General features: G+C 54.2%; 4 protein-coding genes across 13 annotated transcripts in view; 1 reads left to right on the top strand and 3 right to left on the bottom strand.

The window, feature by feature from the left end:
• The first annotated feature begins 12,015 nt into the window (after positions 1-12,015).
• On the top strand, positions 12,016-17,081 carry MANEAL (mannosidase endo-alpha like). 2 transcript variants are annotated; one of them, XM_053268638.1, is made up of 4 exons: positions 12,016-12,971; positions 14,337-14,554; positions 15,036-15,112; positions 15,830-17,081. In XM_053268638.1, exons 1-4 carry the CDS (start codon positions 12,458-12,460, stop codon positions 16,464-16,466), a joined length of 1,446 nt encoding a protein of 481 aa, XP_053124613.1. In that variant the 5' UTR covers positions 12,016-12,457; the 3' UTR covers positions 16,467-17,081. The 2 variants fall into 2 exon arrangements, with proteins under 2 accessions (XP_053124613.1, XP_053124614.1); XM_053268639.1 differs by having other exon boundaries at positions 12,021-12,971; positions 14,337-14,446.
• Positions 17,082-17,544: 463 nt separating this feature from the next.
• Positions 17,545-24,576, bottom strand: YRDC (yrdC N6-threonylcarbamoyltransferase domain containing). Its single transcript, XM_053268643.1, has 6 exons — positions 24,420-24,576; positions 23,719-23,914; positions 21,861-21,975; positions 20,958-21,077; positions 19,316-19,458; positions 17,545-18,182 (listed from the first exon to the last, which is right to left on the bottom strand). The coding sequence occupies exons 1-6, from the start codon at positions 24,538-24,540 to the stop codon at positions 18,113-18,115; spliced, it is 765 nt and encodes a 254-aa protein (XP_053124618.1). The 5' UTR covers positions 24,541-24,576; the 3' UTR covers positions 17,545-18,112.
• Positions 24,577-27,847: 3,271 nt separating this feature from the next.
• On the bottom strand, positions 27,848-47,541 carry MTF1 (metal regulatory transcription factor 1). Of its 2 annotated transcripts, XM_053268635.1 has the most exons (11): positions 47,217-47,541; positions 45,722-46,183; positions 39,872-40,110; positions 39,282-39,413; positions 37,748-37,821; positions 36,597-36,730; positions 35,019-35,096; positions 34,428-34,530; positions 32,839-33,371; positions 32,532-32,595; positions 27,848-31,248 (listed from the first exon to the last, which is right to left on the bottom strand). In XM_053268635.1, exons 2-11 carry the CDS (start codon positions 46,130-46,132, stop codon positions 30,794-30,796), a joined length of 2,223 nt encoding a protein of 740 aa, XP_053124610.1. In that variant the 5' UTR covers positions 46,133-46,183; positions 47,217-47,541; the 3' UTR covers positions 27,848-30,793. The 2 variants fall into 2 exon arrangements, with proteins under 2 accessions (XP_053124610.1, XP_053124611.1); XM_053268636.1 differs by lacking the exons at positions 39,872-40,110; positions 47,217-47,541 and having other exon boundaries at positions 45,722-45,729.
• A 3,109-nt stretch (positions 47,542-50,650) lies between these two features.
• The window catches only part of INPP5B (inositol polyphosphate-5-phosphatase B), a 23,020-nt gene continuing 5,680 nt past the window's right edge, over positions 50,651-67,990 (bottom strand). For 3 of the 8 annotated variants that reach the window (XM_053268632.1, XM_053268629.1, XM_053268634.1), the window contains 17 exons: positions 63,473-63,572; positions 62,558-62,728; positions 62,185-62,286; positions 61,814-61,928; positions 60,931-61,047; positions 60,095-60,282; positions 58,765-58,876; positions 57,034-57,143; positions 56,128-56,263; positions 55,552-55,662; positions 55,026-55,188; positions 53,672-53,907; positions 53,430-53,546; positions 52,640-52,724; positions 51,979-52,106; positions 51,566-51,677; positions 50,651-51,224 (listed from right to left, as the gene is read on the bottom strand). In XM_053268632.1, the coding sequence (XP_053124607.1) occupies positions 51,100-51,224; positions 51,566-51,677; positions 51,979-52,106; positions 52,640-52,724; positions 53,430-53,546; positions 53,672-53,907; positions 55,026-55,188; positions 55,552-55,662; positions 56,128-56,263; positions 57,034-57,143; positions 58,765-58,876; positions 60,095-60,282; positions 60,931-61,047; positions 61,814-61,928; positions 62,185-62,286; positions 62,558-62,728; positions 63,473-63,572 (2,228 nt within the window). In that variant the 3' untranslated portion in view covers positions 50,651-51,099. Of the gene's footprint in view, positions 51,225-51,565; positions 51,678-51,978; positions 52,111-52,639; positions 52,725-53,429; positions 53,547-53,671; positions 53,908-55,025; positions 55,189-55,551; positions 55,663-56,127; positions 56,264-57,033; positions 57,144-58,764; positions 58,877-60,094; positions 60,283-60,930; positions 61,048-61,813; positions 61,929-62,184; positions 62,287-62,557; positions 62,729-63,472; positions 63,573-65,942; positions 66,249-66,274; positions 66,425-67,990 lie in introns of those variants that run through there. The other 5 variants (XM_053268631.1, XM_053268633.1, XR_008310905.1 and 2 more) reach the window with 5 other exon arrangements.

Below are 67,990 nucleotides of genomic sequence, written 5' to 3' on the forward strand. Positions count from 1 at the left end.
TCTTGGGGCTGGGGAAGCTGATCACTATACCCTCCCCAGAAGGGGCCAAGCGTGTGACTAAGGCAGACTCAAAATGAAGAGTAGCACACCACCAAGAAGGCTTTATTATCAGATTAGAAGAAAAAGAAGAGTATGCAGTAAGAACAATTGTCTCTTCACAAAGCAGATTATAAGCGAAAGAGAAGTTTCTCATTAACCAGGCAACTCAGATTCAAGCAATACAATAAAGCAAAACAACTTCCCCCACGCATCTAACTGAACTGGTCCCTCTCTTATTATTCACAGGCAAGGATCTTCCTGCGGTCTCCAGCCTCCAGGCTGTGGCCTCCCAATTCCCCAGCAGCTTCTCAGCCAACTGCTTCCTCAGAGCACTCTTGGAACAGGACAAACAAACAACCAGAACCAAGCTTGCTCTTCTGCTGCTGCTGGTGGCTGGGATTGTGGTCCCCACCCCTAGACGGGTCCCTTTGGTTTTGATTCTCCCAGACTCGCTCGCTCATCTTAGGAAAGGCCTGCCCTCCCAGCAGTTGCTCTAAGTGAGTCCTAGTCCTCCCTCAAAGCCTTCCCATCACTACAAGGTGGATTGGCAGAGCCTGAAGAGAGGGCTCCGTCTACCTAACGTGCTGTTTTTGAAAGCACATCTTTCTCAGGATACTTTTGGAAGCATCCAAGGCCATCATTCGCGGAGATATCTGCCGGCTTTGAACTGGCGGCTCAGTCTGTGGATGTGTCTCTATAGCTAGGAACTGAGCTAAGCCAGGGTCCTCCTCCACCTTGGGTCCCTAGACGTTGCTGGACTGCCACTCCCATCAATCATCATCATCATCATCATCATCATCATCATCATCATCCCAAGCCCCAGTGGCCAATTGGTTCAGCCAAACAGGGCCCAGAGAAGCTGGAGCCTCTCAGCTGAAACACACAGCCCAGCCAGCCAGCCCACCCACATCACTCTCTGATCTCTTCAGGACCCCCAAACAAGCAACAGATTCATAGTTAATCAAGCTGCCTTTGCTCTCCTCGCTGCGCTAAGGGGCCTGCTTTCAGCTCTGGTCAAAGCGTCTCCTGGAACCACTGACAGGGACATCCAGAGAGCCAGACACTGCCTTTGCCACCAAGAGACCCACCACACTGGCTTTCTTTCCTTTCTTCCGAGTTTAAAACACCTTCAGTTTCTTCACCATTCCTAAGGTTGTGGAGGAGATGATCTTGATGCTTCATACCTGAAAAATCCCCCAGAAACTGGAGCTGCCCCTGATTGCATGGCGTGCGTGGGGTGGGGGAGACTCTGTCAGGGCCAAGGGGCTCAACATGCGGCGGCAGGGCAGGGCAGCGGCAGGCAACCCCCTTTCCGGAGTGTCAGGGCCAAGAGTCTCTCTCTTTCCTCCAGCCAAGCCCTTGCCCTCCGCCACACACCTTGGGAGGAGAGGCAGCTGCTGCTGCTGCTGCTGGGCTCTCTCTGGAAAGCAATTTGCAAGTCCAGGGAGCTGGCAGTCAGAACGTTTCCCATTAACATGTAAATGCGGGGAGGTTTTGCTGGCCTCTTCCCCCTCCATAAAACGTCTCCTTTCCCCCTATCAATGTGATCCTCTTTTTCATTTTGTGCTAAGAAAAAAATACCACCCAACAGGCCTCTTCTGCAAATTAAATTCAAATGGATGTTGACAGCCCCAGAGAGGGAGGGAGGGAGGGAGGTGGGGGAGAGGGTGGGCAGGAACCTGCCCAACAGATGCCTTGCAGCAGCAGCAGCAGCAGCCCTGGGAGGGAGGGAGGGAGGACCATCCCCTGGCCTGGCCTCTTTATCGTGCACCAAAGCGCAGCCCCCCAGAGCCCCTCCCTACATCCTCCCATGATGTGGCTCAAGGAGAAGGGATCCTGGCACTTCCTTGCCCTTGGCTCTGCTGCAGCCTCAGAACCCCATCACAGAAGAACAGCCCTGCTGGATCAGGCCCCTCAAGGAGGCCCATCCAGTCCAGCTTCCTGTTTCCCACAGTGGCCCACCAGATGCTTCTGAGAAGCCCACAGGCAAGAGGTCTCTGCATGCCCTCTCTCCGGCTGTTACTCTCCTGCAACTTGTATTTAGGGGCATCTTGCCTCCGAGCCTGGAGATGGCTTATAGCCACCAGACTTGTAGCCATTGATAGGCCTGTCCTGTCCTCTGTGAATTTGTCTAAGCCGCATTTAAAGCCATCCAAGCTGGTGGCCATCACCACATTCTGTGGCAGAGAATTACATGGATTAATTATGCGCCATGTGAAATTATCCTTTTGTTGGTCCTAAATTTCCTGGCCTTCAGTACCCTGGGATGACCCCTGGTTCTAGGGTTGTGAGAGAGGGAGCAAAATTTATCTCCCTCCCCTCTCTCTATTCCATGCATAACTTTATACACCTCAATCATGTCTCCCCATAGTCACCTCTTTTCCAAACTAAAAAGCCCCAGATGCCATAGCTTTGCCTCATAAGGAAGGTGCTCCAGGCCCCTGATCATCTGCACCTTTTCCAGTTCTAAAATATTATTAAGATATGGTGGTCAGAATTGTATGCAGTACTCCAAATGCAGCTGAACCATAGGTTTGTATAAGGGCATTATAATATCAGCATGTTTATTTCCAGTCCCCTTTCTAATGATCCCTTGCATGGAACTGGCCTTTTTCACAGCTACCACACACTGTTGACACTTTCAATCCACCATGACCCCAAGATATCTCTCCTGTCAGTCACTGACAGCTCAGATCCCATAAGTGTATACATGAAGTTGGGGTGTTTTTTTGCCCAGTATGCATCACTTTACACTTGCTTACACTGAACAGCATTCCCCTAGCTTGAAGACATCCTTTTGGAGCTCTTCACAATCTGTTCCGATTTTCACTACCCTGAATAGTTTAGTGTCATCTGAAAATTGGGCCACTTTGCTGCTTACCCCAACTTCTAGATCATTTATGAACAATGCCTGCTAACTTGGCAAAGAGGCAGCTTTTAATGTGGCGATTCTCTTTATTGAGCAGGGGGAGAGTAACTGGCCCTCTCCACCCCCAGCACAGCATCCCTCCAGCGGCTGTTGCTGGTGTCTGCCTTATGTTTCTTTTTAGACTGTGAGCCTTTTGGGGACAGGGATCCATCTTATTTATTTGTTATTTCTCTGTGTAAACCACCTTGAGACATTTTTGGAAGGGCAGTATAGAAATTGAATAGAATAAAATAAATAAATAAATAAAACAAATAAATAAATGAGTTAAAGAGCACTGGTCCCTGGACAGATCCATGGGGGACCGCACTTCTTACTTCCCTCCATTGTGAAAACTGACCATTTATTCCTACCCTCTGTTTCCTGTCCTTCAACTTGTCCATCCCCTTATGCCATGATGACTGCTAAGTTTACTCAAGAGCCTTTGGTGGAGAACTCTGTCAAAAGCTTTTTGGAAGTCCAAGTGTACTATGTCAACTGGATCACCTTTATCCACATGGCTGTTGGCACTCTCAAAGAACTCCAAAAGATGAGTGAGGCAAGACTTGCCCTTGCAGAAGCCAGGCTGGTTCGCCTTCAGCAAGGCCTGTTCTTCTCTATGTTTTGGTTCTTGAGCATGCTTTCCATCACCAAAGGTGTTGGCTAACTGGCCTGTAATTTCCCAGACCGCCCCCCCCCCCCGGATCCCTCCTTGAAAATCAGAGCTATGTTAGCTACTTTCCAGTTCTCTGGGACAGAGCCTGATTATAGGGACAAACATATTTTTGCTAGGAAATCAGCAATCTAATATTTGAGTTCCATCAGAATTCTTGGGTGGAAACCATCTAGTCCTGGCAATTTGTTATTTTTCAAGACAATTTAGAACATCCTCTCTCATCACCTCAAATTGGCCCAGTTCTTCAGCCTCCAAAACTGAGAAGCTCAGTTCTGGAGAGGGTATATGGTCAGTATCCTCCACCGTGAAGACAGATGCAAAGAACTCATTCAGCTTCTCTGCAATCTCCTTATCCTCCTTAATAATCCCTTCTACACCCTCATTGTCTAAAGGTCCAACCCCCTCCCTGGCAGGTTTTCTGCCTCTGATATATTTGAAGAAGTTTTTGTTAACTCTCTTTTTGTATCCCTTGTTCCTCTTGTTTGCATCCCATCCATTTCTTTTGCCAGAGTTTATGTTATTCGCAGAAGCCCCATCATGAATGGGGCTTCTGTGAGAAGGTGCAAGTACCAGCAAGTGCTCCACGTGGTCCAGCCTCCTTGAGTGGAGAAGGAGCAAGTTCTGGGAGCAGAGCAAGCCACCAGTGTCAGCTGAGCGAAGGCCAGGCCCAGGTGGGCAGTCAGCAGCTCCCTCCCTGCTTCAACAGCCAGCTGCTGAGACTGAAGGAGTGCAGCAGCAGCAGCAGCAGCAGCAGCTCCCGGTGGGGTGGGGTGATTTCCAGGGCCAGGAGGATGTGGGTCTGGGCGCCCTGGCTGGAATGCCCGTTCCTCTTCTCAGCAGCCACAGCAAGTGCACTGGGGCAGGAAATAACCCCTCAGGCATTAGGGGCACTGTTGGGCCCCCCTCCCATCCCAAAACACAATGCAGCCAAGAGCCACAAAGCCCTGGGGAGGCGGGATCAGTGCAGCACCACCTCCCTTATCCACCGGCCCCCAAGGCATCAGTGAGGTCTGAGATGGGGTTCTTTGGCACAAGGCACTGATTTCACTAATTCGTCTTTGGGAGATTTTCCCCTAAATTTTCATTTTAAAGCCAAGACGAACTTCATGCCTTTCCCAGAAGAATCCCTTCCCCACTTTAATTTTTAACACTCAGCCTGATGACAGGTTCTCCAACTCAGAACGCCACATTGTGAACATTTGCCAGTCCCAATACAGCTGCGATTCCTCTGCCCCTGGAACTGGGAACAGATCCACTGTCTAAGTGGTGCCAAAAGACCTACTACGGCGTCAACAGGCAAGGCCAGACTCCAGCTCTAGAGGTTGGCCAGACCAAAACCCAGGAGCAAAACCCTTGTCCTGTGGAGTGTGGGCCAAGGAGGCAGCTTGGGTGGCTCTCCTCTGCCCCGCCTCTCTCTGCCTTGCCTGAGAGTTTCACTGCCTGCAGGAGGCCAGCCATTCAGTCAGGCAGAGTTGTGCAGTGTGGTGCTGAAGGGACACAGCCCCGGCACTTTTTTCCTCCAGGGTCTCAGGAGAGACGCACAGCCCTTGGCTTTCTACATGGAAACCAGATGGTGCTCCTGAGTCCTGCGTGGTGCTGGACTTACCCCGGAGGTGGTGGGCCTTCTTCCTGCCTCCAAGGAGCATCCCCCCCCGCCCACCGCCATGGTTGGCAAGTAGGCGGCTCTTCTGGGCGAAGGGCCACAGGAGGCTCAAGCTCTGTAGGGTTAGGAAACCATCTTGGCTTCTTGTAATGGAGCCCACCCCCCATCCCCAATCACTGCCTCTGTCTAAATGGGGTGTGTGGCTGTTGGGGTGGAGGGGGCTATGGAGGCTGTCACAGAGCATGCCTGCTGCTCTTCTGCATGTGCCCCCCCCCACCACTGCTCCCAACCCCTCCCTTCCTGCCCCAGACAGAGTCCTTGATCTGAGTCCTGGCCAGGCCAACAAGCGTCACTGTACAACTAGCTGGGGAGGGGGGCAGTCCCAACTGGGCCCACACAATGCCCAGCTCATTGCATAGACAGCCCCACCTCTTGGTCACCCTGGAGGAGCTCCTGAAAGTCAAGCTGACCTGGAGTGGGGGGGGGGAGGAATAATCAAGTTCCGTTGTTCACCTCCAATTAGACAGCGGGGAAGAGGTGACTTTCCTCCAGGAGGAGGGCACTCAGATGGCTGTGCGTGGAAGGATTCCCACCAGACAGGCAGGCAGAGTATTAATTAATGCTCTCCAGCTCCCAAATTAATTCCGTGGCAGCCCCTTTCTCTGCCGAAGCTTGGATGAGCTGCGTCAGGGAGGGCCGTGGGCTCCTTCCATTAGGAAGGCAAAGCATGAACTCCTCTATCGCTGACCATCAAAAGATGTTAATTTGGGATTCTGCATAACCATGCCCACCCCCACCCCCCAACACACACACCATTGTGTTCTCCTCTAAATATTCCTCACAGCAGCCTGACAGCTACTTAATGCACGAGAGGAGGGGAGGGGAGGGGGGTGGCTCACATTCTCCCCCTCCTCGGCTTCCAAAGGGCAGCAGGAAGCCGGCTTGTAGGTGCCTTGAGACACCTCTAAAGAGCACCTTTTAAAACTGCAGTGTGGGCAGGGAGGCTTCTTTAATTATTCAGTGCATGTACAGGCAGAGAGTTTCTCACTGGCCACAGTGCCTGCTGGAAGCCAGAGGACAGGCCTTGGAGGTCCAGGAGGATTGTTGTGCAGCAGCAGCCACACATCCTGCAGAGAGAGAGAGAGAGAGAGAGAGAGAGAGAGAGAGAGAGAGAGAGAGAGCGCCCAGGCACTGAGCAAGCAAAGGCGGCTGTGGCCCAGATTCGTGGCCTCCAGAGCCTCCGCCTTCCTCTCCGTTTGCAGGAGGCTGCCTGCCCCGGCAGGATCTGCCTGCATTGTGGCACCTTGCACTCTGGACTGTGAGTCTAGAACACAATGTATTCCAACTCCTCCGATCCCCTGGAGTTCACCTTGAACTAACCAGTAGCTGCCCTCACTACTACAACTACAGATATTTATATACTGCTCTTCAACCAAGTTCTCTAAGTGGTTTACATAGAAAAAATAATACATAAATAAGATGGCTCTCTGTCCCCAATCTAAAAAGAAGCATAAGGGTGACTCCCGCAACAGCCGCTGGAGACATATTCATACTTCATACTACCACTACAAACATGCAGATACCACGTTCCCAAAGTGGCTCTACATAGAGAAATAAAAAGCAAGATGGGTCTTCCTAATGACCCTGGTGTGTGTGTGTGTGTGTGTGTGTGTGTGTGTGTGTGTGTGTGTGTCAAAAAAAGGGCACACCTGCCTCTGCTTCCCAGTTGCCGCTCAGGTTGCTTGTCCTCTCTCCCCCGCCCTGCTCAAGAGCCACACTGGCTTCAGGTTAACCACCCAGCTCTACCTGATGAATGGCCAGCCTGCAGGCAGTGCGGGAGAGAAAGGAGCAACCTGAGCGGCTGCCGGGAAGCCGTGGCAGTGGCTGCTGCGCCCCCTTTGGCAGCACCCCCAGCTCATTAGGACAAGCCACTCCTGGAACTAACACAGGAAGGCCGCTGAGAAACCGGTTGAGAGGACGGCAGAAGATGGCGAGGAGCCGTTAGCAGCCAGCAGCTGGGTGGGTCTCTTTAGCCAGCAGGCGGGAAGACCAAAGCGAAGGATCTGCTCCCGTCTCCCAAAATCCAAAGGGCTGTCGCAGAGAAGATGGACTGACCTCACCGACTGTGTCTGAGGCAGGCCACGGCTCCATCTGCACTGGCTTGCAGCGGCCCTCCATGGTTCCTTCCCAGCCCTACCTGGGAGTGGACCTGAGGCCTTCTGCAGGCAAAGCAGCTCCTCTCCCACGGAGCTTTGGTCCTGCCCCAAGGCGTGTGCTTTGCAAGCCATGGGGGTCTGCAAGGAGGCCTTTTGGGTCCAGGGCTGCTGCCAGGGCCAAGCATGAGCGCTCAGAGTTTGGGGTGCAGCTGGCCACCAGGGTGACAGCATTGCAGAGCAGACCCGTTCTCCACTGCCCCTGAGGGCAGGACTAGAACCCATGGGATGGCAAGAGAAGGAAGCAGGTGTAGACCAGGCAGGGGGCAGAGCAGTGGTGGGCTCCCTTTTGCTTTCAAGCAGAGACGGGGCAACCATCTGCCAGGGATGCTGTGGCAGTTTCTTGGGGTGAGACTAGGTGTCCTCCAAGATCCCTTCTTCTCCATGCTAAAAGGCCATGCTTTCCTTATTGCTCTGGGGTGGCATGCCAATGGCCAGGCACGGAAGAAGCCAGCCTACCCGAAACAAAGGGGATGCACCCATGGCCTCATCACCCCACACAATCCCCACAGCAGCCCCCACTCCCTGTGGGGCAGGCAGCAAGAAACCAGCACAGAGAACCATCGGGAGCTCCAACACATGGGGATCAGCTGGATCCCCTTCTGCCAGCGGGCCCCAGATGCTGTTGGACTGCGAGGGCCTCCAAGCTACTACTGTGGCTGCCGATGATGGGAGCTGAAGTCTCAACAACATCTGGGGACTGGAGTTTGGGGACCTCAGCCTTATCCCACTTGCACACAGACAACTGACCACCACCTTAAGAACAGAACAGCAGCCCTAACAGCAGCAGGCCCAAGGCGGCCTCTCTAGGCCAGCGCCCTGTTTCCCACAGTGGCCCACCAGATGCCTCTGGGAAGCCCACAGGCTAGAGGGGAAGGCCTGCCCTCACTCCTGCTAGGGATGGGCACAGAACCGGTTTGATGGGCGGGCGGTTCCGTCGGTTCTACGGTGGGGGTGGGGTGCATCAGAGGGCGGGGGAGGGTGCACTTACTCCTCCCGCCGCATTTCCCCCGCCGGTGCTCCGTTTTGTTAAAGACCCTCAGAGCGGCAACATACCTCCCTGCCGCCCCGTCGCCGCGTTTCCTGGAAGTAACCAGAAGTATCAGATGAGCCTGCGCACTCATGTTGCAGATGTGCGCATGGGAAGGCAACTTAGGAACATAGGAAGCTGCCTTATACTGAGTCAGACCCTTGGTCCATCTGGCTCAGTATTGTCTACGCAGACTGGCAGCGGCTTCTCTTGAGGTCACAGGCAGGAGTCTCTCTCAGCCCTCTCTTGGAGGTGCGGCCAGGGAGGAGACTGTCTTGGAACCTTCTGCATGCAAACAGGCAGGTTCTCTTCCCAGAGCAGCCCCGTCCCCTAAGGGGAAGATCTCTCAGTGCTCACACATGTAGCCTCCCATTCAAATGCAAACCAGAGAAGGCTCTGCTTAGCAAAGGGGACAATTCATGCTTTCTCCCACAAGAGCAGCTCTCCTCCCATGCTCACATGTAGTCACCCATCCAAATGCAATCCCAATTGAACCTTGATTAGCAAGGGGATAAGCCCTGCTCACTACCGCAAGATTGGCTCTCCACTCTCTTATTCATTCCTTACCATCCTCCTTATTTTTGGTGGGGAAACATGTTAATATTGCGTGCACACCTCTGTCATGAACCAGACTGTTTTTTAAACCTCTTAAAGGGACTTGCAGCCTACTTCCTGTGTTAAGCCCAGTACTTAGGCTTAACAGAGCACCCTCGTCGGAGGCGTTGTGGCATAGCAGCAGGAAGGGTGCCCCAGGACCCCTGCAAGGCTAAAGGTGCTCTCTCTCTCAGCTCTCCCTACAGTGGCAGAGCGCCATCTAGTGCCCGTCCAGCTACAGTCGGCCACAAGGCACAACCAGGCTGTGGAAGCCGCTCTGCTGCAGCTTGCGCAGGTGATGCCCCCCCCCCCCCCGCCACCTCCCTGCGTTTTTCCTTTCCGCAATCAAGTTAGAAAAAATGGTGTCCTGAAAGAACTCTGGTATCGTATGGTCTGGAGTTATGTGATGTTCCAAACATCACACAACCGCATCAGTGGTTGGGGAAGAATAACTCACCATCCGGATTGACCCCGACAGTAGTTCTGTTTACCAGGAGTGGCTCGTCCTAATGAGCTGGGCGAGGGGGTGCCAGAGGGGCACCTCTCCTTCCTGGAACTCCATTTGCTCTCTCATTCTGCCCCCCACCCGAGCCCGCTGCCTGCAGGCTGGCCATCCATCAGGTAGAACTGTGCTGTTCTCCCACAGTAGGTAGTAGGTTCACATCAGGTGGAACTGTGCTGTTAACCACAGCTCTACCTGACAACTGGCCAGCCTGCAGGCAGCGCAGCTCCCATTAAGGCCGGGGTGGGGCAGCAGAGAGAGGAGAAGACGGAGCTCAGGAAGGAGAGGTGGCTGAGCCTCCTTGGGCGCGTCTCTCCCCCCCCCCCCCCCCCCGCAGCTCATTAGGATGAGTGGCCCTTGAGACAGTCTATGCATTTTCTTCTAGTAAATGCCCCACCGGTGTACTGTGGAGTGGGCTGGGGTCTAGGACTAGAGGAGCTGGAGGGAGACGGAACAGTGGAGGAAGCAGAGAATCCAGTCATCTGATGCACATCAGAACCAGAAGATGCCAGAAACCACTACTTGGATGGTCCAGAAGAAGTATTGGGTTCTATCAGTCATGACTCAAGTCTCTCTGGGCCCAAAACAAGCTTGTAAAACACACACACACACACAAACACACACACACACACTCACTCCCGTGGTGGCACACTTTGGCCCTCTTGCAGATGTCGGCCCACACAACTCCCATCATCCCTGACTACTGGCCACTGTGGCTGGGGATGGAGGGAGTTTTATTTAGTACTCTTTCTATCAAATTCGTAGTCGCCCCAAACTTCTGTCGCTGGGTAGTCCAAAAATAGCCGATGCGGTGCCCAAGCTGTGAAGCCTTACCCCATCCTCTCCCGCAAATTCCACTTCTCGACCTGAAAGAGAAGTGTTGGGTTTTGTCCTGAAGTGACACACCAATCTCTCACTGCACTTTCCAGCCCTTTGGAAAGATTCCTCCAAGCCAGGAACCGCTTGTGCCGGGCTGCTGAAAGGTCAGTGGGCAACGCGCATTTGGAAAACCGGAGCCGCCGCCCCCGCCCGCCCCCCCCCCCCAAGTTCTTGCCCTTACTTCCAATTCCCTCCACTGGCGGCGGCGGTCTGGCTGGTACCCATAGCCAGGCATGGCTCGCTGTAAGGCGCCTCCAGGAGTCATGGTCCAGGAGTGGCGGGCGGGGGGGGGGGGGGGCTCTTCTGCTGCGAGTATTCTTTCTCTGCGCTGGGCTCTCGGGTCAGGCCTCCGGAGAGCACGAGGGGCCTGCCTGCCTCTGAGGCACGTGGAATCCTCCCTCGGCAGCGGCGTATTTGTGCTGCTCCCGCCAGGGTGGATCTCGGTCCCTGCTGCTGATGGGGGTGCTGCTGGGCGCGCCCGCCTTCCAGGGCCAGGCCAAGTCGGCTTCCCCGGCACCAGGGGCGTTTGCAGGGACTAAGGAACTCTGGGACTTGTAGTTCTTGAGAGCCCATCTATCTGATTGCATAGGGCCCACGACGCTGCTCGAACGCCGGCAGCTCCCAGAGATCCCTGTACGACCAGGAGCAGCGGCCGCAGCGCTCCCTTTCTCTGCGGCTGGCTGGCAGAACAGCTTGGTTTGCTCTCAAGTGCCCCCGACGGCAGCTGCTTGGAAGGAAGCCGCCGCCGATGCCTCCCGGGGCAGCTTCCCTGGGGCACAGGGGCTGGACCTTCCCTGCCTCCTCTACCCGGTGGAGAGAGACCTTTCCCTTATCTTGCCTGGGGGTGGCGGCGGGTTGGGGCTTCCCCGCCCCCGCCCTTTCCAAAGCCAGAGCCTGTGAAGGAGAAGGATCACACAACGCGTGATCCACTTGTGGAACTCTCTGCCACAGGATGTGGTGACAGCCAACAACCTGGATGGCTTTAAGAGGGGTTTGGATGACTTCATGGAGGAGAGGTCTATCAATGGCTACTAGTCGGAGGGCTGTGGGCCACCTCCAGCATCAAGGCCAGGATGCCTCTGAGTACCAGTTGCAGGGGAGTAACGGCAGGAGAGAGGGCACGCCCTCAACGCCTGCCTGTGGCTTCCAGCGGCATCTGGTGGGCCACTGTGCGAAACAGGATGCTGGACTAGATGGGCCTCCTTGGGCCTGATCCAGCAGGGCTGTTCTTATGTTCTTAAGAGCACTCGCGGCCCTGGACAGGGAACCCCCCACCACTCCTTCTTTCGCTCTCCTCCCGGCCCCAACAGCACCGCAAGGCCACACACGCTGGTGGGAAGGGAGGTGGTCAGTGGGCAATGCGCTGCTCCGCCTCGGCCCCCTTGCCGTGCCTGACTGATCTCCCAGCAAGGTTCCCAGGACGCCCCAGACCCCGGCTACGGTCGATGATGCGTGCAGGTTGCCCGAAGAGCCGCCCCCGGCGGGTTTCCTTTCCGGCAAAGGGCTTTTGCGACCCGGCCTCGCGCCTCCCCGCCCCACAGCAGAGCGCATCACAGCGCCAAGTCCACGCCTCATCTTCACGGCCGGCCGCCAGCCGGCAGGAGCAGTCTCGGCCCGCCGCGGACCTCCCGTGGTCATCAGCGGGCTGCTCACCTGGGGGCTGGGACCGCCGCGCGCCGGGCCACGAAGGGGTTAAGGTTCTCCCGCAGCCGCCGCAGCCTCCTCCCCCGCGGACCGTACCATCCGGCCAAGCGGAGGGGGCGAGAAGAAGAGCGCGTCTCCTCCCCGCCAGCGCCGATGGGCTCTCCTCGCCGGGCTGGCGGCGTCTCCGCTGTTCGCCGGGCCCGGCCGGAGGCTGCCCTGCGCTCGCCGCCTGCTCGGGGAGGGAGCCGGCAGATGTGGCGGCTGCTGGCCCGGGGCCCGCCGAGCGACTGAGAGCGGGAGCGAGCGGGCCCAGCTAACTCCCTGCGGCCCAGGCTGGCCCGTCGCCCCGTCGGAACTCTCGGGGCGCGCAGCATGGTGCGCTTGCGCCGCCGCGCCTGCCTTGCGCTCTTCCTCTGCGCGCTCTTCGTCTTCGGCACCCTCATGGCCCTGCGGACCCTCAAGCCCTCCGACGGCTTCTCCGCCCTGGCGCCGGGCCTCCAGCTGCAGCCTCTGGCCGCCCGGCGCCACGGCGTGGCGGCAGGGGACGGGGAGGAGCCCCCGCGGGCCGAGGTGCAGGCCGCCTCTCACCAGCCGGCGGCCCCGCGGAGCCCCCAGCCGGCCCCAGGGCCCGAGGGCGTCTCTTCGGCGCTGCACGCCTTCTACTACACGTGGTACGGGACGCCGCGCTTCGACAGCCGCTACTTGCACTGGGACCACGTGATGGTGCCCCACTGGGACCCCAAGATCTCGGCCAGCTACCCCAAGGGCCGCCACAGCCCCCCCGACGACCTCGGCGCCAGCTTCTACCCCGCGCTGGGGCCCTACAGCTCTCGGGACCCGGCGGTACTCGAGGAGCACATGACCCAACTGCGCGCCGCCGCCATCGGTAAGGCAGGCAGAAGCCGGGCGGGAGTCCGTCCGACCCCTGCCAGGCAGGAGCTCCTGGCTGCTGGGAGGCGCTTCTTCCCTTCTTGCAGGGCAAGGCAGGGGCCCAGGGGGCGGGCGGGGTCCCCGGGCAGGCTCCGGGGGTGTAGCAGACCGACGTGACAGGCGCCCGTCATGGCCCAGGGTCACGGTCACTCGCTGCCCCTCGCATCCCGCGCTGGAGCGCCTTGAAGAGGAGCGCGGCGGGAGGAGAAGAGGCTGTCGGGGGTGGTGTTGTTGCTGCTGCTTTTATGCGTGCGTGCGTGTGTTATTGTGAGCTGCCTCGAAGTCGTGAGGCTAAATGCAGAGATCAGTGGGGGAAAGGGGCGAGCCATAAGGCCGGGGGCCTGAGGCTTGATGCTGCAGAGGCGAACGAAGCATCTTAGTCAACCGGCCAAGAATGATGAAGCCCAAGGGCCACTTGAGCCCGCTGCTGCTGCTGCTACAACACCTGGAAGGGGAAGGCTCGTGAGGTCCAAGGCCAGGAAAACACATCTGAATTCTCCCGACAGCAGCATGGCAGAGCAGCTGCTGCCCACAAGAGAATCGGTCCTCCAGGGAGCTGAGGTGGTGGCACCTGAGATCCCCACTGCCCTCCACACCAGTGTGTGGAACAGGAGGAAGGCTGTGCCGTTGTTACAAACACTGGACTCTGTTCTAGTGGCAGCAGCCAAGCCAGGCACTCCTGCTTTATCTTGTATTCCTAGGTCTCACCTGGGAGGCTTGTGGCTGATGTTTCAGCATCTTACTGCGCCTGCTGAAATTTCAGCACTGCCCTGTCCTGGACAGCTCCTCTCCAAGATTGCTTCCTTGCAGAAAGCCAGATGTTGCGGTGCAGGGGGCAGGCTAGGCCCTTCTGGTAGGGGTTGCCTAAGAGCCTGGCATGGGATGGATCTGGAGTGGCTTGGAGGAGAGATGCTACAGGAGCCTCCTTGACCCACTTCCACAAAGTCAACATGACTGCAGAATTATCTGTTTACATTCTTCCTCCAAGGAGCCCAGAGCGGTGTATAAGTTTCTCCTCACAACCACCCTGTGGAGTAGGTTAGGCTGAGAGAGAAGTGACTGACCCAGAGTCACCCAGCTAGTTTCATGGCTGGATGGGGATTTGAACTCTCCGGTCCTAGTCCAGCATTCTCCCTACTAGTCCAGGCTCAGTGGATTGGCTTTTCATTTTAGACACTTTGGGGGGGGGGGGCAATGGTTTCTGAACAGCTGGATTTGAGGAGGGATTAGAATTGTTCGGGATGCTTTCAGATTCTGGAACAGCAAGACATCCAGGACAGTCTCCACTCCCTTGGCTGGACACGATTCTCTCTTCATGCAGGAGTGGTCGTTCTGTCCTGGTACCCACCCGGCCTAGCAGACGACAATGGGGAGCCCTCAGAGAGCCTGGTGCCCTTCATCTTGGATGCCGCGCACAGATACGCCATCAAGGTGCGACTCGCTCTGGTGCCACGGCTTGGCCTAACTGGTTATGGTGCTCCATGCAGCCAGGCATGTTGGGGCTCCAGTGATGTGCATGAAGGCATCACCTGTGAAGGGGTGAGGCCCACCCCCTGCCCCTAAAGGCAGCAACTTCCAAGCACTCTGTTCAGTAGGCTGAGGACAGGGGATGCTTGAGCGTTGCTTTCTCCCTGCTGGAAGCCCCCTGAGATGGGTGGAGGGGTGGGACGCGACTCCCCCTGCTTGGGCATTGATGAGATAAGGGCACTTGTTGAGAGCCTTTCCAGCCCTGAAGAGGGAGGGGAGGGGAAGCAGATGAAAGGTTTCCCTTCATCATGTGAAGATAAGCGTTTGGTGCCGTTTCAGAAGTGGGCGGTGTGGGCAGAATAGAGATTATTTGGTACTGCTGATGAAGATACATCCTTTTCTGCCTATAACCCATGGCAGCTTCATCAGTTGGCATGGAAGAGGGGAAGGAATGTGGTCAAAGTCACTCCCTGCTGAACTGTTAAATGTGGTTGGGTGCCCGCCCCCCACCTGGCCAAATGTAATCCCACATGTGGCCTGTATTCCTCTCCAGGTCACATTCCATATCCAGCCGTACAAAGGACGCGATGACAACACCGTGCACAAGAATGTGAAATACATCCTAGACAGGCAAGTGCTGGGGGGGGGGGGTGCCCAGAGCCAGAAGCCCAGGTCAGGCTACTCACCCACACCCACTTGGAAAAGTGGCACCCACCTGCCTGCTTGAGGGCTAACTGGAGGAACCTGATAAGACAGCCCAACGTGTGCAGGTGGCTCTCTCCTTTGTGAGGCTTGCATAGAACCAAGAGGCAGCTGCAGGCTGGGTGAAATCCTAGAGCCTGATACTGGAGAGGTGCTATTTATTTATTAAAATGATAGAAGTAGCTTACTGAGTTTGTAGCAGCAGCTTAAGTTGGAGTCTGGAAAGAGATCTTCTCTTGAAAGCCGATAGCCCTCTGTTCTGGTTGTGACAATCCTATAGAGGATTGCCTTGACTCTCTTCCGTGAGGCGACAGAGGCAGCCAGTCTCCCTGGGGAAGGACACAGACCCCACTATGAGCCTCCTGTTTGTAGGCAGTGAATGGACGACAGGAATACCCAGTCAAGCTACTGGCCCATTTAGCTCAGTACCATGACTGTCGGCGGCTCTTCAGAGCTTCAGACAGGGCTTTTCCCCAGCCCTACCTGGAGATGCCACCAGGGCCTGAACCCGAGACCAGCTGCATGCAAATCCAGGGTTCTCCCACTGAGCTGTGGCCCCACCTCCCATGGTTTTGGGTCACGCTTTCAGATGAACCCAGCACTTCTGGGCTTTAGTCCCTAAACGGACTCTTGTTCTCTTGCCAGGTACGGCACACATGAAGCATTCTACAGGTACAAGACCAGCATGGGGCGAAGCCTGCCTTTATTCTACATTTATGACTCGTATCTGACGCCACCTGAAGCGTGGGCCAACCTTCTCACCCCGTCTGGCTCCCACTCGCTGCGCAACACCCCTTATGACGCCATTTTCATCGCGCTGCTGGTGGATGAAGGGCACAAGCATGACATCCTCTCTGCCGGTTATGACGGCATCTACACATACTTTGCCTCCAATGGCTTCTCTTATGGCTCCTCCCACCAGAACTGGAAAGCCATCAAAGCCTTCTGCGACGCCAACAACCTCCTCTTCATCCCCAGTGTGGGGCCCGGCTACATTGACACCAGCATCCGCCCCTGGAACAACCACAACACCCGCAACCGGGTGAACGGCAAGTACTATGAGACAGCCCTGCAGGCGGCACTCACGGTGCGGCCGGAGATCGTCTCCATCACTTCCTTCAATGAGTGGCACGAGGGTACCCAGATTGAGAAGGCCGTGCCCAAGAAGACCTTGACACGGCTCTATCTTGACTACTTGCCCCATCAGCCAGATATGTATCTAGAACTGACCCGCCGGTGGGCAGAGCACTATAGTAAAGAGAAGGAACAGTGGCTGATGTGAGCCTTGGGGGAGAGGGTGTCCGCTGGGCATGAAGGTGTCCGAGGAGAAGTTGGCCACAGCACGGGTGGGGGAACCTGTTCGCTGGGCCGTAACTCCTAACACCTGCCTGATCAGGGGCGGCCTTCATTGCTGGTTAGTGCAGGTACTTCTTAAAAGGGCCGTTATGCTCCTGAAAGTAGGTTTGCTGTTGCACCAGGGTACAAGGCATCAGGCATGTTACTTGAGCTCTTGCTTTAGTGTGTTCTCTCTCAGAGCCCTCTGCTGATCCTGAAGAATAATCTCTTCTCTCTTTCTTTCATCTCCTTCTGCACTGCTGGATGCAAGAGGCCCATTGCTGGCTTCTCCAGGGGATCTTAGCTGAACAGGCCACTCCTTTGTTCTTTAACCAGACACTGTTTCACTCCAGGGATATTTATTCCTAGTCTACCACGGCTAGTTAGAGCCCCAAATGCTGCAGGCAAATGTTAACCTACTCCATGTTTTAGCCCCACCTTTCAAGAGGCAGAACGAGTTACTTATGCTATACAGCCTTTAGAACATAGCTGATGTATCATGTTTTTGAAACTTCATGATCCAAGTGCACCAAATCTGGCAATAAAATGAGAACCCCCCTAGTATCCGCCTCTGCTCCTTAAATTCAGGGAGCTGCAGCCCAGCAGGGGCTGTGACAAAATATGGGGTGGGGAGTATGGAGGGAGGCAGCTTGTTACACCCGTCGCAGCTTGGGACTTCTTGAGACCCGATCCATGATTTCTTGCAGAGTTTGCATTTGTCTCCATACATAATGAACTCCTCTTGGTCTGGCTCAAGGCATGGGAAGATCAGCCCGTGTATTGCACAGGCCCCCAGCTTGCAATCAAGACGACACGATTGCCAGGACTCCAGGGACAGCTTGGAGCAGGGGAGACTGGGGAAGGGCAATCTCCTTTTGCCATTTAGACCAGCAGTAGTTCTCCCACCACCCCAGGCACTCTGGGATCAGCCAGCCCCATCCCACTCCGGCAGCCATTCAGCTGGGAGAAAGACTGATCCCATTCGATCTCTCTGCAAGGGGAGGAATGAAAGCAGAGGCAGAACAGGCAAGACTAAGTCTCCGGTTTAATGCCGTTGCCCCCAAAGCAGCTTGCTGCATGCCAGGACCAGGCGGGACTCTGTGCACTTCCAGCAGAGCTGTAGGTCAAGACAGATTGGTCCCTGGACAGGGCAAGCCCCACCTACCAGACCGCCGCCATATGCAGTTCCCTGTTTTCTTCCACCTCCCAGAGATACAACTGAACGGTCCCATCCAGAGCCAGATGTTCCAATCCCTCCTGCAGGATCCGCTCACACAAACTAGCTGTTCCAGGGACGCAGAGCGGGAAGATCAATCTCCAATAGAAGCCACAGGGGGAGGAGCAATCAAGACATACTTGGAATGGTCTGCGCCCTCCTTTAAATGTACAGGGGACGCTTCGCCAATGGGGCCACCCCCTTCTGAGTCACCAGCGAGACAGATCTTCAAGCTGCAAGGAGCCGTGGAAGTTAGCCGGGCGGGTGGGCGGGCGGGGGACAGGTCTCCCTCTGCACCTTCACTCCTCTTGAACAAGGTTGCGGGAGATACTTCTTTAGGAGACACCACACCCTGCTGCCCACACCCTGCACACGTTTCATAGCCCAAGCAGTTCAGATGTCAGGCCATGTTTGGTTACCAGGATTTCCATCGTCTGGGCAAGTGCACTGTGGAAAGGGCAAAAAACAGGAGATGAATGGGAGGTGGGGAGAAGGGAGGCAGTGTGGGTTTTGCCTCCATTCTTCTTGAATGTTGACTTAGCATCAGCAGTGTGCTAAATACTCTGGACAGAGCAAGGTGTGAGGCTTGGTCCAATTAACAGGACAGGCTAGCTTGCAGGAATGAGCCAGTTGTGTATGGGGAGAGTCATTCATTCCATGTGTATACCGCCCTACACAAAAAAATCCCTGGGCAGTTCACAATACAAAAACCATTGAAACATTAACATGATTTAAAAAATTAAATTAAAAATTAAAAACTCTAAAAACTGAAACTGTAAAAGTGCAGTCATCCCTCACCAGCAGTTCTGAGTATCCATGATGGGGAAATTGTGGCGGGTCTTGCCAGCTGCAACCTGAGTATCTGCGGTTTGGCGAGATTTTTTTCAATTGGGGGGTAGGGTTGGGGAGATTTTTTTTTGGTGATTTTTGGGAGTCAGAGGGTCATTTGGGGGGGCCCCCTTCACTACACTAACTGACTCCTGTAATTTGGGGAGAGTTTTCTTCTTTAACTGTATTTTGCGGCCATGATTTCCCTAACCCCGTTTGCCATTGATTTCAATGGCTCTTCCAACCACGAGGTTTTCCCAGAACGGAACTCTCACGGTTGGCGAGGGATAACTGTATAGACTAGAAGCCTGGCAAAACAGGTATGTTTTCAGGTCCTTCTTAAAAACATTCAGAGAAAGGGGAAATTCTAATTTCATTAGGAAGTGCATTCTAGAGTCCCGGAGCAACTCTAGAAAAGGCCCAGTTTTGAATCACCACCAACTGAGCCGGTGGCAACCATTGCTGGGTGGCGTGGCTCCATACTCTTCAATGGAGGAGAATGAATTTGAAAAGGAGTTTGATTTGCTTATGACAGTAGAAGGGTCTGGGAGGCAGTATTCTCTCCAGTTTATTTCATTCGTATGCAGAATGAGTTTTGTTCTGGGCGGCAGTATCAAGGCAATGTGTGTGCATATGAATTCGGAGTGGGGCCTTCCTGATTCAACCTGAGTGGGATCTAAAATTGACTAAAATTCACATCAAAAACACATGTGAGCGCACACACACGTGCAAACCTCAGAGTGAGGCCTTACCAGCCTGGCCGGATGATCTTGAACCTTCCAGGGACAGAGAGATCCACCACAGTGGAGCCCAAGCGGCACTCTGGGCTATGAATGTCCCCAACTGGACCCCCATCAATGACCAGCGACAGGCGAGGCCAGAATTCCTGGAATTCCTAGAGAAGGAAGGAAAAAAGGAAGAAGAGGGTTACTCCAAACTCAGTGGCTCCATCTAGCCAAGCATAATCAAGGGCCAAGTGGGAATCGTGAGACACAAACAGCACCCATTCTTGACTACAGCCATTTCTTTGGCAGAGCAGCAGCACCCTGCTTAGAAATGTAGTGGCTCTGCCCTTCTGATGGGAGCATTTTTATGGCGGCAAAGCAATGTTGCTGCAGGTAGTATCACCCCCCTCACCAGGCGCGTAACAATGATAGGGCAAGGGGAGACAGTTGTCTGGGGCCCCACTGCCTGGAGGGGCCCCCCAGAGGCACCTCACGTGACTCCCCATTGCCCCCTGCCCAGCCCCAAGGCCCCTCAGCCCCTTGCCCTGTTCGCCGTCTCTCCAGCTTGTTCTCCTGGCCGGCAATCGAAGCAGCAGCCCAGCTGCCAAGAGCTCCTTTTCTCCCGCCTCTCAGCTGATCGGCGGGTGGGCGGGGCTTCCACGGAGGCCTCGTGTAGGCCTCTGTGAAGCCTGAACTCCAGTAGGGCCCAAGCCAGCCAGCCAGCCAGCCAGGAAGGAGGAGGCAGCCAGAGAGGCCTCCACTGGTCTCTGCAGCAGAAGACCCCCTGCTGCCAGGTAGAGTGTGAACTCCTTTTTGTGGTTACCTTCCCCACCCCCACCCCCACCCAGAAATATAGGGATCTGCTTGCCATAGGGCTTTGATATGGGGGGGGGGACTGAGAAGTCTCTGAATATTTATTTTTAAACAGCTTGGAAAATTTGCTGGCTTAAAAAAAACTATCTAAAAAGTCCTATAAGTGGCTTGTTTCATGGCAGAAAATTACAAAAACTTCTGGAAGAAACAGTATTATATTTATTTTATTCATTCATTTATAAATGCACTTATGTTCAAGTTGTTTTGCAACCCAGAAGGTCTGAGTGAGAACTGTGAAGCATGCCTTCTGCTTTTATTTTATTTTATTTTTCTTGTGTGTGAACTGCTCCCCAATAACTTGCAGGGACTTCAGGGTAAATCTGGCCAACATGTGAATGCAGCACCTCCCTTCCAGAGGAGATGTGTGTTAAAGGGCTTTAAAAGCCTCCTGTGAAAAACCTCCTGCAATCAAACTTGACTGAATTTGTTCAGAATTCTGGGAAAACAAACATAGGCTCACCCTGCATGGTTGAAAGTCTCCTTGGCTAATCTGCAGCAAGGGGCCCATTTTAATCATTCATCTTTCTAGTGTGTTCTAGGCATTAAAAGTAAAACAAATGTATAGTACTCAATGTATATCACTATATATTGTGACGTGTGTGTGTGTGTATTCAGTGAAATGTATTTCCAGGCAGCATACTTATTTTGGAATATCAGACTTAAATCCTTGGGGGCCTGGGGTGTGCGGAGGCCCTGGACTTTGAGTGGGGGGGCCCCATTTTAAAATCTTGTCTCTGGGCCCACTCCAACCTTGCTACGCCCCTGCCCCTCACCCCTGGAGTTTAGCTGTCCTTACCGTGACTGTGAGGGTGCTTGCCTCAGCGCTGACGTTTGCGCTCGTTAGGGCTAGAGGGGCAGCACACGCCCTGGCCAGCTCCCGAATGAACCAGTGACTGGGGATGCGGACGCCAACTAGCTGTGACAAGAGAGGAGGGTTTAAATAGTATAACTAGTGCTTTCCTTCTGGAAGCTGGGTGTCCTCGAGGTTTAGAGGCCAATTGCAGGAAGGAGCGCTTGGTTACTGCTCCACCCACCCAGCTCCGCTCTTATCACTGCAGAGTATGGGTAGCTCTAAGCAGTAGCGGCTCATCCTAATGAGCCAGGGGGACACCAAAGGAGGCCACCTGACTTGTTCCTCTCTCTCCTGCCCCGCTTGCAGGCTGGCCATTCGTCAGGCAGACCAGCCTGCAGGCAGCACGGCTCTTGGGCAAGGCAGGAGAAAGAGGGGAGCCTCCTGAGCTGCTGCTGCTGGGAAGCAGAAGCAGCTGCCCCTCCTTTGGCGCCCCCCCCTCATTAAGACGAGCCGCTACAGGCTTGAAATGCCGGGCAAGGGAAGCAGGCAAGAGAAATCTTGACAGAAAAATAGCCTCTTTTAGCTGGAGATTCACAGTCCACTGTGAACACTTTTCCATCCAGCATTCCCAGTTCACCAAATCTGCATTTCTGTTTTGAACGGAGGGATGCCGGCTACCATCTGCCCGCCCTTTAGACCTGGATCTTAAAACACGTTTCCAAGACTCCCCTGCATACAAAGGTGCACATATCAGGTGCTATATAGATTTAATTAATTAATTAAGAATGCAGGCCCTATCTGGGGGACTGAGGGCTTCCAGGAGGGAACGTGTTTCTATTTGGAACTTCGGGGAAGCAGCTGCATAAGGCCAGGGATCCAGCAGCAGCAGAACCCATCCAGACTCACTGGGGTGAAGGGGTTCAGGTCCTTGTTGAGGCCCTCCGAGCGCTCCAGGACCAGCGTGACAGGCCCAGGGAGAAGATCACGCAGCAGCTCATCCGGCACCCTCACACTGCAGTACCTGAAAGGCAAGCAAAGGGAAGCTCCAAAGCAGCCTGGGCTAAGGGAGGAGAAGGAAACCCTGCATTGGGGAGGTACTGTTTAATAGCCCACCCGCCTGTGCTCCTCAGCCAAATGCAGGCTGCAGCAAATGCTGGTCTCTACTGCGAAGGACTGGCTGGGGAGCAAATGGCTCAAAATCCCACATCAAAGAATATTTGAAACATGTAAAGGTCATGGGATTGAGGTGTAGGGGTGTGTGTGTGTGTGTGTGAGAGAGAGAGAGAGAGAGAGAGAGAGAGAGAGAGAGAGATCAGCTGCTGCACCTAGTATCACAGGAGAGCCATAGGCTGTGGAGGGAAAGAGAGAATCGGTGGGCTTCGGGCCCAGACTTGCAGCAGTGGTTTCCAGATTCTTGGCATTCTTAAGAACAGAGAAAAGTCTGAGCCTTCTGGCTGGTGATCCAGATACGTTCAAGACAGTAGTGACCCATCCTAAGGAGCCAGGGGGTGCTAAAGGAGGCAACTTGGGTTGCTCCTTTCTCTCCCGCCCCACCTGAGACCTGTGCTGTGCAGGCTGGCCATCTGTCAGGTAGAGCTGTGTGGTTAATTGCCGCTACTGCTTCAAGACTCCTTTTGGTTTCATTCTTTGTGTATTGTTTGGTAGTTTGCTTAGGGATTGTTTGTTATTTAAAGCATGTCATGTGTTGGTTACCGCTTATAAGTTTTGTAGTGTCCCCACCAGAGATAGGCCAGGTGCGGAAGCAGAGCTCTGGTTAATATTGCCAGTTTCATTGTCAGGGCAACTAAAATAATAGTGTTATGGCCTCAGCACCAGAAAAAGGGAACTAGAGAGACAGCAGACTAACCCAGTGAGACATTCAGAGGGAGCAGAGCCAGTGCTAGCAACTACACATATAGGAACATAGGAAACTGCCATATACTGAGTCAGAACATTGGTCCATCTAGCTCAGTATTGCCTTCTCAGACTGGCAGCAGGCTTCTCCAAAGTTGCAGGCAGGAATCTCTCAGCCCTATTTTGGAGATGCTGCCAGGGAGGGAACTTGGAACCTCCTGCTCTTCCCAGTGTGACTCTATCCCCTGAGGGGAATACCTTATAGTGCTCACATGCGGTCTTCCATTCAAACGCAACCAGGTCATAGGAACATAGCAAGATATATGGAGTCAGACCATTGGTCCATCTAGCTCAGTATTATCTACCCAGACTGGCAGCGGCTTCTTCAAGGTCGCAGGCAGGAATCTCTCTCAGCCCTCTCTTGGAGATGCTGCCAGGGAGAGAACGTGGAACCTTCTGCTCTTCCCAGAGCGGCTCCATCCCCTGAAGGGAATCTCTTTCAGGGCTAGTCTCCCATTGATATGCAACCAGGGTCAGACCCTGCTTAGCTAAGGGGACAAGTCATGCTTGCTCCCACAAGCCCAGCTCTCCTCCATGACTCACCATGAGTGTCTTTTCTTGGCTTCTTTGTGGCTGAGATAGAGGCAACACTTTTTTGCTGTGTAATCCTTCTTACAAAGCATAAACCGTCTTGCTGTCTTCCTCCTCAGCACACTTAGCGGACCAGAATGCAGCTAAACTAGAAGAGCTGACACCTGCCATTGACCTATGGCAATAAAACAGCTTTCTCGCAGGTGATGCTGACATTTCAGAGTTTTGTCATGATAATGATGGAAGCAAGCTTGTTCTCCTCCCTGTGGGTTCTTGGAACATAGGGCCACCCGCCCAGGCCTCTGCCACACCTGCCCACCTGTAAATGTGGTCCACTTCTGCCAGGCAGATGGCCAGGGGCTTGCTCCCAGTGCGCCCCTTCAGCCTGTAGATGGCTTCCACGGCTTGTGAGTTCTGTGCCAGGCAGGCAATACCATAGATGGTGTCTGTGGGCACAGCCACCAGGCCTCCTTGCTGCAGGACGGCAACTGTTGCAGCTAAGACATCCTTTTTGCCTGAGGAATTGGGAACAAAGCAAGGCACTTAGGGTTTCTAAAGGGGTGCTAGAAAGGTTGCCCAGATGTGTATAAAACACACACACACACACTCACTCACTCACTCACTCACTCTCCGCACCCTTGCTCCAGCAGCCTTTTCAGGACCCTTTGAACAACTACACACACACACACACACACACACACACAAACACACACCATGTTGTGAGCCCCTTGAGAACAGAGCTATTTTTAAAAATGTTGTAAGCAGCTCTGAGCCTATAAGACAGAGCTGAATAAAACAGAATATACTCATGCACACTCCCTCAGCTGGCCTTTCCAGGACCTAGGAGTAGCCCTTACTACACACACACACACACACACTTAGACACAAACTACCTGGGCTCCCTCACAGCCACTGGGGCGGTGCTGGCCCCAGAGAGAGTCCAAGGCTGGGGCTCCAAACCCAGCAGCAGCCCTCTGCACATGGGCAGGGGAATCAGCGCCGGCCAGCCGTCCCACTCACCCTGCGGGCTGCGTCCAGCCAGGCGAGCGACGACCCCCGCGCTCCCGGCGCCCGCCAGCGCCCGCATCGCCCGGCGCCCCGCGCTGCCCACCATAGACAGGTCGCTGCCGGCGGTGGCCATGACGCACTTCCGGAGCGCCCCCGGAAGCGGAAGGGAGGAAGCGGCCGCGGGCGGGACCTAGAGAGCGCCGCAGCCTCCAGCCCGGGGTTGGGCTGTGCAGGCGGCAGCTGCGCGCGCTTCGGGGCGGAGGCCCGGGGTGGGCCGGCAGGAGCGGGGTTGGGGTGCCCGGCCTGGGCGGCGCAGCTGGGGACGCCGCCAGCCCAGCGGACTGGTGGCGGCCCTTGGAGGGCTGCTAGCGCTGGCTGGCTGCTTCCCTCCTTCCACCCCGACGGCAGCTGCCCTTGAAGCCCAGGCTGGGACCCTCCGGCCGCCGCCCTCTCTCCTCCCTCCCGGGCAGCCCGACGCTGCTACTGCCGCCGCCTTCTGCCAGGACCTCCTCCGGGCCCCCGGATTGGGCCTCCTGCCTCTTCCAGACGCCGCCTGCTAGCCGTATTCGCAGTTATTTCGCCCTCCTCTTCTGCCTCCGGTTTATGGTACAGGCTCTTGGTTCACCGCTGGATGGACACTGAGTTAAACCGCCTTTTTGCCCCCCTAGTAGGGACAGAGGAAGCTGCCATATACCGAGTCCGACCATTGCACCATCTAGCTCGTATTGTCTTCACAGACTGGCAGCGGCTTCTCCAGGGTTGCAGGCAGGGATCTCTCTCAGCCCTTGTCTTGGAGATGCTGCCAGGGAGGGAACTTGGGACCTTCTGCTCTTCCCAGGGTGGCCCCATCTCCTAAGGGGAATATCTTACAGGGCTGCTCACACTTCTAGTCTCCCGTTCGTATGCAACCAGGGCAGACCCTGCGTAGCTTAAGGGGACAGGTCATGCTTGCTACCACAAGACCAGCTCTCCTCTCCATGAGATGCCATGGAGATCTCATGGAGAGATGTCCAGGGGATGCCAGGGAGGGAACTGGAACCAGATGCTCTTCCCAGAGCAGCCCCATCCCCTAAGGGAAATATCTTACAATGCTCACACATATTATCTCCCATTCATATGCAACCAGGGTGGGCCTTGCTTAGCAAAGGGGACAATTCATGCTTGCTACCACAAGATATTGGAAAGGATATTTAGATGCCGTGACATGTCTACACCTACAAAGATTAGAATCGTCCGGACAATGGTTTTTCCCGTGACACTCTATGGATGTGAAAGCTGGACTTTGAAGCAGCAAGATAGAAAAAGCATGGACGCTTTTGAATTTTGGTGCTGGAGAAGACTTTTGAGGAGACCATGGACAGCCAGGAAAACCAACAAATGGATCATAGAACAAATCAATCCAGAATTTTCACTCAAGGCACAAGTGACCAGGCTCAAACTATCCTACTTTGGACACATTATGCAAAGATCCAGCTCCCTTGAGAAGTCTATAATACTGGGGAAAGTTGAAGGAAAGAGAAGAGGATGACAAGCAGCAAGGTGGATGGACTCGATTACAACAGCAATGAATGCACCACTGAGAGACCTTGAAGGCAGATCATCCTAGAGAGAATCTATCTATGTGGTCACTAAGAGTCAACTTGACAGCACTTAATCAGTCACCACAAGACCAGCTCTCCACCACCTCCAGAAATGATTCCTCCCAAAGGCAGCAGGTTTAAATAAGCATTTAATTAGGATTCCATTTGTATTAATATTGCTTTCAATTAAAAAATTAATTTCCACTTCCTTGCAGGTATTTCAAAGTACAATATTAATGTTATACAAAATGGAGCAGTTAAGCAAACACTGTTATTTCACATTTTACATTCTTCAAAAATACAAATTCATGTTTATGCTTCTGGGGTTCTGGAGAGGCTCTTCCTTTGGAAGTACTGTACCTGTAACTAACATCTTCACATCACTCAATGCAAGGACATTTGTTCCCATGTTTCAAAGTTAAATTAAATTTGTTTAAACACAACACATGAACTCCTGAGAGAAACTGACAACTTTAAATCATCTCCACTTCACTCCTAGTGTTGCTCTGGAGATGCAGGCAGCAGGAGACTAAATTATCAAACACGGTAACGCCACATACTGTCACGGAGAGAGTCAGAGAGGCACTCAGCTAATGGTTCCCCCACCCTCCTTGGTTCTGTGTTAGAAATGAGGACCCAGAAAGGCACTTTGCAAAAGCGATCTGAGAACCTTTGAGGATCCCCACCTCCACAACTCTAGGCTGTTAACTGCACACCACATGTAGGAAAGTGGTGGTGAAGCGGTTTGAAAACCCCACCTTAACCAAGGGATTTTCTTCCCCCCACCTCACACATGGGATGGTTAATGGCTGGTGTCATCTCATTGCAAAATGGAAGCAGATATAGCCAGAGTCTGCCCTCCCTTTTTCAGGGGCAAAGAAACGTACCCATCTCCTGGTATGCCTCAAACTAATCCAAAGTGAGAAAGGGGCAATTACCTGATGGAGCCAGCTCCACACCTGTCTGAACAGTGCTAAAGAATGGCAGCACCTCCTCTTTCCCTGCATAAAGAGCTTCAGTATCTCAGCATTTGCAAAAGAGACGACACTACAGAGCTAAGGAAAGACCCATTTTTGTTAACAGATTGCAAAAGAAAAATCAAAATATCTCCCTGGGCTTTACTGGTGAAAAGCATATTTGGGGAACAAAAAGCCAAAACACCCCATGTGTTAAGAAAAGTAGAAACTGCACTTACTTGAAAGTGTCCACTGCATAGAAACCACTTTTTGGCCAGTGTGCACACCACGAGAAACAAATAAGCGTGCACATATACATACATACACACACACACACACTTCCTACATAAATATCCAGTTTCCTTGGCATTTATCAGTGCAGAACCAGAGTTCAAATCCTAGAAAGAAACAACAATACAGAATGCAAGAGTCTTGAAAGGTCAGCCTTGGCCCATTTAGGCCCATATAAGAAGGGATAGTTATGTGAAGACACCATTTCCTAGAGAGGCTAAGAAGGGAAAATGCCCCAGTTAAGAGGGCAATCCAGAGCACGTGGTGTTGAAGAACAGTGTCTGTCTCTCAGCCCAACTGCCTCTAGCCATCACTAAGTATGTGCACAAACCGGTTCAGAGACCCTTTTACGGGCCTCCAAACTGGTTTGAACCCAGGCTGGCTCGAAGGTTCGATGGGGGCGGGGGGATGCACATGCACTTACTTTTACACACACACACACACACACACACACACACACACACGTTTCCCCCCACCAGCGTGCAACACCTGAAAAGCCCGTCGGGGTGGCAGCATACCCTTCTGCTGCCCTGTTGCAACATTTACCGGATATACCCGGAAGTACGAGGTGCGCCTGCACGCGTCAGATGCGTGCGCACCTCATACTTCCGGGTATATCCAGTAAATGTTGCAACGGTGGCAGGGAGGTATGCTGCCGCCCGGACTGGCTTTTTGGATGTTGCATGCCAGTGGGGGAAATGGTGGGGGAGTGCATCCTCCCCCACCCTTAAGGGCATCCCCCCTGCCCCGCTGTTGAACTGGCCCCCGCCAGTTCTGTACACATCCCTAGCCATTCACCATCTCTGCAAAGAGCTTTCTGGTTGTGCAAAGGAGGGGATGCAGTCAGCAATGCAGCTGTTGCCTCCTCCGCATCGCTGTGCATGTACTCAGGGAAGGTGCCGGCCAGGAGATCACAACTTCTTTAGAAATGTCATCTGCAGGGCTCTGCCACTTCTGGTGGAGAGCCCCTTGCAGTGAAGTAAGGCAGGAATGTGACATCAGGAAGATCAGCCCTAGAAGGTGCTACAAGCCCATCTAAAGATAGACTGCTTGACTCTCCTCTGGCCCCTTCCACTATGCAGGGCACCGGAAGAGGAGGATGGCAGTTGCTCAACTCTGTATCCAAATAGTGACCAAAGTCACCTCAGAAAGCGCAGAAGTGATCCCATTAAGTTCAAGCTCCCAGTGGAGGTTTTGCATAGTCTGGACATTTGCTTAAGGATGCACAAGTCAGAAGAGGGAGGGGCACCCATCACTGAGCTGGTTCCCACATGGAATCCATCCATCTGAATCCGTCCCTCTCACGCTTGCGTGTGCACGCACGCACCCACAGGCACACACACACAGAGCGCACGTGGACACCACTTCTAGCTACACATATTGCACTGAGGTTAAGTGCTCTTCTTTTTGCACAACCACATTAACTTTACTCAGAGCAAAAAGGAAAAAACCTAATAACTTTATGAAAAGTATTTACAAATGAAATTGCAGCAGTCGGCTTAAAGAGAACTAAAGTGCATTTTAGAGCCCAGCATATGTCAATGGAGCAGCCCCAGGCAAATACTTTCTCGACTCCAGCAGCAGCTTCCAGCAAATGCAGCAAAGTCCAGGCATCCCCTTCCCTCCCCAGCAGCCTTTCAGCGGAGAACTCCCCAATCTGCAGCCTGGGCTCTCAGCACAACCAGCTCAAGCCCTCAGCAGAGCCAGCTGGGGAAGCAGGAAGTCTTGGAGTTCCTGGGACCTACGTATGTCCAGGCACGGCAGTGCTCCCACAGAGCTCCTGCTAGGAGGTTTCCAACTTCCCTTCCTGTGGCACGCGACCCTAAAAGAGGGATCTCTGCCTGCCCACTGTGGGGGCCCATACCTCAGGCAATGCAAGTCTCACCAGGACGCAAGAGAGGGAGACGGGCACTCCTAAGACTGGTACGAGTTCCATTTCATAATAAAGGAGACTCACCCAAAGGCCTTGCTAAGAATGGGTCCCAAGGCTGTTCTGCACCCCACCTCCATCCATGCGCTACTCTACCAGGGTGGACGAAGCAGAGCGGCAGCAATTCAGAGCACGCTCATGTCAACAAGTCACCACTCCATGAACCGGCATTCCCTACTCTGCCCGTCCGAGTCTCCTACAAATGGAGAAAGCCGTTGAGGATGCAGCGAGAGCTAGGAAGCCAGCATGGTGTGCCAAGCTGCAGAGCTGTCCCTTGGAAGGCAACACCGCTGACTGTGTTGATTTTTCCCAAGGTGGGGGGGGGAAGAATCTCCCCTCTGCCCCCCAGTCCAGGGACAGCAGGCCATTCAGCTGCTGCAGCCCAACAACATCCAGGCCTCCATCTACAGTCCTTGTGCCAGCCAGGTTGCCTCTCCGCATGCAAGAACCTTCCCCACAGCCATCACATCAGACAATTAGAAAGGCCTTCCTGCCCAGCATGCAGAGGGACTGGCCACCAAATCCAGAAAGATGACCATCAATGCCCACGAAGCAACCATGTGTGATCAGTAAAACAAAAGGAGACTACGCAGATCAAGACTTCACAGGCTTTGGGGCAGAGGGGAGTCCGAGAGGATTTTACCCTGAGAAAGTTAGGAAACAGAGGCTGCACTTTCTGGCACGGGCAGCTGAGGGCAAGGCTGGACACTGGGAAGGAAAGAAGAAGCCTTTGGGAAGAGCTGAAGGGCCAACGAGCTCAGTGCCCACTCACTACCAAGGAAGCTGCTGCAGGGACACAGTGGCAACGGGCAGCCGCAGGGTTAGGCAGCACGTACCATGGATATGCATTGCTGGAACTGGCGAGATGGCGCCTTCGTGACTAGAGCCAGCCCTGCCTGATCAAAACGGAGGCCTATACAGAAGTCTCTGCCCATCCCAAGCAAAACCTGCTAGGCTCCAGTGGGTGCCTTTGCTATGCCTCAAGCGGCTATGCTGAGCACGTGGTTCTGGTAAAGCGGCAACAGTGCAAATTCTCCTTGCCCCTGAACTCTGTGTAAACACCCCAAAGCCGCTGTCTCTGGGGAGACAGCGTAGCACTCCACTATGAAGCAGGATCTCTACGGGAGAGGTGGAAACCCAGTGGCCACGACAGAGCACGTCCCCCTACTCATGTGCAAACTCTGAAGAGAGGTGCCTGGCACTTGGCCCTTTAGTGCACAGAGCCACTCTGGGTGAGCGTGTTCAGCCCCCAGCATGAACCTTGGCAACACCACCATGCAAAGTGCAGCTGCCTCTAAAAGAGGAGTTCGCCTCGCTGTCTGACCTCTCCCACACAAGGACCACCTTCTCTTCTCCCTCCCCATTTATAGTAGGGCACACGCAGTACTGAAGACACCCCCAGGAGCTGTAACAAGAACCTCACGTGCCGCCTGCCCCTCTCCCCCTCCAAGGTGCAACTAGAGAGCAGCCAGCCCCCTCTGTGAGACTCCGGGCCACGGCCACGGCCCCAGCAGGGCCCAGAGGTCTTGGCATGCCTTTGCCACCTCTCTACAGACAGGCCTCTCCCCAGAGGGAGCAGCGCCCCCGGCTAATCCTTCTGCCCCCGCCTTGGGCCAGGGTAAGCGGGCTTCACTTGGGGAAGCTGCTGCCCAGGGCAAGTTCCTCCTCCCCTTGCAGAAGGGCTTCAACGGGGATCAGCGGAGAGGGGGTCTCGAGGCTCTGGAGCGAGAGAAAGTCCGAGACGTCCATGGCACTTAGGGATTGGGTCGGTGGGTCTGGCGGGTTTCCTGCCAGGGTGCTCTGCTCACAAGGAGGAGGCAACGTGGATGAGAGGGCAGCAGCGGCGGAGGAGGAGGAGGAGGAGGAGGACGACGACGTGGCGGCGGCAGCTGTGGCAGCAATGACAACAGGGAAGGCTTGAGGCGGAGGCCCTGGTGCAGGAGGTTCCCTGCTGCTGCTGCTGCTGCTGCTGCTGGCGGCTTTGTCCTTGCCCGAGTCCCGGCAGGCACACTGGCACTGGCAGGCTTCCTCTTGCTTGATGATGATCACGGGCACACTCAGGCCAATCTGCTGCACAGAGCTCCCTGGAGACAAACACACAGAGTCAGTCTGCAGGCAGGGGCTGTGCACAGTTCAGAGCTTTCCGACAGAAATGCAACTGGAGGAAAGAGATGGGAAATGTGACAGCAACATTTGGGAAACACTCTGCAGCAAAGAGGGACTGGCCGTGTGAGGAGGGCAAGTATTTCAATATTACTTTATTGACCAGAATTCAAAACTAGGTCTTTCCCAAGTGCTCTGATGCTAGAAATCAGGGAGGTCATCTTAAAAGTCACTGTCCTCTTCTTCAAGTAAATACAGGCATAATTTCTTTTAAAATGGGATTGTCCTAAATTCAGAGATCTTCTACTTAAATAAAACAATAAACAACTGTATTTGTTGGCCAGCCCATCACAAATTGTTCTCTGGGCAGCTCACAACACAACAGTAAAACATGAAATAAAAACCGCATTAAATCATAACAGACCAAAGGGGGGTGGGGAGAGAAAATACGAAATACGATACAAAGCAGTTTTAAAACTCTTCAAAAATCCGTTAAAATTAAATTTAAAAATCAACATTTAAAAGGCCTGAGTGAACAAAAAGGTCTTTTTACCTGGGTCAATATGGTATATGCTACTGCCAGCTTGCTCCCAAAGGGGCATCCCTTTCCCCCAACTGTTCCCTCCCCTGCCTGCCTGCTGCCAAGCACAAAGCCTTGGTGCTCGGGGGCAGAGGACAAAACGTCCTGGCCCTGGTCAGTAGCCAAAGGGGCCGTGGTGCCTCACAGGGTGCCAAAACCCCAACTCTGGTAGCTGGCTCAGCCAAGGGGGTCAGGGTCGAAGCACAGTCTGTCGCCCATTTCTTGCGCAAGGAGGAGAACTGCAGTTCTCGCTGGCTCATCCTCCTGCTCTGATGGCGCTCTGCAGGACACCTCACAGGCCCCCCCAGTCTCCCAAACTGAGAGCATGTCCCCACCTTTTTTCTAGCCTCAAGCTTATCGCCTGCCAGATGTTTAGTGGTGTTTACATACAATGTTTACATGTTTACATACAAGTTAAGTGCACAGAGAGGTGGTGGACTTCACCCAGCGAGGAGGAGCTGCAGGTTCCTAGGCTAGGACTTCATCCCTTGGTGAGCATGAACACCCCTGGAGACAAGTAAGGTGATGGCCAGTTTCATCCTCCCCTCCCCCCGCCGCCTCCCATCTGCACACCTGTGTCAATGCTGGCTGACTGGTGGGCACTCCATCCCCCCCTCTATCCCCCCTTGCATACCCTTTCCAGTGTCAGAGAGCCATGTGACCCAAGCACTCAAAGGGACGTACCTGTGTTGCCAGCAACAGGCAGGGCAGTAGTAAAGAAGACCTTCTCCACCACGGGGGCCTGTGGCTTTGGGGAAAGAAAGGGAGCCATCAGCAAGTGCCAAGCCCAGACAGACAGCAAGAGGGCCTGCTGGCCTGCCCTCTGGAAGAGAGGAGTTGGGGCGTGGCCCTCCCCCATGCCGCACAACTTGAGCCACAGGCCTCTGCAGAGCGCTGGGAACATGCCCGAGCATCCCAAAATGTAAGCCCAAGACTGCTCAAGCCAGTCACAGCCTATCCTGTTAGCATTTTCTGTGGGGCCAATACTAACCATTTGCTCTTGGTTCTGCGGCGTCCTGGTGGCCCCATTTAAAATCCACTGGAGGTTGGGCTCCCCCATGACAATGCTGGACTGGAGGATGGCGGCACTCTGCGACGGGGTGATGGTGATGGTTGGGCTGCCAGCAAGCACAGAGCTCCCTCCCACAGGCACAGGCTGAACCCCACTGGGCAGGGCCTCGGGGGCACTCGATGCGGTCGGCGCAGGGGCCCCTGTGACTAGAGAGCGTCCAGTCCCAATGGGCTGCGGAGGGGTCTGAATGTGTTGCAGGAACTCCTGGGAATTGGCTGCAAAGAGTGTGCTGTTAGAAGCAGGCACTTCTGGGGACTGGAGGATCATGGCCGGGGCTCCTCCGTATGCCGCCTGCTGAGTCCCAGTGGGGACAGGAGGCAGTGCCGAGGGAGCAGGCTCCGAGATGCCGAGCTGCAGGACCAGTGGCAGGGAGAGTGGTGTGGCCTCTCCGGCAGGCGGCTGGGCAGCAGAAGCTGGCTTGGTATCATCCACAAAATCTTCCATCAAGGTGGCTGCCAACAGAGGAGTGAGAAAGCCCAGTCAGGCCTGGAGGAGAGCAACACACACTTGCGCACCAGAACACATTCTGCCAGTGGCTCCTCAGGGGCAGCAGCCCAGCTCTGATGTTGGCCTTGGCCATGGAAAAGGTCCTCTTGGAACTAACTTCCCCTGGCCTCAGTGAAACACAAGCCGTACCCTGCTCCTATGGTCTGGGCTCTGGGGAGGGAGGGACAAGGCACACACACACACGGTTCCCACTGCCCTGGTATCCTCAAGCAGGCCACGACTTGCCATCCCGGAACTACCCTCCTGGCAAATTCCCTGCCCACCCATCCACTCCTGCTCCACATTCAGGCAACATCGGACTGCCTCTTTGTCAAGAGTCACAACGTTCTGCTGCATGGAACCCAAGAAGGGGAGCAGGAGTCTGACTCAGGTTTCTCTGAGCCAGGAACACATCATTTCCAGACAAAGTTTCCTCCAGCCACACAGCTCAGCACCCTTGGCCCCAGAAACCTGCCAGCAGTGCCAATTCCTCGACCTTGGGATAGTTTGCCCAGTTTACAGTTACTGTCCCTTCCAAGACAAGGAACACTTATCAAGAGTGTTTAAGAGAAGGCCTTTTTCACCATGAGCCCCATTGTCAACTGAGCTCACCCGGAGAGGTTCGTCTGGTGGCTACACAAGGACAGGCCTTCTTGGTTGCCACCCTGAGACCCTGGAATGTGCTCCCTGCTGAAATAAAAGCCTCCCCATCTCTGACAACTTTTAAAAAGTCTCTAAAGATACATATATTCACCCAAACTTTTAACTAAACTTGTGGTTTCAAATGGTTTTAAGGTTTTAATTCCTATTTTAATTTGTTTTATGATTTAATATGTTGTGTATGTTTATCTCATGTTTTGTGTGTGTTGTAAGCCACCCAGAGAACAATTTGTTATGGGGCAGCTAACAAATAAAGTTTATTAATTATTATTAATAATATTTTTAATGTTGGTGTAAGCCGCCCAGAGATGAAAATTTGGGGCCGTGCACAAATAAAATAAATAATAAAAGAAGACCCATACCTGTGTGCTGAGAGTCTTCCTGAGTTGCAGGAGGCTCTGGGCTCTGGAACATAGACTCAAAGATGCTTGCTGGTGAGATAGTGCTTAGGTCCTGTCCGTGCATCTGGGGAAAGGCAGGAGCAGTTAGGCACTCGGAGACAGCCACCTGAACCTGTGCCCGGGCCACTTGCTTGGACAGGAGACTCACACGTCAGGTTTCCATTTTCAGTAGCCCCAAGGGCAACCCCCTGACAGAGATGGAAGGACCCTGCCTCCTTTCAGGAACGTGATGGAATTCTGCCACTGACCCAGAGACCAAAAGGCTGGAAGCTATTTCTGTGCCTCATGCCATCTCCCATTTCTGAACCAGTGTTCCCTCTAAGAGGGATTCCCAGATGTTGTTGACTACAACTCCCATAATCCCCAAACAAAAAGGGATTCTGGGAGTTGTTTTGTTTGTTTGATTTCTATACCGCCCTTCCAGAAATGGCTCAGGGCGGTTTACACAGAGAAATAATAAATAAATAAGATGGATCCCTGTCCCCAAAGGGCTCACAACATCTGGGAACCCCTCTTAGAGAGAACAGTGAACTGAACACCAGAGATACTTACTGGATTCGAATTATCTCGCAGTTCTGAATCTGTGGACATGAGGCTCAAGTCGCTCAGACAGAGGGAGTGGTTTGTATCCTGTAGAGGAGGAGGAGAGGAAACTTCCATTAAGCCAGGCAGCATTTAGAACTATGAGCTTTAGCCCTTGATTTAACAGCATGCAGTCAGGGGGGATGCGAGACTTCAGCCAAAATTGATGTTCTGTCTCTTTCTAAAATAAAGTAAAATAATTAGGGAAGGCCTCTGACCACTCAGTGAGGAAGGAAATATCATAGACCACTTGGGGCTCCATCCTACACTCAAGAGGAATGGCCTGAGAGGCTCAGGCAAAAGCCACCTTCCACGGGCACAACTCAAGATGTGCCTCTGCCATCGAAAGAAAGAAAGAAAGAAAGAAAGAAAGAAAGAAAGAAAGAAAGAAAGAAAGAAAGAAAGAAAGAAAGAAAGAAAGGACTGCCATGCTGGTGTGATCCGAGCCAAGAGAGGCCCAGCAAATACGGATATGGTGAATATTCGCATGCCATTTTTCAACAAAAGTTCCCAAAGTGGTTTACACAGATATAAATAAAATGGCTCCCTGTCCCCAAAGGGCTCACAATCTAAAAAGAAACATAAGGTAAACACCAGCAACAGCCACCGGAGGGATGCTGTGCTGGGCAGGGAGAGGGCCAGTTGCTCTCCCCTTGCTAAATAAAGAGCATCACCATTTAAAAAAGGTGCCTCTTATCTCAGTCATTAGGTTAAATGAGGTGGAGATGTGGACTGGAGCTGACCTATGCCAAATCTATGCCCCCTCCAGACTCCCGGCGGCAGTTCAGAGGCAGGTAGGAACATAGGAAGCTGCCTTATAGCAAGTCAGATCATTGGTCCACCTAGTTCGGAACTGTCCACACTGACTGACAGCAGCTCTCCAAGGTTTCAGGCAGGAGTCTCTCCCAGGAGATGCTGCCAGGGAGCGAACCTGGCAGGAGACCTTTTGCATGCAAGCAGGCAGATGCTCTTCCACCGAGCTGTGGCGCCACCCCCTAGGGGGGATATCTTAACAGCAGTGCACTCAGACACTGCTTAGCAAAGAGCTCGCTATCCTTGCTCACTACCACAAGACCAGTTCTCCTTAAGGTGGCTTAAGGACTGAAACCAACTGAGGGCAAAAAACACTAACCCCACCCCCCGTTCCTGTTTCACCCACCCTATCACAACTGAGTATACAACCCACTACACCCAATGAAAATTTCTTAGCCAAACAACATGGAAGTCATCACTTCTAGCACTGGAGCCAGGACATCAGTCATCCTTCCTTTTTTGGCAGTAACAACTGTTTGTAAACATGCCCAAGAATTGATGCCAATGTTGCTCAGATCAAGGCCCCCGACTCTTTCAGTGGCAAAGAGTTCCAACGGACAACACATTATTTCTCCTGAAAAAATGACTAATGAGCTGGACTTCTAGAAAAGCCCTGGCCATAGATATGCTAGATACTGACAGTCACACACAGAGTCGAATACACTCTCTAGGACACAGTGCTGCTGCCTCCAGGAGAAAATCACGTTTTCAGCCACTGGGGAGGAAGCCACGTACCTCAGAGATGTTGCTGTTGGAGAGCACAGTGTAGGACGGCCCTTTCTCATGTCCTTTCATGTGGCTCTTGAGACTATACTGTGTGCTGAAGGTCTTTTCACAGCCATTGCTGGGACAGAAGAAAGGTCTCTCACCTACAACAAGAGGCAAACACCCAAGCATTTGTACAGCAGCCTCAGGTCCCTTGCTGCTCAGATCTGGGCAAAGGCCAGGTAGGACCCCATACACATTTCTGGAGAGGGAGCAGAGCAGCTGGTTCAGTCCCTCAGGGGGTGGGGTCTTGCTGGAGCAAGTTTCCAAAATAAATAAGCTGGCCTAACAGCCTCCAGAAGTGGCTCCCTGCTTTCCCTGGAATTTTTAGCTGAGTTCTGATTAAAATCAAATGCTTCAGTACTGATCCTTACTGTGTCAAATGGAAACATCATCTTAATCAAGCATTGGACGGGAGAATATGATTGCATCGCTGGGTCAATGGAATGAGTTGTGCCTCTTTTCGCTACTCTCACTGAATGTTATTTTTAAAGCTATGCCACAATGGCCATAGCTTTAAAATAATAACACCTTCAATGGACATTTGACCCTCCTGGATGCTAAAACAACCTCACATACAACCTCAACATCTAATCTGTGGTGGCATCAAGCCCCAAGGGTGATCTCCTGCATATAGGGTGTTCCTGCCACAACCCACAGGGACATACTTTCAGGACGCACAAGGGGGTCAGCAAAAATCACCCCTCCCCACTGCAGATGCAAAATGTTATTCCATGCATGTCTAATTAGTCTGCATGTCAGCCAATACAATCGATCATGATGAGAATGGGAAGCATCCACTGTTTCCCTGAGTCTGGAATAGGAGTCTTTACTCCAGAGCAAGCACTCCTGTTCCAGAATAAAGTAATCTGTGTGGATGCCGCCCAATATCCCTTCTCTGTTCTGCAACTTTTGTCTTTTTTACGCATATGATAGAGTGAAAAAGATCTGGAATTTTAAAGAAACCGACCTCTGTGTATTGGCATTTTAGCTTTCCCTTCATCCAACCACTCCACCCCAACATGCAGGTTGTGCCCAGCGCCTTTGCCACGCAACTGCCGCAAGGAAAGGGGGCTTGACTTCTTACAGAAAGAGTCCTCCACCCACCCACCCCATCTTACCTGTATGCGTCCTGACGTGTGTTTTTAGGTGGTGGCTTGCAGCAAAGGCTTTTCCACAGCCATCATGATCACACCTACAAGGAGCAAGAAGACATTCAGCAGGAGGCACCCTGTGGAAACCAGTTCCAACCACATCTACTGCTTCCTCCGGTTCTGATTTTCTCTTATGATCTTTTATTGTTCATTGCATTCTTTTGCCTTAGACCTGTGTAAGCCACTTTGGGCACGTTAACGTAGATAAGTGGGGTACATGTAGGCTGGAGGAAGGGAGCCCACCTGGGTCATAGGCTGCCTCTCAACAGAGCATCATAGTAATTAAAGAAAGGCAGCACAGCCACAGTGGCGTCAACTTTCAGAGAGAGTCCAGGGTTTGGGCCAGGGCAGCACTTCTGGGGCCAGCTTCAATGCAGGATGGGGTTCCTCTGCCTTTAAAAGTCCTGCAGGAGGGGAAAATCCTGGAGGCAAAGCTTCTCTCACAACTGCAGAACAAAAACTACTGAAATTCCCCCTTGTACACAACCAGGAAAGGCTGCAACCACAAGCAAAAACATTGAGCAGCCAACATGGGTTTTACGCCAGATGGTAAGCTGCCAGGCAGCCGGACACTTGCCCAAAGTGGACGCAATGTGGAATGGGGTTGGAAAATGTCAGAGATATTACGAATCAAGTCGTTGCTTATTGAAGCTTTCTGTGAATCTGTTTTTGTGAAGGTAGTAGCTATCTGGTTCTGTGTTCTTCAGACCAGGATTCACAAGGATTAGTGAAGGAATTTCTATCTACGCAGAAGGGGCCAATTTCATCTCTGAGTTGGAGTAACAACAGACCTAGATGTAAACAAAGTTTACAGCAGCCCATTTTTGGCTTTAGAAATTATGAAGAGAACAAATTATGACTGGAATGCTGACTTAATTCTCTAGGTATGATTTTCTGCCAGATCATGAACCATTTTAGAATGAAAAAGTGTAAACTCAAATGGAGATTAGGGATGTCCTTCAGACACCTCATTTGACTCTGGGCATTTTGAGGAAAGCTGTGGGTAAGACTGAATTAAGAATGAAGCTCCTTGTCATCATGTTTCATATGAAGTCCTTTGTAACCAATACTATTCTGATGTCTTCTGCATGGTCTATGTTTTATGTATTATATATGCTTTACTAGAAACTATATACATAAACTAGATTCTTCACAGAAGCTTTGTCTCTCACATTTCTATCTTTTAACTTTGCCAGTGCAATAGCCCAGTGAACTTGGGCTCAAAGTGGTATATTCTCTGACTGGAGGTTTCCAAAATCTGCAGCTTGCTAATCTAACTGCTGAAAGTATGAAAAGCTGTCTAAGAGAAGCAATTTTGACAGGAAGTCTAGGAACTAGTACCTCGTACGCCAGGGTGAACCCCAGGCAGGCCACAGAAAGCCTTCAAGTTCAAAAGGAGCACAACAGTCCAAGAGGCACCCAAGAGAGAACCCAGGAGACCGCACAGCATCAGGCCAATTCAGCAACACTGGACTCCCCGCATTGCAATCCAAGGGCTCACCTGAACGGCTTCTCTCCTGTATGAGTCCGAATGTGTTTCCGCAGATCACTGAGCGTGGTGAAGTACTTGCTGCAACCCTCTGATTCACAGTTAAACGTTTTCCCTGTGTGAAGCCTCTGATGGGCTTTCAGCCTACAAAAGGAAAATGTGAGACACATTGTGGGCTTCTTCTGGACCAAGCCCCACTCAGCACGGCAGGAACAGGGAAATCTCTCACTCTAAACAGGTACACAAAACAGCAGGCTCCATTTGGACAGAATCACAGACCCAAGCCACAAGCAGGAGTGAGCCAACTTTCTGGAAGTGAAGCTGGTTCCGCTCACAGACCCTGCCGGCAGCCTGCAAAAGCGGCGTCTTCCAACAGAGCCAGAGCCTGAGGGGGGAAGCAACATTTCAAGCAGCGAACAGCAAAGCAACTCAACACCCTGGCGTGCAGATGTGTGTGAGCGAGAACTTTACAGAAAGTGCCATCTATTGCCCAGAAAATGATGATGCTCCTGCCCAGGAGAGCTCTTCGTCCTCAATCTGTCTGTGTGTCGAGCAGCTCAATCTGTTGGAGGGAGGGAGGGAGGGAGCCCTCCTGCTCTTACCTGTACAATGTATTGAAGGCTTTTTCACAGCCATGAACATCACACTCAAAAGGCTTCTCCTTAGTGTGGACACGAACATGGATTTTGAGACTATAGGAAGTCAAAAAGGCCTTCCCACATCCCTCCTGGTTGCACACAAAGGTGTATTCGCCTCGGTGCGTCTTCTGGTGGGTGCGCAGATTGCCTGCAGTGCTGTAGGTACGAGGGCAACCCTCAAATGTGCACTGGTAGCGCTTCACCTGTCAGACAGACAAACACGGCACAACGTAAGCCTTCGTACAGCAGAGCCTTTTTACCCTTCCTGGACAGGGCAAGTGAAATCACTATCAGTCCAATCTACTTCACAAAGGTAATGTGACAAAGAATATGGGGTGACTCTTTGTACATGTTGCACTGAGCTTTTCAGAAGAAGAGTAGGATGTGGATGTGATACATAAAGCTCAGCTGTGGCATCAGCTAAATCTCAAAGGTGAGGAGCGAAAATGAAATCTCAGGGGGAGATCACTACTCTCTCCAGCAGGCTGAGAAGCCCTGAACAACTTAATCACCCTGTGAAGGGGGCGGGGAGCCATCAGTGAGGTGACATGTCACCATCTCCACCTGCTGCTGCTTCTCCAGCTGGGACCGGATCCCTCCTCCCCCGACAAAAGAGCACTGGCTGCCCAAGGAGCAAGAAAAACCCATCCTGTGATGGCTTTAGTGACTTGTTGCTTGCACATCCACACAGGTCGACACTTGTCCACACAGGTCACACCTAGCCTGCCCTTCAGGAAAAGCCTCTAGCATGACCCACTGCGACAACCTCCTCTTGAGCCTCTTTGCTCTGGCCTAGGCCTGTCCATCCCATTCTGCAACTAGGCTCCATCACTTCCCCGTCTGTATATCTGTATACAGACAGCTTGCAAACGCTTGTGCCCAACTGAGGAAGTGAACACTCGCCCGTGTGTGGGCCCCCCCCCCGCCCCGGCATTTGTTTAACAGACTGCTCCATGTCACGTTCATTCCACACAGGCACCTTGAGGTCATCTGAAGGATTACCCCCTACAGACTCCCTTTGCTAACTGGCAGATTCGCATGTCTCTGTTGTCCAAAAGAGGAGAAGCCTAATAGGGAATGTGGGTTCAGCAGAGCTGTCAGGAGCTGAATGCAAGATGTTCCTTGCACACTACAGACAAAGCAGGACAAGATGTTCAATGTGACGCTTTCCTGTAACTGGGTTTCCCCAACCTCAGCTCAGTCACTCTATCCTATCCAGTTCTGAGAAAGGACATGGGAAAGGCCACCTCAGTGGGGAGCCAGAATGTTCCACTAACTTGGAGCAGATGAAAACCACCACTTGAGAAGATGACAAGGCCAAAGGCTCTCGTGTGCTGATAAAAGAGCATACTGGGTGGAACCCAACAACAGCACCATTGCAAAAGCATTTACAGAGAACATGTCAAGCTCCAGAAGGAAAGAGCAAACATCAGCAGTTACTGGAAGGTGACCAGGGCCTTCATTTCACCTTCCCATCCAGCCCCATAGGGCAAAATGTCCATTGCTCCTCCCAAAATGGGATGACACAGACTAGAAGAGGGCAACCAAGATGATCAGGGACCTAGAGCACCTTTCTTATGAGGCAAGGCTACAACACCTGGGGCTTTTTAGTTTAGAAAAAAAGACGACTGCGGGGAGACATGATAGAGGTCTATAAAATCATGCATGGTGTGGAGAAAGTGGATAGAGAGAAATTCTTCTCACATAACACTAGAACCAGGGGTCGTCCCATGAAATTGATTGCCAGGAAATCTAGGACCAACAAATGGAAGTACTTTTTCACACAACACATAATCAACTTGTGTAATTCTCTGCTGCAAGATGTGGTGACAGCCAACCACCTGGCTGGCTTTAAGAGGGGTTTGGATAACTTCACGGAGGAGAGGTCTATCGATGGCTACTAAGTCAGAGGGCTGAAGGCCACCTCCAGCCTTTTAGAATGTAAGCCCTTTGGGGACAGGGAGCCATCTTATTTGCTTGTTATTTCTCTTTGTAAACCGCCCTGAGCCATTTTTGGAAGGGCGGTATAGAAATTGAATTATTATTATTATTATTATTATTATTATTATTATTATTATTATTATTATTGGCAGGATGCCTCTAAGTACCAGTTGCAGGGGAGTAACAGAGGGAGGGCATGCTCTCAACTCCCGCCTGTGGCTTCCAGCGGCATCTGGTGGGCCAGTGTGTGAAACAGAATGCTGGACTAGATGGGCTTCCTTTGGCCTGATCCAGGAGGGCTGTTCTTATGTTCTTAGAATAGTCGGCACTGATTGGGGCTTCATGTCTGCCTCTGACATCTAACTATGCCATTTAGACACATCTCAGGCTCAAGCTGTTAGTCTCTGCAGGAACCTCTAGCTGTCTCTCCTATAGAGAGACAACTGCAATGAGTAGGTGGATAGTTGGTCAGCCTTACGGAGCAGTTCTCTGTACAAACCCAGGAGTTCAGTCAACTGCTTTGCTTGTATTCTGTTGAAAATTACCTTGAGGTCTACAGATCACTAATACTCTGGACACAATCATGTAATGTTAAATATTTCTTTAATTATTGATGATAAACAAAAGTAACATCTCATTTAATACTATAAGTCTTACCTAACATCATCATCATCTTCATCTGTCATATTTAAACCTGAAAAGTCACAACCCCAGAACTCCTCTGCCCGTTACGTGTCAATCAACTCAAAGTTCTGCTCTGAGTTTCAATACATTCCAAGGATCACACTGCAAGCTTGATGCTTCCAGCTGGACACAATCCTGCCCAGGGCTGATGCTGCTTGGAATGGATAAGTGCAATGACATTCAACACCCAGAAGGATGTGAACAGAGCTTTATATTCTGGGCACAATCTAGGAACACAGACTCCACAGATCCTCCAATTCAGCATGCTTCCTTTCCTAAATAAGATGTGATCACCCGATGGGGAGGATACCATCATCTGGGAGGCTTAGGAAGCCTGCCTGTGTTTGTCCAAAGAAACAGCATGCAGAAGAGGGTTTGAGAAGGCAGATGCAAGTTATGCACCCAGGTGTCCGTTAAAAAAAGTTGCCCTGTGACTGTGAGATTCATCTTGCAAAGCCCTCAGCATCCTCCCAGGGGGGATAAACGAATCACTTGCACAACAGCAAACTCTGGGGCCTGGGCCTACACACAGAAAGCAAGCGCAGTGGAGGTGGAAAGAAGAATCTGCAACCAAGAAACCAGAGGGATGAGGGGCAGAGCTGCCACAGGTGGCTCCAGAAGCTGCCGCAGCTGCCAGAGCCTGGCTCCCTTGACAGATTGTGCTGCCAACCACTCTGGAGCCCAGCCAGATACTAAGATCCCTGCTCAACAGCCCCAACACCACCCCTGGCAGGAAACCAAGTTATGCAGCTGAGATTAGTCACACTCTCATTTGCAAGGGGGAGGGGAGCTCTCTTCCACCCTCAAGGATCAAATGAAACTTATTTCATTTATATTCCACCTTTCTTCCACCACAGAACTCAAGGTGGGGTGTGTGGGGTTCCCAGCTGGTCACCCAAAGAGGCAATGACCAGGTCTTGCTTAGCTTCAGCAGAGTGGTGGCATCGTGTGCCCTCAGACCATGCAGGAAAAGGTTGTAGCTCAGTGGCAGAGCACATGTTTTGCACACAGAAGATCTCAGGATCAGCCCTCAGCATCTTCCCTGGTTGGGGAAATGGGGGAAGACCCCTGTCTGGAACTACAGAGAACTACAGCTAATCAGTGGTGCCAAGAGCGAGCTAGACAGGCCAACATCTGACTTGGTATAAGGCAATGTTTGAGTGTATGTGTATGATCATGCCCCAGGAGGACCCAACTTGGATTCAGCTCTGGAGCCTTTTGCCCGTTTCCAAGACACCCCAAGAGCTATGGCATCTGCACTGAAGAGACAGATCTTTATGAGCTGGATACTAGAGCCCTAGCAAGTCAGGCAAACCATTCTGAAGCTTCTGGGGAAAGGGGAAAGAAAGAAAGAAAGAAAGAAGCATATTGAGCCCAATCTAGAGTGGTGGACTACATAAAGCAGCCCCGGGGGCAGGGAAGAGGACTCTTGTCAGAAACAGGACAGTGAACCAGCTAGGCATGGCATGAAGGACTGCCAGCTCCATGAGCATGCCTTGGGGACTGATTTGGAGGAGACTGGGGGCCAAGTTAAAAGAACTTCTCAGAGGCCCTCCTTTCTCTCCAACAACATAAATAACTTCTTGTTAACCATGTTGACATCTTGCAATGGTATTTCAGAGAAAATGCCAAGCCAGCCTCCCAGAAAGTTCTTGGGCCCAAAGTTGAAGAAACCAACGTACAATCATTTTCTAAAGAAAACTGTCAGGCTGAACACCCTGCTCCTTACCTCTCCAGAAGCTTCCAGAGCTAGTCCAAGTTTGAGGTGTTAGCTCACATGTACAAGAGCAGCTCTGCCCTGCCCTTGGAGCAGGTGCACACACACAAGGAAGGCTCTTCACAAACAACTAGAAGATACCTAATGCTGTAGCAAAGGTGATAGTAGGCAGGTCCCCAGAATCATCCAGGCATTCTGAACATCAAAGCAGCTCTTGCTTCAGTGGTGCTTGTAATGAAATATAAAGCCTACACTGGCCAGGATGCTGATTTGCATTACCAACGACCCCCCTGCCCCCTTCCACTAGCACTTTTGCTCCTGAGAAGACTATTTGAAACTCACATGTCCTTTGCAAGAGATGTGAATGCTCTTTTATTGTTCTTTGTTGGTGTCAAACTGTGGACAAGCCTCCTACCCAGCCCACACAACAGCACCAAGAGGATGCACAGAACATGCTGAAAACACACCACCATAGCACAATATCCTTTATGTTTAAGAATAAATGTAATTTCCCTATGGCTCAGCAGTCACAGGAAAAATATAAGGGCCAGATCCTTATTCTATCTAGCTCACTACTGTCTACAGTGGAAGGGTAGTGGCTCTCAAGGGTTTCAGAAAGGGGACTCTTCCAACGCTAGCTGGAAATGCTGCCATGGACCGAGCCTTGGCCTTTTGCACGTAAAGCCGGTGTTTCACCATACAGCGACACACTCCAAAATCCCAAAGATTGTTAGAGGAAAGGGGACTCCTCACTTGTTCCAAGGGTCTTGGAAGCTTTAGGGATAAAAGCAGGAAAAGGCGGCAGATTCCAGGAGGGCACGACTAGCACAGCAGCAGTGGCACTCAGAATGAAAGACGAGCCATCCCAAATCCATGCAGCCTTGCTATGATCAGCAGATTTCTAGAAATGCAGTAGAAAACTACAGAAATATGGAGACACGAGAATCCCCAAGGAAGACAAACAACATGGAGGAGTGAGAGCTCCCCTAAGAACCATGCATGGCTTAGTATGGAGAGAGTGCTCCTGCAAATCACTGGAGGAATGCTGCTACAGGTCACCTCAGACAGTTAGAGACTTTGCCTGGGACCCTGAAGCCTGTTTTCTCTCTTTTAAGTTGTGTGTCTTGGGTGTCATCTTTTGCCAAAAGATGCATGGAAGGTCAATGTTAGATCTTTGTATTACACAATTCTGCCTTGGAGAGGAGCGCATGAAGGACTCCAGAATTAGGCACTCAATGCCGAAACAAGTTTTGGGAGAAGCAGTTGTTCGCCCCTATGAATATATACAAACTAGAACAGAATCTAGAATTCCAACACTGTTGCACATTTTCAGACAAGGATGAAATTCCCAAAAGTGACCCTAAAGCTTTTTTAAGCAGCACAAAAAGCAACACTTTGTGAAACAGTTCTAGACAGCCAGATGAGAAGCCTCCAGAACAGAGAAAGGAGCTGGATTAGAGTCCTTTACTTACTTCTTTGAGCTTGGTCTCAGGGCACTCTGACTGCAAAGTGAGGGTGGCTCCTTCGATGTTTCGTGGCATGGGAGTTGAGCCAGGATTGATAGTCAAATGAATCTGATCTGGAGAAATAATGTGCTGGACATAACCCTGGGACATTCCTTCATGGTCAGCTATCAAATGAAACCTGTCCTCATGACCATCAGGGAGAAAAGGCAGGTGATCCCCACATGGCCCGTCATCCTCCTCATCTTCCAGTGGCCCTTGGTCTTGTTCAATGAGAACTGTTGTCCTGTCGTACACAGTCCCGGATGAGGATGGGACAAGGCCATTCTTGTCCACAAACCTCAATAGTTTTTCATCCTGGACCAAATCATCTTCCTCCACTTCATAATAGATTACATTCTCAGGACTGTTTTCCCCCATGGCTTAATGGAATTCAGGGTAGAATCACAGAATCACTACATGCCAGCTCACCTGTAAACAGAATAAAACAGAATGTAACTGAAGAGGCACATCAGACTGGCTTCAGAAGTCCTAAGCATCTGGCACGCTGCTGCTTTCCATAACTTATGCTATGGTCCTCAGACTATACCCTTCCATTGTTTTCAGTGACCTTTAACAATTTTTTAAAGGTATCCTCTCTCTGGGCATTGTGTGGTGTACTACTCCTACTTATATATTGCTTTTCAGCCAAAGTTTTCAAAGCGATTTACACAGAATAATGAATAAACAAGATGGTTTCCTGACCTCAAAGGAGCCACAGTCTAAAAAGAAACATAATTGAGACATCAGCAACAACCACAGGAAGGATGTTGCTCTGGGTTTGGATAGGGACAGTTACTCTCCCCGTGCTGTATAGAAATAACCCACCTCCACAGCTCCTAGCTGTCAGGAGAAGCTTGGACCTGGACCCAAACCCAACCAGGGTCTTCTAAACCACCCGCCCCTCATGGAAGAGTGAAAACTTCCAACTGCCCCATCCCCAGTTCTTCAGACTGTCTCTTGGCCGGCCCAACTTCTGCAGCAACTTCCACAAGACTAGGCTGAGGTGGGGGAAACAGCTATCCCAAGGTCCTGAGGGGCAGGGGAGGGGGGCAAGGAGGCAGCTCATGGTGCTGCTCTCTCTCCCACCCCACCTGAGAGCCACGCCGCTGGAGATTAACTGCACAGCTCTCCCTGACGAATGACCAGCCTGCAGGCAGCATGGCTCTTAGGGAGAAGGAAGCCACCAAAGCTGCGGCCAGGAAGCAGAAGCAGCTGCACCTCCTTTGCCTCCTGCAGCCCCCGCCCGCTCCTTAGGAAGAGCCGCTCCTGGGCTCTATAACGGGGGCGGGGAGCATCGCCCGCAGGGAGCCTGGAGAACCTTCGGGGCGCCTCCAGGCGGGGATCCGGGCCACCCACCTTCCGCCCCGCCCCGAGAGCCGAAGGGTCGCCCCACACAGGCCGAGAGCAGCGCAGCCGCCACCGCCTAGCCGGCCTCCCATCGCCCCCGCCGCAAGCGCCTCACCGGCTCCTCCCCGCGCCAGGCCGAGCCCAGCCCGAGCCGCTGCCATGGCGCCCGTCGCCCACACGCAGGCCCGGCCCTGGTCGGTGGGTCGCTCGCTCGCTCGCTCGCTCGCTCTGTCAGTCTAGCAGGAGCTCCTCGGGCTTCCACGCTTCCGCTTCCGCCTGGCGCGGGGCTCGCCGGGAGGCCAGCACTTCCGCCCCCGCCATCCCATAGAGAGGGAGAGGCTAGAGCGGCCTCCTCGGGCGGACAAGAGTGACCACCAGACCTAGAACGGATACCGCGATGGCCGCCGGGAGGGAGCGGCACGTGGCCGGCGGCGGCGGCGGCGGCGGTTCCTTCTACACAAACACACGCTGGGCGCTGTGTGTGACGCCGAGGAGCGGGACAGGCCGGCCAGCCAAGCTACTACCCTTGCATGATTGGAGCCCTCCCCCCCTCGGGGCAGAGAGTCTCCAGAGCCAGACGCGGCGGCGGCAGCCGGCAGCAGCAGTAGCAGCGGAGGAAGCGGGTGGCGCCGGCAGCAGGCTCCCCCCTGGGAGGCAGAAGCGGCACCACCAGTTCCAGCCCGCCTGCCGCAGCAGGGCACTACTCGGCAGTCCGCAGGGACAGAGGAAGCCGCCGCCGGAGACCCGAGTCCGGCCAGCGGCCCCTCTGGCTCAGGGCTGTCTGCTCTGGCCGGCAGCGCCGCCGCTCCAGGGCGGGGGGAGGAGACTCTTCAGCCCTGCCTGGGGGGGGGGGCGCGGGTGGTCCTAGCGGGGAGGCACAGCCGCCGCCGCCCTCTCTGCTTCCCCAGCATCGCCCCAGCGTCGATGAGAGCCGCGCTGCTGCTGCTGCCTGCAGGCAGGAATGTCTGTTCCTTTGGGGTGCGGATCACGCAACCACCCCCTCCAAAGAAGATATTAGAAATTAATCTCTGCGGATTGCACCCCCCCCCCTTCGGACTTTTGCTCCCAGGTTGGGGAGCAGCGTTGGGGCAGGAAGGGCTCGTCCTAAGGAGTCGGGGGAGGACTCCTTCCTCTCCCGCCCGCGCCGCCTGCTGCTGCCTGTTAACCGCGCAGCTCTATTATTATTATATTAATAATTCTTAATTATTATTAATAATATTAATAATTCTATTTCTATACCACTCTTACAAAAATGGCTCAGGGCGGTTTACAGAGAGAAATCTCCGATCGGCCAGCCTGCAGGCAGTGCAGGAGAGAGGAGTCAGTCCCCCGGCTCCTTACTTAGGACAAGTCGCTTTTGCGCCTCCCCCGCTGCTGCAGAAATCCAGGCTGCAGCAAATACCGCCCGCCTTTCTGAGGGTCACAAGCACACCAAGCGCCCACTTTTGCTACCCGGTGCCATGCCCAGTAAGGGTCACCTGCCCGCTCTTTCCCCCAGTTGGGGGTGAAGCCTGGCAGCCGCCCAGGGTGTTCCACAGAAGGGGGGGCTTCACCCCAGCTGATGAAGAAAGGGAGGGGCGCCTGGGCTGGAGCCCCACCATCCTTCCTGCTGGTACTTGGTCACTTTCGCGTTAGGGCCACTCAGATGGCACCTCCAGAGGAAGCGCTGCTGCCGCCTGGCCCAACCCTGCCCGCTGCAGACGGGGCCTAAATCCCGGCTGACTGAGCGGGGCCAGGAGACCCTCTGCAGCTGGAGCGGGGCATGCCTCGGGAGGCACACGGACGCTCTCCCCCCCCTGCCGTTTCCTTGGGGCAGGCAGCACCGTCCTCCTGCTCCTGCTTCCAACGCCTTCGTCCTGTCTCCTGGCAGCGAGGATGGGGGCCTCTCTCGGCGCCGGTTCAAACGCCCTCCGGCTCCCACAGGGCTAGCTCTTGCCCTCAGCTGACCACGCGGAGGTGACGGGGGGCGCATTGGAGGTTCAGCTGCTCCCAGCCTTTTCCCAAACAGCAAGTGTACCCCCCTCCCTTCTGGCACATACCTTCAGTTCAGGCACCCCAGAGAGATCCTTAGTGTACACGTGTGTGTGTGTATACACACTCTCCGAAGTGTGTTTCCTGAGAGAGGCACAAACACACTCGGCTGTTCAGAGCAGCCTTGCTGCAGTCTCACTTGTCCCCTTATTGATAAATCTTGGTTGTATTCAAGAGGTTGCTTAAGCTGTGTTTTTATCAGCACTGCTGCAGGGGCCGACGCAGCTTCTCAGCACCCCAGCTGAAGGCAGAATGCCTGGGGGTTAATGGTGCCTTGACCTGCAGAGGTCACCTTTGCCCCCTCACTTTGCCTGGAGCCCCCACTGCCCCCCCCCCTCATTCTAGGCAACCACCTCACTTTGCCTCATTCACGGGAAACCCCTGGATATCCAACCACTTTCTGCTCTACAAGTCTGGAAGTACTGGCAAGAAAACACTTGAGAGATTGCACAATCCACATGTCTGCACCCTAGTTCAGAATTATTTTTCGTTTCAAAGAAGAAACACACTGCAGCCTGACACTTCGACACGGAATGTGCTCCCCCCAGCACCAGAAGACTGGCGGAAATTAAGCAGACCGCCACAGGAAGTCTCCCGAGAAACAGGCTGCAGCTATCAACTGTGCTAGCCTCACAGCAGGAACAGAATGCAGAAAGCAAGCCCGAGGAGTAGGAAGTTGAGCAAAGAGGCCCTGCCTGCAGCCAGGGCTCCAGGGAGGTTCCTAGGAAGGACAGCGGCCGCCATCCTGCCCCCCAGCAGAAGCGTTTGCGCACAGACAGGTGGCTGATCTTCCCGGGCCTCTGTTTCCATCCACAGAGAGCAGGATTCTAGCAGGACCATCGAATGCACCAGTGAGAGGCCGCCTAGGATGAGTAGAGAGACTGACCTACACTCAGGAAGACAGATGGCGTTGCAGCGACGCTGTTTCCCACAGCCCAGAGCAGCTGTTCTCCAACTCTAGTCCCCAGCTGGCACTGGACTACCACTCCCATCATGCCTGGCCCCACTGGCTGCTGGGAGTTGTAGTCCAGCAATATCTGGGGACCCAAGTCTGAGAACCCCTGGCCTAGAGGGTTGGCTCAGCCCAGGAGGAGCCCAGACTTGCCAGTAGGGGAAGGCCCTGCTGCAGGCAGTGGGGCTGCATTCAGAGACCCAGAGGGCCCCTCCACTTGGAACACTCTCAGCTGTCGCTCTGCCCAAACGCGTCATGTGACATGCGGCGGGAGGACTGGGGGGCAGTGAAACCTCCGACCAGCCACCCGAGGCACAGCTGGCGCGCAGTGTGTGCTCCCTGCCTGGACTGCCTTGGAGAGCGAGTGCCAGGGCGGTGCGATGCCTGGGTCGCGGCTTCCTGTTGTGCACTCTTTCAGATCAAAACACCCCCAGCGAGGCGGCCAGGGCCCATGGGGCGGACTCACAACCCGTGTGGGGAATCCTCTTTTCGTGCTCACGCCGCAGCATTCGAGATTGCTCTAGCGACAACGGCTGCTTAACGGAGAGGACGACACAGAACAGAACTACCTTTAAAAATGTTTAATTATATTAAATCTATATCCTTTTTTCATTATAAAAAGTGACCAATTTAATGACATGCAGACAGCTCTATCACAAAGTTCAAGATCTGGCTGGGGGCGGGGGAGTCAAGAGCACACGCGCCACTAAAACCCGTGACATGTATAGAAATAACCTTTAGGGTGCTGCTGCCAATACCCAAGGTATTCTGGAATGGAAGTTTCTGCTTGTCTGTGCCTACACACGGGGTGGCTTTAGGAGGGGCTGCAGCTCAACGGCTGAGAATCTGCTTGGCCTGCTCAAGGCCCAGGGCTGGGAAAGACCCCACAGGAGAACCCGCAGAGGAGCTGCTGCTGCCAGCCAGTGTCCTGAGCTAGATGGGCTCATGGCCTGATGCAGTTCAAGGCAGCTTCGTAACCAATACAGACAATTAGATGCACAGTCCTTTCTTGCCCTCACGGCGTGCTGCCTCCCGGCAAGAGGAACTGCTGGATGAACTGCTGAGCCTTCTGCTTCTCGGCAATGCCTGCGCTGGGGTGGCCGGGAGGCGGGCGGAGCAGCAAGCCTCCAAATACGCTGGCTGCATAAGGAACACCAGTTAGCCCGTTGCGCAAAGGGGTCGCACTCAGCCCCTGCCTCTGCTGCCAGCCCAAAGCAAGCAGCTGGCACCCCTTGGCATGCGGGCCAGAATGCTCCGGTGCCCCCAGCGCTGAGTGAGCAGTTCACCACCTCCTGGCTCAGCCGGTCAGCGAGCTGTTCTAGGGCCCAGGAAGCTGCAAACCTGCCCCTTAGCTACGATGCACATCGGAGCATTAGAACCAGCAAACCAGTCAGAGCAGCACAATACTCCATGCAGGGTGGAATCCGCTCACCCACCTCTGGATCGCTCCACCCCAGGCCAGGTGCTTCAGGCCTCCTTACCCAGGATCTTGGCATCCAAGTGGTTTTTCCCAGAGTGCTGCAGCAACTCCCGCAGAAAAGCCATCAAGTAACTGAAGACGTTTTTATGGCACTTGGGCAGCGTGGAAACAACCTGGGAGGAAACGGATTGCGCCGCTGTTCTTGCACACCAGCTCCCAGGCGGGGCAACGTGTCGCAGGCACGCAGGTCCCAGGCAGTGTTCCTTCCCTCTACCAGGGATTCCCGGTTGTTGACTACAACTCCCCAAATCCCCAAGCAAAAGCCAGTGCAGCAGGGGATTATGGGAGCTGTAGTCCACAACACCTGGGAATCCCTGGTAGAGGGAACACTGGCCCCAGGCTGAGCTGCGCAGACCACTGCATGACCCCGTGGGGCAACTGGGGATGCTGGCCCCTCCCCGGAGGCTGCCTCACCTGACTGCTCAGCACGTAGCTGTCGGCACTCTCCAGGCTGCTTCTGTACAGCTCGTAGCAGACGACTGGCTCGGGAAGGCTCTCCAGGAAGAGCAGCAGAGCTTCAGCCACAGAGTGGTTGCTGCCATCTGGCCAGCTGGGGTCAAAGAAAAGCCGGTGGCAAGTGCGGCACTGAATCCAAGGAAAGAGTGATCTCCTGGTTCAACCTGGAGGTTGCTGCAAGTGTCTCAAGGAAGAGAGCAGTTTGGAATCCACTCTGCTCACAGCTGATTGCATTGGAGAGAGGCGGCTGAACCAGGGAGGCTGGAGAGGCAGCTCCCCCAATGCTGCTGCACTGCGCGCGCGTGCGTGCACACACACACACACACACACACCCTCTTGCACAAGCAGGCTGATCACTACAGACCTATCATCATGATCAGAGACCTCTCCGGAACTCCTCCTCCTCCTCCAAAGAAACTCTTGTAAAGGTTGCAGCAAGTTCCCCACCAGACAGCAGAGAGTGTATGGACTTGCCACATGGCCAGAGCAGATGTGGGGCTGGGGGAAAGCAGAGTGTCCCTTTCAGGTGTATTCAGCAGGGTGTGGGGAACAGGGAGCAGGGGGGACATTTCTGGTCCAGAGAGAAGCACAGCAGAGCTGCCCCTCCTCAAAAGGATACTGAGTGTGTCCAGCATGCCCGTGTCTAGGCAGTCACGGATCTCTTCAAACTCTGACCTCAGACCAGGCTGCTGGAACAGGTCCTCCTACAATGAGAGGAATCCAGACGAACAGCATCATAGCAGGGGTTGTGGTGGAGAGGGGGGGGGAAAGGAAAGGAAAGTTTTATTTCTCCAGATCTGCTGTCAGCCCCCCCGGCAGGCGGGATACCTCGCACAAGAAAACCCAGTCCAGACCAAGCAGCAGCTCTGAAGCATGGACATGCCAACAGGATCAGGACCGTGAGCTGTTCATCCTAACTAGTAAACTAGCAGCCAAGGTGCGTGTGTGTGCACGCCAAAGGAGGCACAGCTGCATCTTCTTTCTGGGGCTCTGTTTGCTCCCCCCTTTTCTCCTGCCCGGCCCCAGCATTAATGAAAGCTGTGCTGCCTGCAGGCTGGCTATTCGTCAGGTAGAGCTGCATGGTTAACCAAATGGCCAGCCTGCAGGCAGTTTGGGGCGAGATAGAGAGGAGCAAACAGAGCTGGGGAAGGAGAGGCCTCCTTGGGCACCCCCCACCCAGGCTCATTAGGACAAGCCACTCCTGATCAGGACGGGTGTTGCCAGTACCCTTGGCATGGCCAGCACCGCAGAACACCCAACTCCCGTGACGCTCCCTCCGAAACGAAACCTGCCCTTGGGCTTCAGAGCTCAACACCAACCCCCGTTGAAAGGGGCGCTTTGCCAAAGCCATCTAGCCACGACTAGACCAGGCACTCAGAAAAGTGGCTCAGCCGCAGCTGTATCCTCACCTGCTGGCAAGCATTGTGGTAGAGATGGTCCACCATCATCCACAGCTCCTTGGGAACATGCAAGGGCTCCTCAGCCCGGAAGGCGTCCTCTTCTGCAGAGGACAACGGCATCAAGGTCTGAAAGGGAGCAGCACGTGCACCTTCAGTGGACCTGCTCCGTTGCAACCCACTGTTCCTCCCTCCCCGCCAACCCCGCACAGGCAGAGTAAAGGGAAGCCATTTGAACGACAGCCAGAACCCACCAGCTCCCTGATGGTCTCTGGCAACATCTCCTGGATGGGATCCCTCATGTAACAGAGGGTCTGCAAGGGGGATCCGAAGCAGCTGGGCAGGTAGTTCCCAGACACAGACAGGAAGTAATCCTTGCCCCGATCAAGATGCAGCACCAGGATGTCTTCCAGGGTGTCTTCTCCCGAGTTCAAGCGGGTGGCCATCGACTTGTTCACAAACAGTTCCAACTCAACCGTCACCTCAGAGTCTTCAGGAAGAAGGAAGAATAATGCATTATGTCGACACCCAGTGGAAAAGCCTATGTGAACTCATGCCGTGGCCTCCTGCACATGTTGCGAAGCGGAGGAGAGAATGAGGGGAGACCGGGTGGAACCCCTGCAGGACTCCCTAAGACAGACAGTCATCCAACCCTCCAGCTGTGACTTTCTGGAACAAACCCATCACTCTAAAGTGGAATGAATGGCACCTACTTTCCGCTTTTTTTTTTTTAACAGTGTGACATAAGAACAGCCCTGCTGGATCAAGCCCACCAAGGCCTGTCTAGTCCAGCATCCTGTTTCACACTGTGGCCCAACAGATGCCTGAGGGGACACCCTCTCTCTTGCTCGCTCTCTCCTGCAACTGGTATTCAGAGGCATCCTGCCTCTGAGGCTGGAGGTGGTCTATATAGCCACTAGTAGCCACTGATGGATCTGTCCAAGCCCCATTTAAAGCCATCCAAGCTAGCGGCCATCATGCTTGCTGCCACAAGACCAGCTCTCCTCTTTACCTCATTGCAGGTAAATGTATTCTTGATAGTAACATTACTTCTCTCCAGACCTACTTTATTGCATAAAATTAAGACGCAAGTAAAACTACAACAGAGATAAAACATTTCGATGTAAACAGCGAAACGTTTGTTCTCTGTTGTAGTTTTACTTATGTTTTATTTTTACGCAATAAAGAATAAAGTGCTGTCACAGATCCTTCATGTGTATTGCATCACTATACCAGCCGATGAGAATACTGCTTTAGCCACACGTTTCTTTCCCCTATAGCCCTCCCTACAATAAATACTCTCTTTTGATTTTGAATCTTAGATCTTGCCTCAGTCCTGTCATTTCCTGGGTCCACAACTTTGCGCAAATTAAATCTGACGTGAAACTGTCCTTTCTGAGCTAATTTCCCCATGTGTGACTGTGGGAATGCAAGACCAAGAGATGGCTGTGAGCCGACAACGACAGATGCCCAGCACACGGGGGTGACTCTTCTGTACCTCCCCAACCTCTGCCCCTATCCCCGGCAACAGATTCACTCGGTCCCAGCAGGAGCAGCTTCACCACCACAACTCTCAGAATGGAACAAACAGCCTCACAACCAAGTCACCTGCCAAGAGGAAGCCCTTGCTGGGATTTGCAGTCAGCCATGGCTTGCAGTAGGTGTCTTCATCCGGCTTGTTGATGAACTCAAACTGGCAAGGGACTGGTCCATTGTGGATGATGAAAGACTCCACCTGGTACTGCATGTACTTGACATCCTTGAAAAGGAACTGGGCGGAAAGGAACACGTTGCAGAGCCTATCTGTCTGGCTCTCTGTCAGCAGCCTGGCTCTCTTCTAGCTGACTGCCCTGCTGTCGCCCTCTCTGGAAGCCAAAACCAGCAACAGGGCACCAGGCAGCCCAGATGCTTAGCCCAAGCCAAGCCCCACCCCCACCCCCGCCTCTTGGGGCCAAGAGCTGCTGACTTAAAACTGTGATTAAGCGGCCCAGATCACAGATGAAACCGGCCTCCCCCAGCCCCCTAAGTGGCCCTGAACTGCAGCACCCTTGGGAGGCTCTCTCCAGAGTGTTTCCACAGGGTCCTCTTCTTCTGGGAGGAAGCCCCTCAACACTTCCCGAGAAGCCACTCCTACCTCCCTCTTGGAAAGAGTCACCGAGGGGATGCTGGCATTCTCCAGCTTATCCAAGCAGCGCACAGTTTCCTCGAACGCCTTGCGGTAGAGCTCCTCGTCCACCACCTTCACCTGCAAGGGACACGCAACAGCAGCAGCAGCAGCGTCAGCATCACCAACAGGCCTCCTTAGCCCTGCTGGGGAGTCGTCCAGGCAGCCTGCCAGATGCACCCAGCCTGCCGTGCCACCCACCCACCAACCCCATCCCAAGGCTGGCATGCAACGCTCCACATGAGCCAGGGCAGCAGCAGTGCATCCCACGGCGGACAGAATCTCTGAGGCCCGGGGAGCTGTGCAAACCCAACTGGCAGCAGAAAATATGACCCAAGGGAAGCCCCTGTTTTGCAGTCCCCAGGACTAACCCACAGATATCTGTGCAAGGATGCCTGTCCTGGGGGGCTGGCCAAGCTTGGAGCTGCAAGTGGAGCGAGCAGGCAAGCAGGCGCGCAGGAGGAGGAAGAGACATGGAGGCGCCCGTTCCAGGCCCTGCTCTCCATGCCCCCCAGTTCAACCCTACTGGGATGAGGGGATGCCTACCCCAACATCGAAGAGAGCACTGACTGGCTTGTGGTCACTGCTCTTCAGGGCCATGTGGCTTCGGTAGCTCAGCTGAGAGACGTTCCTTCCTTTCCAGAGGATCCGATCACACCAAGCTGGGGTGCGGCACTTCTCGCTACAAGGGAAGAGGAAGGACCAGCCTGCATCGGAGCTGGACGTGAAGCAGCAGCAGCAGCTCCCAGCCAAGACATGTTCCGGGGCGCTCTAGGGACTGTCCTCTGGGGCCCCAAGATGACGACTCGGCCACCACACAAGGCTGTGGACGCCCAGGTGACCTCTGGGAACCGCCGTGGGCCCTCAGCAGCTGCCGAGCAATGCAGCCCCCCTGTTGGGCCCCCATCTGGCTCTTCCCTCAGTCAGAAAGGGGACAGCAGAGGGGTTCGGGGGCAGGAGCGCCCTGGATCCCACCAAGGCAGAGAAGCTGTCGGGGCTGAACACTTCCAATGGCAGGAGGGGGCTCCCAGGACGGACTCCTCTCCCTGCACGTGGAGAACTCTTCTCACATGGTTCTCAGTTGCCCAGGGACACGGCAGACCTGAAGAGACGCACACTCTGGTTTCTGCCCCTGGCCACAAAAGAAGCAGGCTTCTTCTTACCTGGAACTGGTGTTCTTTGGTGCCATGCCTGTGCCAAGACACCCTTCAGAAACGCTGAGAGCTTAACTTTACATTTTTAGGCACAGATCCTGCCCTCAGGAGGTGACAGCGCAAGCCCTAACAGGTATGGCATGCTCCCAAAATTAAGATGGCAAACTTGTTTTAAGCTCCCTTCCCTTGGGTAGAAACCAAACCAGCTCCGAAACCGTGAATATCCTCCTGCTTCTTTCCCTGTGGGAAGGGGAGAAATCCTCCCAGGTGGCTGCCACATCACACAGAGCTGGCCTACCTGGTGTCCCAGTCGTCAGAGCCTGCATTGTACTTGTAAGTTGGCTGGAAGGAGATCTCCCCCTCTGTAAAGCCTCCAAAGACTGCCTTTGCCTCCATCTGGATCTTCAGCTGGGATGAGAGAGAGCAAAGGGGAGGTTAAGAGACCCCCCGACTGAAGCAAGCCACCACCAGGCTCAAGCCCAACGCTCTCCCTCACACTCTTGAGTCTGTGTTTTCCTGCCTGCCTGCCGCCTTCTCTGTGCTTCACCGCAGCCGTATCCCCATTTGATAAGTGGAATACCAGCAAGCCAAAGACACACATGACTTCCCTTCCGCCTCTCCTCAAAAGGCAACTGTTGATTATGGTTACAAGATGGAGAGGTGAGAATTCAAGCAGGTTCTTCCAACTCAGTTTTGCTTGCAAAAATATTTGTTTCCTCCCAAATGGCATTGACTTCAGAAGCCCCAATTATGCCTTTTTCAGTAATTAAAGGTTTCAGGGCAAATAATGTGCAGCTTACACAGGTCCACACAACTACAGCAGAGCTTGATCCCCCAATCCTGACACAATCTCAGCAGATCTTACTTCTAAGTAGTAAGAAGTGAGCGCTTAGGATTACCACCTCAAAGGCGGTGCTAAGAGTCCAGCACAGAAGTCCTGGTTCATTGTCAGTTTGTCCTCCTCCCCACCTTCCCCAAGCCTCGGTCTGGAGCCGCTTTCAAATAGAAAAGGGTTGGACATGCCCTGTGCTGGGAGAGCAAGAACAACGCATTGGCAGGAGGTTGCCTCTTCTCTGGGCCTCAAGTCAGCAGCAAAGCCCCATGACGAGAAAGGAAAGGGGAGGATCGTGCCCAACACGACTCTTCCACCCTGTTGTGCTGGTCATAGACTGAAATAGACTTTGAACTGGAACTTGACTCCTCCACCCACACCCAGCTCCTCCTCCTAGAAATCTGACGATTTCCCTCTCTCACACACGTAGCGTGGCTATAGCTCATCCCCCAAGCAAGCAACCATTAACACAGATGGTTAGGCCTTTTTGGTTGCTTGCTGCCTTATCACCCCACCACGACTAAAGCTTATCACGCAAACCTCATCTGACAGCCCTCTCAGGCAAGGACTGAATTCACATGCAGATTTCCCTGGGGTTCGGCCTTGCTGTTCCTCGGCACTTGCTTGTTAAAAGTTAGGTGCTGCCACTAAATGGAAGGACTCCTCGAGAAGGCAAGGGAGAGACTTCTTCCTTCCCATGCAACTTCTTGGAATTTCAGAGAACACTCAGGGAAGGAAACAGCATTTGCCACAGGCAAGTTGGCCAGTGGAGCTGGAGAGCCTTGGAATGTACTGAACTGGACGAGATAAAACTAGATCTGGGCAACCTGAACACAACATCATTTAAGGTTCATCTTCTCTGCCCCCCCACCACCACTGTTAACTTTTCTTTTTAAAACAAAAACAAAAACCCTTCAATGTTTTAGAGTTTGACATTTGGGGGGATTTTGCAGATGTGCTTAATTATCTATTTCAGTCTTAACTGAACTGCAGGGCAACACGTCAGGAGACCTTGAGGGGGCAGAGGTTGTCCAGTCACTCACCCCCTTCAAGGGAGCAGCAGCAAGAAAGCCCCTGCCTCCCCCCACCAATGACTTCTGCTGCAGAGGAGGAGCAGCAGCCTTTCAAGGGGGAAGGAAAGCAGCAGCAGCTGCTGTGCCTGGATGCCGTTCGCCCAGGGAGAGCTCCCTGACCCACCTGATCGCGCTGGAAAAGGGCCTGGAAGTCACGTGCCTCAACCAGCTTCTTCACTTGCTCCACATCCTGCTCCTCCAACCGATAGTTCAAGTCTCCCAACCACAAGACGACACTGCAGAGAACGGACAGAGGTGCTCAAGCCAGCCAGCCACTCTCCATCTCGGCTCTGAAGCCAGCCAGCCACACAAGCCCAAGTGCTCAGCAGTCAGCACCACCCAGCAGGCGGAGAGGGAGCAGCCCCTTTCCACCCCCACAGTCAGAAGAGAGCAACTTCCTCCCCCCCGCCCCCCCCAACACACCTGCAGGGTGACAGATTCAGGGCAATCTTCAACCTCACCCCCTGGGACTTGCTGCCCCCACCTCAGCTATTCCTGTGCAGCCACGAGACAGAGGACCACACATCGTCATTTGATTGATTGATTTAAAATATTTATACCCCGCCCCTCCAGGTCACTACTGCTCAGGGCAGCTCACAACAATAAAACAGGTACAATATACAATAAAAGTAATAAAATCAACCAAATTGAGTAAAAGTCAGGTTAAAAACCACCATTAGTAAAAAGTTCGAATTTAAAAAAAAACATTGTAAAAGCTAAAAACTGAGAGTTAAAGAAACTAAAAACTAAAGAACCTACCAGATATAACCATAAATGGAGCATTAAAAAGCCTGCTTAAAAAGGTGTGCATTCTGGGCACTTTAAAACGAATGGCTACCGATAAGAACCAAGTGAACATGTCATGGCAGAGACATACAAGAGCCGCCCCTGCCCCATGGTTGCCTTTTATAAGGGAGCGAGAGGCAGCCGTGGGAGACTCCCACCTTGGGCCTCTGGAGGGGACGCAAGACATGACAACTCTCCTGCCCCAGACTGAGCCAGGCCCATTGAATTCAGTGGCTCCCTCCCAGGTAAGTGGGCATAGGATTGCAACCTTGGCCTGCCCCCCCACAACGAGTCATGTGGTCTGTGGACACCCATGCAGAGGAGCAGGGCAGGAACGGGTGCCTCCCCCCCCCAGTTGCTTTTCCTCCGGGGAGGGGGTGGGGGTGGAGAGAGAAACTCCGCGCAGGTGAAAAAGCAGCTCGGAGGAGGGCACGTCAAATGGGGAAGGCGGCTGGAAGGGGAAGAAGGCCGTAGCTGCCACTGCCCCCGCTGCTTTGCGTGAAACACAAAAAGCCGCTCTGCCGAGGCCTCTGCTGTGTGGCCCTCTAGCTCAGAGCCAACCAGCCAGAGCGGAGGGAGGGGCAGGGGGAGCCAAGGAGGAAGAACCACCTTCTCAGATCAAGCGACCCCCTTCCATCCCACGGGGCCCCTCCCCTCGGCCCACTCACTTGTGTCTGCTTATGGAGAGGGGCTGGGGGCTGGGCTCTAGCTGGCAGAACTGCATGCGGGCACAGATGTCTCGGAAGTCCTGGTTCCGCCGCTCGTACTCCTCGGTGTGGGCTGCCAGGTGGGCGTTCACCACGCAGATGGTGGTGTTGTGGAACTTGAAGCGGATGGCCACTCCGCCCTTGTTGCCCTGAAGCGAGAGACGGGGCGATCGTTCCCTGCACCCCGGGCTGGAGGGAGGCAGGCAGTCTGGGTCAAGAGGCCAGGAGCCGCAAGCCACCAGGTCAGGCACCTCAGGAAGGGGCAAGGAGGGACCCAGCACAGGCCGGAGGCGGCCCAGAGCTCCTACTGCCGAGGAGTCTGCGCCCATCTCCTGCAAGGTTCAACGTGGGCAACAGCATCGTGAGGCCTGCCAACAGCCCAGGTGGACTGCTGCGGTTTCCTTAGGAAGGCGTCTCCAACCAGCCTCATCAGGCTCAAGCAAGGGGGGGCATGTGAGCCTGCATGGCTCCCCGCGTCCCAGCGTGGGGCTGCCCCACTGGACTGCAGCAAAGCCTCTGGGAACAGATTAAGAGCAGATCTGCCCACCTGGACTCTCAACTCAGCGGAGATGGCACACATCCCAGCCAAGATCTCGGCCCTGATAAGAGCCTCCCCTCCCGAAAGCCAACAGACCTTGTGCAACCAAAGTCTGCAGTTGCCCTCTGAGGAGGTCAAGGGAGGATCCTGTCCCCCCCCCCGCCCTCAGGCTCTTGCCTTCAGCCTTGCTGGACCAGGGGATGGAGCACCCCTATACCCAAGGCCAGCCCAGCTTGGCCCCCCTGCCGGCAGCACCCACCATCCTCCCCATGATGCCTGTGCCAACGGTCTCAGCCTCCACCTCCGCGATGTTCATAGCAAGCTCCGTCCGCACGTACAGCAGCAGCAGGATCCCAACCAGCCGCACCATCTTCACCTATGAAATGGGAGAGAGACTGAAGAGGAGGAGGTGGGGGAAGGTGTGCTCACTACGCACCTCCCCAAGGGACGCCAGGACCTGTTAAGCCAGGGGTTCCCCACCCGCGGTCCTCCAGACGTTGCTGGACTACAACTCCCACCATCCCCCACCATAATAAACTGTATCTGAGGATGATGGGAGCTGTAGTCTAGCAACGTCTGGTTGGGAACCCCTGGATTAAACGGTCCGGGCAACACAATGCCAACTGGTGGCAAAGTGAGCCCAGAGACTGTGCAGCCCAACTCTGAGCTGGGGCAGAGAAACAAGGGGGCAGAAAAGCCTCAGGCACCCCTCACTGCTGCCCGGGAGTGTGTCTGTGGGATGGGTGGGGTAGAGAAAACACTGGCATCCCCTGACATCACTGCAGGAAGCCCCTTTCCCTAGAGCCTCAGAAGAGGGGGCATAGCTCTCTTCTGTGGACTGAGATGGAGATGCAGTTTGTCCGCTCCCTTAACCTCCTGTGCAACAAAGCATGTACACACACCCCAGAAGTGCCACTTTCCTCTTGCCTTCTGTATGGAATGAACAGGTTCAACTTTATGGGGTGCAGAGGAACCACAGGAAGAAACTGGTTGCTGGCAGCATCTCCAGGTAGGGCTGAGAGGGATTCCTGACAGAAACCTTGGAGAGCTGCTGCCAGTCAGTGTAGGCAACGCTGTACTAGATGGACCCAGGGACCATGGACACCTCAGAAACCACGGCCTGGGCCAAGAGTCCACCTCACCTTGGCGTATTTGGCCTCTGGGTGAAGGCTCTCCGTCACAGCTTTAAACCACTCCTCTTCTCTGGGCGTGTCGTTGAAGAAAAAGGCCTCTTTGCTCAAGTCAAGCTCTTGGAAGCTGTGTCCAGGAGAGGAAGCCGTGAGCATTTCCCGCTGCATCCCTAACATGGTTAGGGCTACGATCTGGAAGAGCTGTCCAGAAAGCTCTCACGTGACCCAGCTCCACCCAGAAGTCGAGTGAGCTGTGGCTCCCCCCAGGGCAAGCACACCCGTCTCCACAAGAGGAGCAGCCCATTTTGGCCTCGAAACCCTTGGGCCCAGTCCCCAAAACACACCCGAGCAGGGTAGGGAGCAGCCAAGCCTGGCCTACATACCCCACACAGTAGACATCCGGAGGCTCCATATCTTGACTCAGCCAGGGCTGGAGGTTCTCCCGGGGGGGCTGGCCGTTCACGTTGTAGGTCCCCACAAAAAACCTGCAAACACCCACAAGGGCTGCTCCAGGTCTCACCAGCCTAGCCAAGCAGCAGGTGGACCCACAAGAGACTCTTAAGGGGCCCCTCCCACAGGGCCCCCGTGCTCTCCACTCCCTGCCTCAGCTCTCCTCGCAACTCCGGGAGGCAGGTGGCCGCTTGCTACTGCCAAGAGAGAGGGAAGCTGCTTGCATGCGCCTAGAAGAGGCACTCCGCCTTGCGGAACCCCTCCCACGAATTGCCTCCCTCCCACCGCCTGCTCAGGGGCGGTTACCTGAAGCTCTGGAGGTGCGTGTACGAATCCTCCTTCTGCAGAAGGTTGGACCGGATCATGGTCTCTCTCAGCCCAAAGGTCTGCATGGGCAGGCCCTGCGCCTTGTCCGACACCAGCACGCTGGAGGAGCGGACCATCTCGCTGGTGACCTCGTTCCGGGGTTTGCTTGACCTGGGCGTGAGCAAGGGGGGCAGAGGGAGAGGGGCAGCACGGGCAGGTGCCAGCCGCTGCCGGGGGCAAGCAGCAGGGCAGGCAGCCCGCAAGCCAGGCTGGCCATGTGGCTAAGGCTAGTGGAGGTGTGGCATGCGTGGTGTGCCACCGGAGCACAAAGCCACGTCCCCTTGGTCCTTCCCCCGCAGGTCTGTGGATGGGAAGCTGGCCATGACCGGTCACACTCAGCAAGAGATCGGAGCGCTGGTCTCCTTGGCCATACACAGTCACCTCCCTTGCAAGTCTGGGAGAGAGCGGGTCCAGGGGCATGTGGTCAAGCCCCAGCCGCTTAATTTCTGAAGAGAGGAGCGGAGCCCGCGGCCACCCTCTGACCCAGTCCCCTAACTCCAGAAGTGGGCTGTGGTTTGTCAGCGGAGAGAGAGAGACACTCTAGCAAGCGCTCCTGGGCCTAAGGAGCTGGGAGGGTGCCCAAGGAAGCACAGCTGCCTCTGCCTGCCAGAGCTCCATTTGGTCCTCTCTCTCCCGCCCCACCCCAGCGTTAACGAGAGCAGGCTGCCCATTCGTCAGGTAGAGCTGTGCAGTTAACCATGGGGGAGAGAAATGCAAACGGGGCTTCAGGAAGGAGAGGCAGCTGTGCCCGCTTTGCTGCCACCCCACCACCACCACCACCACCTGTTAGGACAGCCGCTCCTGCTCTCTCGCACAGCCAGAGGCGTGCTCTTCCTCATTTGACACATGCTGTACCTGGGGGCAGTGGCCTTGTCAGCGCTGCCTGGGCTCCGCACTTGACTCGGGACAGGTGGCAGCTTCTCCTTCAGCTTGGCATCCTCAGCCCCGGCAACTCCTGAGGGCAAAAGGGGAAGCCAGGATGGTTTTTCCAACCGTGCCTCCCTCGGGAGACCTCAGCCGGCCAAGCGCTTTCCCAGGGAAGGCTGCTCCTTATCTTGGCCTGCTCCATTCCTGAGGGGAGGGCCAGGCCGCCAGAGCTCTGCAAAAAACACGCTTCTCCATTCCCAGGGATGGCAGCCAAGGCCCGCTGGGGAAGAGAGGCAGGCAAGCAAGGGGGAGAACTTCAAGGAAAGCTGCCTTTTGACCCAGATCAGAGTCACGGGGGTACGGGGGGGCACCACAAGAGGAGAGGCAGCAAGCCCCAAGAGGGCCGTTTGCAGATCCCTTTCCGGGGGCAAGGAAGGCATCTGCTGTGGCTCATGGCACTGCCCAAGTCCACGTCTGCCCCACTCCGCCACAGACTCACTGCATGGCCCTTTCTCCGGCCCTCGGTTTCTGACCTGTAAATTGACTCCGTTAGCTCGCCTCGCAGGGACGTTAGGAGGCCCTGCACATTACATGTCAGCAGCCACTTATGTTACATTGCTGTGGGATGCAGGACAGAGCACAAGGGGCAACTGTGCAAGCCACAAGAAGGGGAAGGCGGCCGAAAAATACCCAGGCACCTGGGAAATGGCAGCGTGCTGGGGAGAGCCTGCCTGAGCAGCCACCAGCAAGACTTTAGCTAAGTGGATTTCGCAGCTCAAGAGGCCTGTGGTACTATTAAAAGACAAGGGTGCTGGACTGAAGAAGGGCAAGCCTCTGGGTCCAGGCCTCTGGCTTCCCACTCGCCCTGCCTACAATCAGGTCGACAGAAAATGCTGACATCCCTACCGGTCAAGCGCATATTTTTAACACACAAGAGTCCAACGTCAAGGCTCACCCTCCCAGAATCGCAAGGGATTTTCCCACCTGGCCTGCAACCCTCTGTTGCCAAGGAGAACAGAAGGAAAGCTGCATATAAATCCTAGGTTCAGAGAAACTTGGACTCCAATAATATTTCAATTTTGAAATCTAGAGTTTTAAAAAAAAAATTCAAAACTTAGATGGCAATATATTTAATACTTTGCAAAACTTAGGACTTTTCAGCCTAAGCTCCTCTTCTCCTCCCAGTAATCATCATCATCATCATCCACAATTTGGAATGTTGTCTGTGTTCTTCACTGTCAAGAGTATCCAAACTTCTGCAAGCCAGGTCAGGTCAGAGCACTCGCACCGGCCTATTTGTTCCAGCTCAGCTCCTTGGGATAGAAATGCAGCCACCCCGGTATGAAAGCTGTCTCAGCAGCCCAGGCAACCCTGCAGAAAGGTCCCTGATTCCCTCCCTGGCAGCATCTCCAAGAGAGGGCTGAGAGAGACTCCTGCCTGCAACCTTGGAGAAGCCGCTGCCAGTCTGTGTAGACAATACTGAGCTAGATGGACCAAAGGTCTGACTCAGTATATGGCAGCTTCCTATGTTCCTATGCATGACATTCTTAGTCTCTTGATAAGCAGGCACACTGCACGGCAGATGGTGATATTTATTTATCATATTCAGCAGTGGCTCCTCTTAAAGAGTTCGGGGGGGGGGGGGCTGGGCGCCAAAAGAGGTGCAGCTGCCTCTGCTTCCCAGCAACAGCTCGATTTGTTCCTTTTTCTCCTGCTGCTCCATGCTGCTTGCAGACTGGGATGGCCATTCATCAGGTAGAGATGCATGTTTAACTGCACAGCTCTACCTGACGAATGGCCAGCCTGCATGCTCTGGCTCGCTAGGACCAGCCACCAGGCAGATATCACAGATACTGGCTAATAGCAGCTATCCCACCAGAGAAGGCAGCATATCAGCAGTTCTTGGAACTGACCGCTTACTTCCATCCCTGCCACAGAACAGCCTTGAAATGGCAACTTTAGACAAGAGAGCCAGTAATCCGCCCCTCCCTCGAAAGCCAAGTATCCGAGCCCCCAGAAGGCCGCTCCGAAACGCACAAGGAACGTTCTTCAGGAAGAGAATCAACAGGCTCAGCAGAGAAGCTCCAAAGGCGCAGAGCGCGGATACAGACAGCCAAGGCGGCCGACCATTTCATGTCCCTAGAAGGAACAGCGGCTGCTCCCCAGCGAAGCCGATGCCGACAAGAGCCACAAACTCCTCTGGGTGGAGTCTGATGAAAAGCAACGCAAAGGATTTCCTGCCCATCCAAGCCTTCGCGGCCCCCGGCCAGAGAACCACTTCCAGCGCTGCTGCTCCCCGGCGCACCTGCAGCAGGACAACCTGCCAAGCGCCCGCCCTCAGCCCAGGAGCCGCCCCGCAGCTGGTGCACAAAGTGGTGGTCAGGCGGACGGTACTATTCCGCGCTGCGACGAGCGTGTAGTTGGAGCCACCTCCTCCCGCCCGCCCGCCCGCAGGCACCTGCCATGGAGACCCGTCCAGGTGGGGCACCGGGAGGAGCATCCCTGCCGCAGCAGAGGCCGGGAGGCAACGCCAAGGGGTACAGACCCCCCAGGCCGTGGCGGGGGGCTCGGCTCGTGTGCCCGCAGGAGGGTTTCGGCCTCGCCACCAGCTCCAAGGGCACCGCGGATGCTGCGCCAAGGCAGCCCCCCTAGAAAGCGCACCACGCCGAGCCTCGCCGCCTCTCCCTCCGACAGCCCTGCGAGGTAGGCCACGTGAAGCCCGCTCTTGGGGGTGGCGGGAGGCTCGCTGTTGGCTGACCAGGTAGCCCGCCCGTCCGGCCCTCCCCCTACCTGCGCGGAGCAGCCGAGACGCACACATCGCCAGCCAGACCCCCGACCAGGGCCGGGCCGGGCAGCGGGCGGCAAGGGAGCCGGACAGTATCCCGCCCAGGCAGGCCACGCCCCGCGCCAACCCCCCGAGGGCTTCACCGCCCACCACCCCTCCCTCCCCTGCTTGGCAGCCAATCAGCGCCCCGCGCTCCTTCCCCATGGTCAACCTGTCCCGCCAGCCAATCAGAGCCCGGAGGAGGAGAGGCTTCTTCCTGACTTCCCACCTGCAGGAGCTCCGGCCAGGCACCGGCTCCCGCAGGCAGCTCATGTGTCACGCTCAGAGCGGAGGGCACCCAAGAGGCACAGCTGCCTGCAGGCTGGCCACTTGCCAGCTCTACCTGACGAATGGCCAGCCTGCAGGTAGCGCGGCGCGCACATGGAGCTCCGCGAAGGAGAGGCAGCTGTGCCTACCTTGGCGCCCCCGCCCCCACCCCCGCGCGTTAGGACGCGCCGCTCCTGTGCCCCGCACGGCCCCACCTCATTTTTCTTTATGGTGCCGTCACTGCCCCAGGAACTTGCAATCCAACGTCTGCTGGCCAAGAGGGGCAACGGTGAGAATGAGCAAAGCAAAGGGACCAAAGACACTGAGGCTGCTCTTTGGTGGGGAATGAGGCCAGATAAGAGGCAGGTGGCACCTTGCAGGCGTCCGAAGAGGAAGGCCCAAGCCAAAGGGGCAGGAGGCGGGGGAGCCTGAAGGCCAAAGGTGTCCTTCTGCATCTTTGTTATCTTTGGTTCCTACCTGGCTGGCTTATAGATCCTCCAGTATACAGCATTCTGGATTCAGGTGGCACTTGACAGGAAAGATGAGCAACAAAAAGAGACCCAGAATTGCAGGCAGGAGAGGCAGGCAAAGGATAGCAAACCATCTCTGTCCACCTGGATGAGAAGCTGCAGAAGAGCCAGTGTCCTTCCAGGATTAGGACACTTTGAAGACGGGGTGGGGGCAGCAGCCTCTCTCCAAAGGACGCCCAAGCCTCTCTGGCCTCCTTCCCCACCAGAGCAATTCCGCAGTGGGCCAGGCCCTGCTGTGCAGCCCTTGCAGGCTGCCTCCCCAAGGCTTCGGAGACAGGCAAGATGTAGGTGTGTGTTTCAGAGACCCTGGAACGGCAGCCGGGACAGCCTTGCCTAGGCGAGCCAGGCCTGGTAAGAGCAGGACCCGGAAGCTCCGCAGGCCCTCCTGGGAAGCAGCAAGAGAGCAGGCTGCTGCTAGGGGCCTCTTCTTCCCGTCACTAGCCACACAGGGGCTCCCAGCAGAGTCCTTCCTGCACGGGACTGCATCCCTTTCCCAGCCTGGACCGAGCAAGCCCAGGGCTGGACCTCAGAGCCCACCTTGCTCTCCCGGGACCTGGCGTGCCCTTCGACTGCCTGTGTCGGGGGGGGCGTGTCCAACGGCAGCCCCTGAGCTGTTGCTGGCCTGCAACTCCCACCCCCCTCAGTGGCCGTGGCCAGTAGCCGGGGATAAGGGGAGTTGTAGGCCCACATCTGCAGGAGGGCTGCAGTTGGACTCCCCTGGTCTAGTCAGCAGGAAAGCCTGGCGTGCCTCCGAGCCCAGTTTTCTTCACTGTCAGGTCAGACACCGAGACCAGATCCCGTCTGCTGGGCTTTCCACATCTGAAAGCATTTGCATCCAGGCAGGCTGGAGCTCCCACATGGGCCGAGCCTCAAGGCTGCCACCTG

Source organism: Hemicordylus capensis, chromosome 7 (genome assembly GCF_027244095.1).
Source record: "Hemicordylus capensis ecotype Gifberg chromosome 7, rHemCap1.1.pri, whole genome shotgun sequence".
Taxonomy (NCBI): domain Eukaryota; kingdom Metazoa; phylum Chordata; class Lepidosauria; order Squamata; family Cordylidae; genus Hemicordylus; species Hemicordylus capensis.

Bases quoted from the DNA above. Each gene is read 5' to 3' on its own strand.
- MANEAL (XM_053268638.1), top strand. From the start codon at position 12,458: ATGGTGCGCTTGCGCCGCCGCGCCTGCCTTGCGCTCTTCCTCTGCGCG. The intron at 12,972-14,336 runs GTAAGGCAGGCA...CTCTTCATGCAG, and splicing joins ACTGCGCGCCGCCGCCATCG to GAGTGGTCGTTCTGTCCTGG. The intron at 15,113-15,829 runs GCAAGTGCTGGG...TTCTCTTGCCAG, and splicing joins GTGAAATACATCCTAGACAG to GTACGGCACACATGAAGCAT.
- YRDC (XM_053268643.1), bottom strand. From the start codon at position 24,540: ATGGCCACCGCCGGCAGCGACCTGTCTATGGTGGGCAGCGCGGGGCGC. The intron at 23,915-24,419 runs GTGAGTGGGACG...CCAATTCCTCAG, and splicing joins GGCTGGACGCAGCCCGCAGG to GCAAAAAGGATGTCTTAGCT. The intron at 18,183-19,315 runs GTAAGGCCTCAC...CCCTTTCCACAG, and splicing joins AAGATCATCCGGCCAGGCTG to TGCACTTGCCCAGACGATGG.
- MTF1 (XM_053268635.1), bottom strand. From the start codon at position 46,132: ATGGGGGAAAACAGTCCTGAGAATGTAATCTATTATGAAGTGGAGGAA. The intron at 37,822-39,281 runs GTGAGCCCTTGG...TGCTCCTTGTAG, and splicing joins ACAGGAGAGAAGCCGTTCAG to GTGTGATCATGATGGCTGTG. The intron at 33,372-34,427 runs GTATGGGTCTTC...CTCTGTTGGCAG, and splicing joins GGAAGACTCTCAGCACACAG to CCACCTTGATGGAAGATTTT.